At 35.4% G+C, this 70941-nt stretch overlaps 7 protein-coding genes and 5 long non-coding RNA genes across 12 annotated transcripts in view; 6 read left to right on the top strand and 6 right to left on the bottom strand.

Annotated features, from left to right (window-relative positions):
- Positions 1–33762: 33762 nt before the first annotated feature.
- LOC108609901 (uncharacterized) lies at positions 33763–34545 on the bottom strand. Its single transcript, XM_018001678.2, has 3 exons — positions 34296–34545; positions 34062–34241; positions 33763–33990 (listed from the first exon to the last, which is right to left on the bottom strand). The coding sequence occupies exons 1-3, from the start codon at positions 34366–34368 to the stop codon at positions 33782–33784; spliced, it is 462 nt and encodes a 153-aa protein (XP_017857167.1). The 5' UTR covers positions 34369–34545; the 3' UTR covers positions 33763–33781.
- Positions 34546–35640: 1095 nt separating this feature from the next.
- On the bottom strand, positions 35641–36447 carry LOC108609497 (uncharacterized). Its single transcript, XM_018001218.2, has 4 exons — positions 36322–36447; positions 36171–36264; positions 35935–36114; positions 35641–35870 (listed from the first exon to the last, which is right to left on the bottom strand). The coding sequence occupies exons 2-4, from the start codon at positions 36241–36243 to the stop codon at positions 35662–35664; spliced, it is 462 nt and encodes a 153-aa protein (XP_017856707.1). The 5' UTR covers positions 36244–36264; positions 36322–36447; the 3' UTR covers positions 35641–35661.
- A 9307-nt stretch (positions 36448–45754) lies between these two features.
- On the bottom strand, positions 45755–46528 carry LOC149269842 (uncharacterized). Its single transcript, XM_089463941.1, has 3 exons — positions 46345–46528; positions 46101–46277; positions 45755–46036 (listed from the first exon to the last, which is right to left on the bottom strand). The coding sequence occupies exons 1-3, from the start codon at positions 46430–46432 to the stop codon at positions 45777–45779; spliced, it is 525 nt and encodes a 174-aa protein (XP_089320067.1). The 5' UTR covers positions 46433–46528; the 3' UTR covers positions 45755–45776.
- A 1389-nt stretch (positions 46529–47917) lies between these two features.
- LOC108609496 (uncharacterized) lies at positions 47918–48679 on the bottom strand. The gene is made up of 3 exons (XM_018001216.2): positions 48497–48679; positions 48239–48415; positions 47918–48168 (listed from the first exon to the last, which is right to left on the bottom strand). Exons 1-3 carry the CDS (start codon positions 48567–48569, stop codon positions 47960–47962), a joined length of 459 nt encoding a protein of 152 aa, XP_017856705.1. The 5' UTR covers positions 48570–48679; the 3' UTR covers positions 47918–47959.
- Positions 48680–52345: 3666 nt separating this feature from the next.
- LOC149269841 (uncharacterized) lies at positions 52346–53494 on the top strand. The gene is made up of 3 exons (XR_016269347.1): positions 52346–52657; positions 52717–53253; positions 53313–53494. It is a non-coding gene; the product is annotated as an uncharacterized LOC149269841 (long non-coding RNA).
- Positions 53495–54182: 688 nt separating this feature from the next.
- On the bottom strand, positions 54183–55492 carry LOC108612138 (uncharacterized). Its single transcript, XM_018005042.2, has one exon. It carries the CDS (start codon positions 55330–55332, stop codon positions 54385–54387), a length of 948 nt encoding a protein of 315 aa, XP_017860531.1. The 5' UTR covers positions 55333–55492; the 3' UTR covers positions 54183–54384.
- Positions 55493–55768: 276 nt separating this feature from the next.
- The window catches only part of LOC149269834 (uncharacterized), a 174950-nt gene continuing 159777 nt past the window's right edge, over positions 55769–70941 (bottom strand). The window contains exon 2 of the long non-coding RNA XR_016269455.1: positions 55769–55833. This is a non-coding gene — a long non-coding RNA (uncharacterized LOC149269834). The remainder of the gene's footprint in view (positions 55834–70941) is intronic.
- LOC149269840 (uncharacterized) lies at positions 56215–57090 on the top strand. The gene is made up of 3 exons (XM_089464034.1): positions 56215–56411; positions 56499–56675; positions 56741–57090. The coding sequence occupies exons 1-3, from the start codon at positions 56342–56344 to the stop codon at positions 56971–56973; spliced, it is 480 nt and encodes a 159-aa protein (XP_089320160.1). The 5' UTR covers positions 56215–56341; the 3' UTR covers positions 56974–57090.
- LOC108612139 (uncharacterized) lies at positions 60741–61541 on the top strand. The gene is made up of 3 exons (XM_018005043.2): positions 60741–60900; positions 60982–61158; positions 61217–61541. Exons 1-3 carry the CDS (start codon positions 60828–60830, stop codon positions 61432–61434), a joined length of 468 nt encoding a protein of 155 aa, XP_017860532.1. The 5' UTR covers positions 60741–60827; the 3' UTR covers positions 61435–61541.
- On the top strand, positions 62143–64785 carry LOC108620485 (uncharacterized). Its single transcript, XR_016269340.1, has 5 exons — positions 62143–62303; positions 63094–63273; positions 63339–63464; positions 64232–64408; positions 64467–64785. It is a non-coding gene; the product is annotated as an uncharacterized LOC108620485 (long non-coding RNA).
- LOC149269839 (uncharacterized) lies at positions 67158–67965 on the top strand. The gene is made up of 3 exons (XR_016269091.1): positions 67158–67316; positions 67396–67572; positions 67638–67965. It is a non-coding gene; the product is annotated as an uncharacterized LOC149269839 (long non-coding RNA).
- On the top strand, positions 69127–69863 carry LOC149269838 (uncharacterized). The gene is made up of 3 exons (XR_016269048.1): positions 69127–69284; positions 69364–69540; positions 69606–69863. It is a non-coding gene; the product is annotated as an uncharacterized LOC149269838 (long non-coding RNA).

Here is a 70941-nt window from a genome sequence, read left to right as displayed (position 1 = left end):
CACACATACACACACAGTCTGCCATTCGGTTTTTTCGTTCAGTCAGTCAATCAATCAGTCAGTCAAGTCTTTACTTAAGTCTAAGGACATGCTCAGCGAAGCTTATATTCATCAACAGAATGCAAGCGAAAAATCAAAAATTGCTTTGCAAGTGGCAATATTTACACTTTTCATGCTCTAACTCACTCTCTCTCTCCCTTTCTCTTTCTCTCTCTCTGCTTGTGCGTTTTTTTATTTTTTGGCACTTTGTCATTTTTTTTTTCTATCTCTCGCGGATTCTCTATTCGTGTATATGTTATGCGTAAATATTTTGCACCTTGATGTGATTTTTGCAAGAAATATTTTCCAAATGATTTGTTTGCTTATGTATTTACATTTATCTGTGCGGAATATTTTGTTGCGCCAGCCAATTTGCTAGCCAAAAGGGGCCGTTCCTGTAGGGTCTGCTGTCGGACGCTGGCTGGGGGCGTGGGCGTGGCATACAGGAACTGTAGCACTCAGTGTAATTGTATTTGCTTTTGTTGCTATTGCCGTTTCCTTCGCGCTCTGCACACAAACACAGACAGAGCGAAAGTCAATACAAATAAATAAAGCGTGAAGCGCAAATGAGTAAGAGAGGGAGGGGATGAGCGGCGAAAGAGAGAGATTTACATTTGATTAAATCAAATAAAATGAACGCAAATACGGAAATTGCATAAAGTAAATGCAAATTGTTGTTGTTTCAATGGGCCAACTAACCTGATTACCATTCGCATTTCTTTTTTTGAAGAGTGAGTGCAACTGTAGTCGATGTTATTTAAATGATACGCTTGATGAACATGAATAAATAAATAAAATTGCAAGCTCATTTTAAGTGGATAAGTATTTGATTAATGGCGCTTATTAAACTTAAGCTTGTACATGTACAAGAAGATATTGAGAGAGACTAAGATGAGTGGTTGAGTATATAAATAAATATGCATATTTATAATTGGATGGAATAATATATTTAATTTATTACAGCAAATATTATGTAAGCTGATTAAATCATTATTATTAGCATCAATTACATGATGATTACTTGTCTATAAACAGAAGTGACAAAACTCATTTCTATAGTAATGTAATTTTATAAAATAATTTCCCTTATTATTGCTATCATTTATTTATTTATTTATTTTTTTTTTAAATATATTAATTTTATAATAATTGTAAAAATTTAATATAATTTTATCATGAATATAAATTTTATTGCAATTTTTATAAGGGAGATTTTTATTTTGATAGACTTATAATCTAGATCTATTTATTTATTTATTTATTTTTTAAATATAATGAGTTAATAAATATATATAGAAGTCCAAGCACGAATACACTCAATTGTTGCTGCTACTCTTCAACAGATTAAACAGATGTATATGCTCACACTTTAAAAAAGTCTAAAAGCACTCTTCATTACAATACAACTCGTTTTCAATCTCAGCTCGAGCAGCACAATTATTATGTAATTTGACTGTCGGTACATCTCTAGTGAGTTCTCTTCATTCTCTATTTTTTTGTACTTTTGATCCAATTGAACTCTCGCACCCAATCGAAACAATCTAAATGCTGGCATCTTGGCTGTGCACAATTAAAGCACGATTAAGGGGTTCGCTCTCTCAGCTCGAATGAACCACATGTGGGTGGAGGCGGCCGTGGCAGTGGGGTGCATTGGTGGTGCACATATAGAGCACAAATTGCTAGCGACCCTAATGAGTGCTGTAATTTTGACCTTTGTGTCAAAGATGGGGTCGCTGCTCTTCAATTGTGAGTGTTCGAACGAGCAAAGTTCAAATGCTCTGCAGAGCAGCAGATTCATCGAGAGGTTTATGTCGAATTGGCGGACGAACTTGTTGCAGTTGCTGTAGTTTTTGTTGCAGTTGCTGTAGTTGTTGTTGTTGTTGTTGCACTTGCTGCAGCTGTTGCCGTTGGCAGCATTAGAGCATTAATTGTTAAAGGCGGGCAGACCTTTCAATTTGCTGCTTTGACTTGCGAATGCATCATTTGGATAATTCTCTGCCAACCGACACACAAGCCCCGCATACATGTGTGCGCGTGTATGTGTCTGTCTGTGTGTGTGAGTCAGCGCTAAAAACTTTTTGCCTGTGTCAGTCTGTGGAAAATTTATGGTGTTTTCCATAGTTTTCGTTGCTGTGCAAAAATTTTTGCCAATGCTGCATATTTCCACTTTTTATCTGAGATAGCATAAGTGCGTTAGAGCGCATGAGAGTGAGCGAGCAAGGGCAGCTGTAGTGTGAGACAGGTTGATATTTTAGTATCTGCCGCGCTTATGTGGTTTATTAATAATTTTGACTCCTTCTGTTAGCTTTGACCATGCAAAAGTTTACAGACTTTTCGAGGCTTCAACTTCGGCATTACAAAAAAAAAAAGGAGTAATAATTCAACATACTTTTCTTTTCATTTAGTAAAGCTAGATAGTTATGCTATACTAACTACTAAAACATATGCATTAAAGCAAGACTGTGTGAGAGAGAGAGAGGGAGATAGGAACTCGCAATTACGGCTGCCTAGCTTTTGGTCTGTTTGCCAATTCTTGACCTAATCCTTATGTTCGAATAAATTTTTATCATTTCGGCCATATTCTTTTATAAGCCTCATTCACACAGAGGGCAAAAATAATTTTCTGGCCATTTAAAGTGCGACGTGCAGGAAAAATTTTGTTGGCCAAACTGTTGCATATATAGATATGTAGCCAAAGTCAAGACTCAAGCGGAAACAACAGAACTTTTCACACACATGGATACAACACAGAGCTGCATTTAATGCTATTACACACACACACACAGACAAGCACACACATAGACAGAGAGCGTCTCAAAGGAAATGACTTTGGCTGCGTTAGCTAGAAACAGATTTCTGGCCAGCAAACATATTTAACTTTTGTAACAGGACATGAACGGCTAAACAAACGATAAAAACACTGCACCGCACTGCTCCTATAGTCATATCCCGCTCTTCCCTGCTATGCTGTTGTTTTACTTGAACTTTGGCCAAAGGCTTGTATACTTGATGCATGTGAGTCAAGCTTGGCTGCAAAACTATTCCATTTATTTTATAACTTTTAGCATACAGCAAATTTAAGCATTATAATTGAGATCGAACATTCTTAAAGCAGACTTGTTTGAGCAGTGAAAGTGAGTTTGATTGAAAGTTGTAGAGAGCGTAGCTTGTAATCTAGATAAAATCAATATGAAAAGGGAAGGAATTTTGAGTATTATAAGAAGGGGCTTATAATTAAGAGTATTAATTTCTTGTTTCTTACTTGCCATGGGCTTTAATGATCTTTATACTGCCAGTTCTCAGGTAGCCTTGATTGCAGTTCCAGAGTATAAACAAACTCCTAAGTTGCGCTCAGTTTTCAACTCATATTTTGAGATATATTCTATAAATTTATTCTATTTTTTTAAATGATACAAATAAACAAAGGAAATAATAAATATTGCATATTATGTTTCCAATTAATTTTTCAATTACAAATATAATAATAACAATATGTACCGGAGCTTAAATTTTATATTTTAAATTACAATAAATCATATATATGTAATATATTTAAGAAGTCTGAGGTAAATATTAAATACATTAAATAATAAATAAATATTATATTTAATACATAAATACCTAAACCTACCTAAAATTTATTGAGGAATTATATTGAAACATTTTTAAAATTTCTTATTGTTTTTTTTATTTATTTATTTTTTTTAAATACTTTTAACCATATTAAAATATTTTATTAATTTTTTTATGAATTAATTTATCATTTTACTCTTAACTCTATAAAAAATATTTAATGCGAAACTTTCCAGAATATCATATTAAAATAATATGCAATTTTAAATATGTTGCTATTTAATGATTATTACCTATTCACATATTTATACCTCTGTTTAATTGTTTAATTAATAAAGCCAAAACTCTGGCTTAAAAACTAGCAAGCCGTAGCAAGCCGCAGCGCTGACATGTGACCAAAGCCTGCCGTCAGCTACCCGCACTAACTTCCCACTTTAGTAACACATAAACAACAATGAAACAACTGCGAAATTGCAACAGCAACAGCAACAACGATAACAACAGCAACAAAAGTGAACAGCATTTGCACACAGCGCAGCGACCGCACGTTGAGTGACTTTACACAGCAGCAGTCGCTGCGGGCAGTAAAGCAGCAGCAACAACTCCAACAACAACAACAACATTGCGCACACACTCACATAGAGACACAGACAACGCAGCAACCAACACGAGCACAAATTGATAGGGTAGCGTGGCATGAAAAGTTGTTTGGCATTTCACTTTTAATAAACACATTAAGCACTTAATTGCATACTTGAGCGTGGAGAGAGTGTCTGTGTGTGTGTGAGTGTGTGTGTGCGTTGGTGTGTGTGTGCGGGCGTGCTGATGCGTTTATAACTTTGTGTTGCCTACCTTCAGGCCCTGCTGCTTATGCTAAATATAAAAGGCTATGTGTTCCACTGCAGTTTGTCAGTTAACTGTTTTCCAGCTGCTATAATTGACGATTGTCGACGACGCCGCTGATTGTTGTCCCATCTGCCATCTCACTCTCTCGCTTCCATCTCTCTCAACCTCGGAGCTGCTTGTCCTGTCTTGTCCGCGTGCGTGTCGTTCATCGCCTGACTCGCTGCTGTTGTAATAGATTGTTTTTACACTCTGTCCAAGTGTCTCACTGTGTGTGGGTGTGTGTGTGTGCAAACAATGGAAATTACACTTGAGCTGCCGCCAAGTGTTGTCTGTGTGTGCGGGTGTGTGTGTGTGTGTGTGAGTGCTGAGTGTTGGCACACTTGAGAGCACTGAGCTTCAATTGTCTGCTTCTTTCGTCTGGCACCTGCGTTGCGTGCGCGTAAATGTTTCAATATTTGCCGTTTATTAGCTGTTAACGGTGTGCACGCGTGTATGTGTGTGTGTGTGTGTGCGGGAAGTGTGCGTGAGGGCTGTACGTACGGCATTATGGCCACAGCTCACATGGGGTATAAAGTGTGCAGGACATTTTAAAGCATTTAATATGCACATTTTATTTTATTTTCTTTTATTAGAAATACATTTATTCTCTTGTTTTTCAATTTAAATTATATCCGGAAGACTTATTTTTCCATATCATCATTTTGTATATGTATTTCATATTTAATATTGAGTCTGGCGCAATAAAATAAACCGTATAAAATTTTATGTAAAACAGCAAAGCCATACCAAATTTTTTTTTTCTAATTATATCTATAAATACATAAATATAAGAAGTATTTATACAAAAGAAGTTTTCTACAATCAACTTCACTCACTCAGCATTTCAGTGCCAGCAGTAAGAATAAACTAACGTTTTCGCAAATATGCACTAAAAGTTCATTAAAACTTTTTCACTTTCAGGATTTAACTCAATTTGTGAATTTTGTTTGTATTTAATAATTTTTCATGATTTATTTTTCTATTCTTTCTGAAAAATTTGAGTTTTGTTCAAGCTGTAGATATATAAATATTTTATTTATATATACATATTTAAATACTTTTGAATAAGTATCACAAATCAGCTTCAGCTAACTGACAGGAAACATTTTTAACTAGACAATATTTCTGCTATATAAAAAACGTTCTAAATATACGCATTTTTTTTTTCGAAAAAATCTGCTTTACTTTTATTGACTTACGCTCCGCTTTTCAAAAAGACTTAAAAATGTAAAATGATTATTAAATTATTCTTGTTGCATGCCTGTTTTGCATATTTCCTGTTCCTTTTGTCTTCAAGTTTTTGTTCTTTTTGTTTAAAATGTAATTTAAGCTGGCATTAGCACAAGCAAAAATATAATTTGGCATTCCTATACAAATAATGTAGCCTTCATTTCACTTAAGTTCAAAGTTGAACCCCATTATTTAATGGGTCGTGGCATTCCAAGTCCAGTAAATTTAGTATTAATTATATTATTATTATTATTATTATTATTATTATTTTTTTTTTTTATATAATTTTTTTTTTACTTATTTGCTATTGTAATATTATATTAATTATTAATTGATTCATAGCTCAGAAATTATTTAAAAACTATTTGTTATTTTTATCTTTATATTTTGTGTTTCTTATGAATGTTTATATTAGATTTTTATAAATTAATACACAAATATTATAAAACAATTTTTTGGTAATATTATATTACTTTACGTAAGTGAACTCATTAAAAAAATATTCTAAATTATTATATAAGTTATTTATTGTATATATTAATATCATAATAAAATAATATGTTTACATTATATGTAAGTTCATTTTTCCTTTAATGAGAAATGCTTTAAGGTCTTTATCAGCTCTCAGCACCTTACTTTTAATATAGAATAATAAAAATGACTGTTTCGCTACAAAATTGGCTTTTCTTATTAATTAATAAAAGTCAGCTTCTTTTTCTATGAGCCAAAACTTAGCTGCCATCGGCGTTGCGCTTTACGTATTTGTTTCTTCGCAGTTTAACTTCCATCAAAATGCTGTACAAACACTTGGTGAAGCACCGCCATAAACTCTTCAAATTAGTTACAACTGCAGCGCCGGCGGGTGTTAAAGGGTGGGCGTGGCAAACGGGTTATGGCCGCGTTTTGTTTGCCCTTTTGCTGTTGTTAGCGCTCAGTTGGTGGCGTCGACGTCGACGTCGACGTCGGCGTCGTTGAGTGGCGCTCAGTGTTTACACCAAGGATTTGTGTGCTGTTGCTGCTGTTGCTGTTGGTGTTGGTGTTGGTGCTTTTGTTGTTGTGCACATTTATGCGGGCGGACGAGAATAACTGTTGCATAGTTTTAGGCGTGAGCGCAGCTTGCGCAGAGTGGGCCGTAAAGTATTCCCAGCTGTAATCGAGTTTTTGTCGAGCGGATTTCTCATTTTTCAAGTGAAATCCACTGACCATGAAATTGAACGACAAGTCAAATCAGTCAACCAACCAAAACAAAAGCCAACAACTCTGAGCGTGCGTGTGTGTGTGTGTGTATTGCAACTACCTCAACATCATTTGGGATAGAAGCAATCAAAGCAAACATCAAATCAGAATAATGTCATCATTTATTTTCAATGATAGCAGCAACATCCTTGCTACGAATTGCAGGCAGACATGCAAACCAGGAAGATACACAGCCTCATACTCGGCTATCGATTACATAAGAATAGATAAACATGCTGTTGTTTGTTTCCTTACTTTTTTCTTGTTCGTTGTTGTTGTTGTTGTTGCTGTTGTCGTTGTTTTGTTTTCATTCCATTTCATAGAGTGTTGGAGGGCACGGCAGAACTGTTAAAGCATTTCACATCAAAATCTTAATGAAAGTCATTCATACGTTCGGTTTTCAGTTTATCCCATTCACGGAATTCGCTAGGCATCCAATTTATAGCATACTCTCAAGCGTGCGCAGTTCTCCCATGCGTGGGTGTGCGTGGGAGTAAGTGTAAGCTGTTGTTCCACTCCTGCGATAGCAATTAATGTGAATGGCATTTGCATTGTTTCGTTATGCCGGATACATACATAAAATGCCTCGATTTATTTACGTTCTTTTAAGAAAGCAAACGAAAAACGAGATAGAAATACAAGTCACCCTAGGGACAAAACATTCTGATGCCACATCTATCATTTGTTGGGCATTAGTGCATTGTTAAAAGTAAAACTGAACACAACAGATGCCAAATATCGATCAAGGCCGTTAGATGAAGCAGTGAGCCCAATTTTGATACAAATCATTTGACGTAAAAATTAAAAATAACAGAAAATGTTTGGCAAGAATTAAAAAATTTATTAACATTAATTTATGAAAACAAAAATAAATATGGGCAATTGATAAATTAAAATGAACAAATATATATATTTATTTGAATATACAAAATATATTCTAAATTATATTTTAGAAAATATATATTTGTATTCAAAAATTAAACATATATAAAATAATATAAAAATAAAATACTAAATATAACTACATATTTAGGAAAAAAAAAAACAAAAAAAAAAAAAGATTATTAAAATATATAAAGTTTGAAAAAAAAAACTCAAACTCAAATAAAAACAAAAAAAAAAAAAAAAAAAAAAAAAAAGGAATCAAATTTAATTTAAAATTCATTAAAGTAAAAAAGTAAATCTATTTACATCAATAACAACTTTAAACATAAAAAAAATATTTTATACAACTAATTAGGATAGCATTTTAATTCAAGTCTCTTTAGTAATAAAAAGCTGGTTAAAGTCCTTGATCAAATAAATATAAATTTATTATAAAATTATTTCATTATTTTTCAGCTGCCAGCACCTTATTTTAACCAGTCGAGTTTGGCATGGCAATTGCAGTTGGAATTCCAATTCCAGTAGTCGATTCTGAATTCCGCTTTGCACTTTCGCGTTGCACTTAAGTTGGTCTGAAAACTCAGTTGATGGCCAAACACACTCGTTGCTTGGCTCGGGTCTTGGCTCCGTTGCTGCTGGTGGCCAACGCGGCCAATACTTGACTTATGGCTGTCCGTTTTGGTCAAATTTGACAAGCGAGCATTACTCAAATTGTGCACGTTGAAATGGCATGGTGGCTCAGCTCAGTGAGCAGGAGGAGTCGGTTTGAGAGGAGGAAGGTAGGCGTGGCAGGGGAGCAGTATGCGAATGCCGTAGCCGTTGCTTTTGGCACCTGCAATGGCACGCACACACCTCTGACAGTTTAACTGTCATTAATAAAGAGCCGCTAGCACTCACACACATACACACACCCACACCTTCACACACACCCTTACACACACATATGTAGAAGCGCATAATTGATGTGTTTTTGTGAGTAATGGCAAGCTTTTTTCGGGAGGCAGGGGCGGTTCGAATGCCTGCCCGCTGACTTGCCAACTTTTGCCAAAGCCAGTGCCATTAACCTTCCCTCTCTCTTGCTCGCTCTCTCTCCCTCTCTCTCTCTCTCTCTCTTGCTGCCCCTGAGGCCGCTGCCACTGCCCAGTTTATCGTCCGTTAAAGGGGACGTGGATGTAGGGCTCTTTGTCTTTCTCTTTCTCTCCTCTTTTTCTCTCTCATCCAGCTATTTGGTCTTGCTTTGAGTCTGGCTTTCGCCTTGGGCTGCTTGTTTGTCAGCGCTGAAGGATGACTTCAAATTGGCCATCGTTGATGACGGACCTACGTGCATTTGGTGGAGCGTTTACAATGCCAAAACACATGTGTATGTCTCACTCGAACCATATTTACCTGTGCCGTATCTCTCTCAATATTGCTGCTTGCCTCTCTCTCTCTCTCTCTCTCTCTCTCTCACTCTTTCTCTCTGTCTGTTGCACACTTGTGTACATTTGCTTTGATATCTCGATGTTGATTTCCAGTTTCATTATGATAGCCTCAGGTGAAGCATGATTTTCCCTAGTAAACTGAAATATCAAATAAAATTGAGTATATAAACGCTTATAATAATAAAATTGTATATTAATTTATTAATTTATCAAATTATTAATGTTTTACTTCAATTACATTATATAAATAATATGGAATATATTAAAAGTTGAGTAAATTTTAAACGTTGCTGAACTGTTTTGGGCCTATGTATACATTTTGCTAACACCTGTATTAAATTTATTATTTATTTATACTGGTTTATATATGTATATTTAAAATATACTATTCTACTAATGATTTTGTTCATACAACAATTTTTATTTTTATTTATTTATTTTTTTTTTAATATTTAATATTTTCGAAATATATTATTTAGTATTTATATTTCAAATATATTCCCTTTTTTATATGATGGTTTAGTCATTTAATATTTTATTATAGGTATATAAAATTTTGAACATACATCCTTTTGTATTAGTTATAATTTTTGTATTTTATAGCAATAAATATTTAATTATAAAGGAAATTACCATTAATTTTATAATATTGCTATGACTGAAATATAGATATATTTTCAATTTAAATTAAGTTATAAATATAAATGCCTATATACAAAAATAACTATATATATATATATTTTTTTTTTTATTATTATAATAATCAGCACAGTTAAATTTTATTATCTTCAAGATTTAACTACTATTTTGATTTACATATAATATATATTTGAAGAGTGACTTATTTACAGGCCATTCACTCGTCGACTACTATTGAGCTCAAGTTCAGCTTTTGTTTATAGTAAATGCCGTCACCATCATCAATTGTTCAGGTGTGTCCGTTGCTTTTGCAGCTTGATAAATGAAACGCAATTTGTAGGCGCAGCTTCGTTAATAGAAACAAATTGTTTTCGTGTGGCTGTAGATGTGTATGGGCGTCGGTGTGGGTGTGTATGTGTGTGTGTCTGTGCGAGGTGAGGCTTTGTATTGCCAGCGATTAGTGTTGCGTATTTATAAAAATTATATACGAAATTAATTAAAATTTATTAAAGACATGTGCAGCTGTATGAGCGTATGTATCTGTATGTACGTATGTGTGTAGGAAAATGCAATTTCATTTGAATATAATTTCTGCAGCTCTCTGGTGTTTGTGTGCGGCATTGAGCTACCGCTCACTGCATTTAATTTCATTTAATTTTCAGCCAGAATCCGCATCACATCATTTCTCGCTAGTCATTTCGACAATCCCAAAACTGAGCTGCTGCTGCTTTTGCTGCTGTTGCTGTTGCAATAGCTCCAACAGCTTCAACTGCTGCTGCTGTGCGCTTTTCACTTTTCATGAATAATAAAGTGAAAGTCTAGTTAGTTTTGGCTGCCTCTCAGCCCACGTTGACTTCACTGCTCGCCCTACCCCAAAGGAATCCCTTTTTCTGGCTGCTTGGCTGGCTGGCACCCTTGTACATTTTGTAATTTCGTTGCATACTTTTGTGAGCAGCCACGCCCACGCCGCGACGGCATTGTGGGCGAACGAGAGCCGTGCTATTGTTGGCCCCAGCCGTTTGCAACTCATTTTTATTCAGTCTCTGAAATTTTCTTGTTGTGCTGCACATTTAATGAATAATTTTTAATAGTTCTGCCATTGACTGGTATGAGGGGTGGAGAAAGGCGAGTGGTGAAGGGATGCCGGTCGGGGGTGGCGTGTGGCACTGGCACTGTATAGGAAATGCAGTTTGGCGAGCAAAGCAATTTAATTTACAATTTTACAATTTAATCAGTTGGGCTTTCATTCATTCGCCACGACGCGAGTAGATGACTTAATTTATTTAAATTTCAGCTTAACAACAATATTGATTCCCTGTTGAATGGAACTTGCAGGGTACTTGTGATATATAGGATAGTGTTCGATTGGATCATCAGGATTATACTTATTATTAATTATATATTTTCTGTATTTATTAACTTTTCCCCTTGGCCTGCTGTAAGCAGTGAATATTTTAAATCATGTTAAGTGCAGGAGCTACATACATTTTTATGTGCATCGCATTTATTTTCATCAATTCTCGTGCACTTTGTTGCAGCTCTGCAGGACCTTAAGGAGAAAAGCTCTTAAGTGTTGCATAAATCAAGTTGAAAATTAACTTTGAATGGCGAAAATGAACAGGGAGAGGGCAATGAGAGCGTGAGAGTTTTTTATATGAAAATTCAATTATATATTCCATATAATAAAGTGAAAAAAAAAAATATATATATATATACAATTTAATCAGTTTTTATGATAGGAGAAATAATTAGGAAAACAATTTATTTTCATTATTATAAATCTATTAGAAACAATTAAAAACTGATTTCACTTTAATTTTTTAATCTCATTTGCATAAAAAATTATTTATTCTAAAAAGAAAAAAAAATGTTTTTTATTAAAAAAATGGGGTAACAAATAATAAATGTTTGTACTAATAGATTTGAAGCGAAATTCTTTTTTTTTTTTAATGATATTCAATAGATTTATTTGAGAGCTAATTATAGGTCGTAAGTAACTGTTAGCCGTATTACTCTTTACGCCTTTCTCGGGAAATCGACTAAAAAAGTCTTATTCAAACGCTCTCGCTGTCTTTTGTTTTGGTCTTCGGTTAAGTGCTCTGAGTTTCTATAATCGTATGACGGTCTTCTAACGAACATCGTTTGGGGAGCAATACGATTGACGTTCGTAAGTGTACAAATAGCTCAAAAACTCAATGCAAGCCCTCACTTACAAACATACCAAAAGGTCGTGGGAAAAACAGAGCGGAAATGTTCGACGCGATCGAACTGTTGAAGACGAAATCGGCTGAGCTCTGACTCTTTTTAAAATGTTAAGTAAAAGACACATACACAAACAATTATTTGCTGTTGCCCTGGTAAAAAAAAAAAAATAAATAAATAAATAAATAAAAAATTATAATTCATTATTATACCGTCTTCCGGTCCAGTATAGATTGCTATAATATTATAAGATTCCAAAATAATATTATTAGGAAATGGGCTCATTACACTGTGCTTCATACGACTCCCTCCCTCAACCTAAGATTTTTCAGTTTCTTTTGAACTATTCTAATTTAATACAAATCAAATAAACATTTTGCTCACTTTTTCAACTACAAGCTTGCTTCGCTATCAAAAGAATGACGTCAGATACATAACGAATATACTTGAGCAACCATGCATATATTTATGTATATACATGTATAAATATATATTTATTATTTGTATTTTTCTGGAAATGCGAAAGTCACGCTTTTGGCTAATGAAAATTGATACGGCTTGTAGCGTAAATCACAATTATGTTTTTGGATTAGTTATTAGTTAGCGTTTGGCCAATGCCCACAAATACATTTATTAGCCTCGACGCTGAATGAAGTTGTTTTCCTGTTCTTAGTCCTGTTCCCAACTAAACTCAATGATTAATGATATACTATAAACATACATCCATACATTCATACGTCCACATATATATATATATATGTATATATATATAAAAGTATATAATGAACTGATTTCGGCTTTCTTTTGTTATGCTTTGTGCATTATGTTTGCGGTGGGCTATTGGGAGGGGGTGAGCGATGGTGGGCGTGTCTCAAGTGTTGCCAACGGCCAGCCAACAATAAGCAGATAAAAACATCTTGATTTGTCAATATAATATTTATTGCTTTTATGCGATGAGATCTATCTATCTGTGCGTAATTAGACATAGACAGTTTATTATTATTATTATTAATGTTGTCGTTGTTGTTGTAGTTGCGTATAGCATGTTGTTGTTGTTCTTGCTATTTGTCTGTGTTTGTCTGCTGTTGGCTATTTGTTGGCTATGTATATGAAGGCATTGTTCAGCGTTATTAAGGGCTCTCAGCGTGTTTTCTTTGTTACTTGGAATGAGCGAATATTAGTAATAATTCATTCCTTCCGTTCAATATATTGATATTTTTTTTTAAATTAAGTGATGCCCTCTTCTGTTTCATAAATTAAAACCAAAGTTCTCTTAAATGCTATGTATTTTTTTTATATATATCATATATATTCATATTTATATCTGCTTTCATATATCTATAAATTTATTTATAAGTTTTTCTTTTTTTATTTATTTTTTATTTTTTTTTTTTCAATAACTAAATATGATTTAAAATTTTTTGTTATTTTAACGTTATTTACTTAAAATTTTAAATTTTTGTCTAATTAACTTTAGTTTATATATATATATATATATATATATATATATATATATATATATATATATATATATATATATATATATATATATTTTATAACTTTTTGTTAATTGTGTACATATACATAAATATAATTTTAACTATTTTTATCCACTTCGGTACTAATTAAACACAATTTTTAAATTTAAGAAAAGTCTTTGAGCTGCAAATAATATTTTAATACTTTTATTTCAGATATTCCCTATAAATCTATAATTGGTGAAACTTTTAACGAAATTGACTTTTGCAGATTGAATAAATGATTGTTTAATATTAATTTGCCGGTAATAGAAACTCAACAACAAAATACTTAATTTAGCTTACTTCACCAGCAAAAGCTTATCTACTGTGGGAAAAAGTAAAAAAGGAAGGAATTCGGCTTCACACTTGAATTTCGTGTGGCCTCAATTTGCCGATAAGCAGGTTAGACAAACATTTATCGCAGTCGCATGCAAATTCCGTTCGGGTGGGGCTTGGGGCGCAAAAGTTTCGACTGCAGCGCCCAAAAAGTATGCCACAGCGATAAGCCCGTCTCAGAGTGGAAATGGGTAAAGCTGTCGGTGTGTCTGTGTGCGTGTGTGTGATGGTGAGAGGGAATGTCATTGTCATTGTTTGCGATACAATTGAAAAGTATAATTAATTAGACAGAACGCAGACAGGGCCAACAGACGAGTGCAGCAGGAGGTGGGGCAGATGCGGCAGGTGAGAGTGGGGCGCACGGGGCATGACACTTTACAAAAGCGGCTTAGGGCCAAACATGGACGCAGTCACGCCTCCCAGCTGCTGCCTGGCTCACAACAAATCCCAACAAAAATGAATCGAGCTAACGCATTGCAGTCAGACAGAACACAAACACACACACACACATACACAGGCGTGCTGCAGTGTAATTAGCATATTAGACAGAGTGCTAGCTGGCTGGGAGGTGCTTCGACCTGGCCTCCATTTGATGCAATTAACGTAAGACCAAGCCGGACAGCTGAGAGCCAACCAGCTGTGGAGAGGCTTCGAGTTGTTGCTGTGGCTCGATTCGATTGCTGCAGCCGTTGATATGACAATTCGAGAGTGCATATCTGTGTATGTGTGCGTGTCTGTGCAAAGGACTGGCCGACTGTGTTGGTATGTGGCATTGCTTATAATTTATAGGTTGGCCAATTTGTTAGCCAGCATTACAATTGCATTTGCAATTGCAGCAGCAGCAGCAGCAGCAGCATCAGCCGCCCCAGCAACACAGACAACTGCAATTGTCTCCAGACAACAAATTGAATTACCCACATTACAACTATGTATGTGTGTGTGTACGTGTTTGATAACAAAGCCAAACCAACATTTGGTGTTAAAATCATAGACAAAAGGCATTGGGCGAGTTTGAAGCGCTCAGCTGGCAGCCGAAGGCCAAAAACGCAACCGCACAATCAATGGTCCAAGTAAAAGCAGAAACAATGTCCAGCAAGGACATTAAAGGGGCAGAGCGTGGCAGTAGCAGCAACAGCAGCAATAAAGGACTATGAAAACAACATAATCAAAAGGATAACCGAACAACAACAATAAAAACGCGACCAACAACAAAAGCAAAAAAAAAAAAAAAAAAAAAAAAAGAAGAGTGGAATGTCTGTTGCGGCCAGAGCGCGCATTGTCCACAGTTTCGAGTCCAAAGAGTGCAATGGCAAGGGAAGAGGTGAGGAGTGAGGCGAAGCCTTGTCAGTTGGTGTATGGGCGTTCCCTAGGGGATCAGAAATAAATGCAGCATGCGACACTTGCAGCGAATGTCCATTTAGCAGCGAACTGCGCTGCTTTGGTTTAGTCCAAATGCTGCAAAGGATGCGTTTTATTTCTATTGGGGTCATTGGGGTTGAACGCGTTTCGTTATTGTTTGCCAACCATTGCGATTGTCCTTGTGCGCCGCGACGCCGCCTGCAGAGAGGGTTTTTATGGCTCGCCTAGCTGTGGACGAGATTCGGCCAAGTTTTAACTGGTTTTTCATTATGATTGTCGCTAACAGCAAAGGTAATGAATGCCGCCGCACAGAGATCGCTTTCTAAATACAGCTGCAGATAATAGCTGTCAGGTGGCTGCAAAGAGACAGAGAGGGTGAGAGGGAGAGAGGGAGAGAGAGTGAAATGAGGAAAAGTGAAACAGTTTGTTGTTAACTTGTTGGTAATTAAAGTTATGTTAAAAGTTATGCTCAAGATATATGAGCCAGCGAGATTTATATTTGTTGAGCTGAATTGTATAATTATTTGTGAGAGAAAATTTTTTTATTTCTTTTATTTTTTATAGCTCGTGAACTTGGTTGAATATTTTTTCTGTTGCGGTAACTTGGCCCAGATACCTTTCAGTATACAGCAAAGAAATATAGCAAACCTGCTTTTTTTAGAGTTTGATATATGGCATAGCTAGCTGAAATAAAAATTATAATTATTATCAGCTAGAAATATTTGTAAAATTTTATTAAAGCTAAATAGTTATTTATTTCTCAATTTTGTACAATATATTTAATTACAACATACATGCATATTAGTTTAAGCATTTAAATATTATATTCTCGCTTTACCTTTTATCAAATTTAAATTTGATATAGAATTAACTTAGCAAAAAAAATAAATAAATAAAAATAAAAAAATAAAAATCTCATGCACCCTTAGCTTAATTAAATTAAATTTTTCTGTTCGCTTCAACACATTAAAAACCCTTTAATAATTAATATTTTTAATGTTTGTTATATCATTAGAATAATATCGTATCGTGGTTCACTGTGGACTTAGGACAATATAATTAAATTGCAATAATATTTTTGTGATTTCCATTAACTACTCCATATTTTATTTTCAATTTTGGCCAATACAAATGTATGCTCGCATTACAACAACCGCATTTTTCTCCCACACACACACACGCATAGGTTTCTATATACCATTTTGAGCATCGCTCAGTTTGAAAATTATGCAAATAGCTGAACAGAATTCCATAATTTGTTGTACAAAAATAATTGTTATGCATTTTACCAATTTAACTGTCATAAATAAAGTTTAATGCATTTTCGTTTACCGCATAACTAAATTATAGACAAGCTCCATTTCCATTCATGTGAAGCGAGGTCGGCCAACCCGGGCCCATTCAAATAATTCAAAATCCCAAATGTGGTCAATTGTTTGCATGCTGTACATCCACATAAATACATATATATAATACAATATATAGGTATGTATGCATATATTTCTGATCTATATATGCAAATTAATATGCATTGCCGCAGCTGTCAATGATGGAATAATATTTTTCAATCATTTCTAAATGCTTTTCTAGTGCGGAATATTGCGCAAATACCTTGCCGCGACTCGTCCCGGGGCGGTTTCCGATATTTTTGGCTAAATATTGGTTTTCAGTTTGTGTTTTCATTTGGCACAACACCGAAATTTCATTGAACTCTAATTGCGAGCTAATTGAATAATTTGTGCTCGGCAAAAATTGCATTTGATGATCAGCACTAATTTATGACTAATTTGTTTCCATCGAACGCTTCTTATGTGTGTAATAATCTGATGTCACGTCAGTCTGGATACATTTTATTAGAAGGCGGAAAAACGAGAACTAAAATGGGAAGATGCCCCGTAGCACGTGCAAAGAGCAAAAAAAGAAAAAGTGGTGCTGCTGCTGTTCCCCAGCAACCTCATCTTCACATTCGGAATGCTTGAAGCGCAGCATGTGGCATAAGATATTCGTGCCATAAATAATATAAAGGGCAAGCGTCGGCAGCTCTGCTAAAATATGATGTCAAGAGGAGCAGCGCTCAAAACGAATATAAAATGCCCTGAAAAGCAGGTGAATATATGAAAAATTTGATAGCAAGTTGAATTAATTTAAGTCGGCACTGCGAACAGCTGACTCAAGCACATTCTCATGAAAAAGTCTCTTTGAAGAAATTTAGGTGAAACTCAAAGCAGTTCGCGTCATTTTTAATAATGAAGAGAGTCTGACTCTGTAGGCCATAAATAATAAAAGGAAACTAGCTTAGATTTATGTAAAAATGTTCATATAAGTTAAGCTTAAGTTAGTTTTCGGAATGGATAATCCAGAAAAATAAAAAAAAAAATATTAATAATTAACTTAATTTCAAGGGCTTTACTTTTATTTTATTTTATGGGTATATACATTAAAGGACACAGAATTATTTAAACTCATTCAACCAAGCCATTGCAATTATAGATTCATTTATTTTTATTTATTTACTTATTTTTATTTTTTTTTTGAATACATATATTGTATTATTTTATTTTATTTAATATATTCCATTTAATTTTTTTGTAATAAATAAAAATTTTATATCTCATAATTTTTTATTTTCACATTTGTTTAAATTTAAAATTTATATATATTTTAGATATTATATTATATTATATTATATTATATTGTATTATATTATATTATATTATATTATATTATATTATATATTGATTATTATTTTTTTAAATAAATAATATTAAAAATTCCCCATGTTTTTCTTGAATATTTTTTTTATTTCATTTTTTATGTTTATTTAAAATATGCATTTTATTTGCTATAGTTTGAGTACAAAACTGAAAATAAATAATTTTTATTCTTACGTTTCCTTAAAAGCCTTTCATTAAATTAAAGTTTGCCTAATCTAAGCACACACAACCACTCACACACGTAAATAGGATATACAAATTACTAATACCCTTCCAGCTAAAAGTCATGCGAAAGTTAGCAGAGCCAAATCACTTGTCAATCAATTCATAAATACAAAGCGTAAAATAAGAATGTTTGCAGCTCAGATTTAATTCGTTTTTATAAAAACTGATAAAGATATAAATAAAAGAGAAGACAAAGAGAAAAACAAAAAGAAAAAGAATGCAAAAAACCAAAAAAGAAAGCGAAAAAACAACGTAAGCCGAACAAATGTAAATGAAATCGTGCGTAAAATTCGCACAAAAGGAAATCGTTGCAAATATGCCAGAGAATATTGCACAATATGCGAATATGTAAGTGTGTGTGTGTGCTAGTGTGTGTGTGTATGGGAATATGAAAATTGATGTATGAGCAAATTGCAAAGGACACGCAAAGCATTTGTATACGATTGCGTATATATGGGGGCATATGCTCAGAAGCAAAATATTGCCATGATTGGATGATGGCGCTACAATTTGGGGGCACACACATAGAAAGAGTGAGCGAGAGGGAACGAGAGAGCGATATATTGGAAGAGGGGAAGCTGGTGGTGCCTCTGGCATTAGGACTTTGATTCCAGCACAGGCAAGCGGCACAAATTGAGCAGAGTAATAAAATAAATAATACAATTTGCTCTGCCTTTTTTTCAAGTTCTGCAAATCTGCTTAAGGTGGAGCCTTGGGTTCATTTTGTACTGCTCTCGCATATGATTTGTAAGCTAATTGTCAAAAAGCGCAAGAGTATATTAAAAATTTATTGACTCATTTGCATATATCCGTGGAGCTCGGCGTATTATTTGCATAATTTTAATTGATGTGCAAATACTCTGAGAGATGTGACTGCGAGCAAGAATTTAAATATAGCTACTTACACGATTTTATTATGCCTTCAAATATAAAATCAGAAGGAATTGCTGTGCATATTAAGATGTTATTATAGGATTTAAAAATCGAAATGTAAGTAAAGTGAAGTGAGCGATAATAAATTTATAGCTAATATAGAACAATTTATAAGTTTTTCTAAAAATTAAAAAAAAAAAAATTAATTAAAAAAACACATACATACAAAAAATGTTTTCAATTTTTTTTAAATTACAATTTAATTAAAATTAATATTCTATTAATTTTATATATAACGTAGCACGTAGCATTTACAGAAAATAATTATTTAAATCATCTTAATCTGTGATTATTAATAAGACTCAAGGGAGATTATGAAGCAAAAAGAAGCTCTGATACTTCTTACAAAATATAAACAAAAATGATAATCACTGCATAGCGTTTATTCTTTTCCATATGTGTGCCAAACCAAACGAAAAATATAATATGAATTTTTCTCTCTGTGAGCAAGAGCCTTCGGTTCTTTTCGGGTATGTTTTCTGTTGAGCGTCTTGAGTTGAACTATTCGTGTGACGCTCTTTTAATAGACGTCGCTTAGGAAGCGATACGATAGACGATCGTACAATGAGACTCATTAAGTAAGCATAACTCAATGCAATCGGTCGTTACATATACATGCACACGCTCCGTTCACAAACGCTATAAATGTGAGTAGACTCTGTACGATCACGAAGCACCTCATTGCAGAGCTGACGACATCTGTAGCTCTCTCAGTTTTTTTTTTAGAGTGTGAGTAAAAAACACTTAATTGCAGCTATTTCTAATAAAACTAACTACCATACCATATAAAACAGTAATTAACAAATCCCCTATTTTATTTATACATTACCTACAATTAAATAATAAAAATAACTACAAAATAAGATATAAGATATAAGATACCTAATTTGTTAGTCACTTCAACTCGAAAGCTGAAAAAGTATTTTTAAATTTCATGCAGGCTCCAATTTAATATGTTACCAAAATTTAATTTTGGTTGCACGTTGATCTTCAACTTTGTTCATGCTACGAATCTTGAATAACTCAGGCGAGCACTGATATAAAAGAAATCTCGTATAAACCAAACAAATTGACGTGTTCTGCATAAATTGAAGTGAGAGAAAAGGCGCTGAGCAAATTAATACGAAAACTTTCTTGATTATTTGCGAATTACCTAAAAGAACAACAACCAACAGGCAACAACAACAAACTGAAGTAAAGCAGAACAACAAGCGAATTGGCTTCCGTGTTTTTAAAACAAAGTCAGGGGAGTTGCGTTGCGCTCCCCGGGGGCCAAATGGCTTGGCCAAACTTTGGGTCAAAGGGATGTCAAGTAGGCGCCTAATACGCACGAACTTGCCAAAATCCAAAGCCACAGCCAGAAGTCGAAGCCAATGCTGGAGCTGAAAAGATACGGCTGGTTAGTCAAAAAATGTGGGCAGCTGATGCTGAGGTAGTTATGGGCGGCGACTCTTACGCGTGCCATTTAAAATTGTGCAACCGTGCGTATGCGTAATGTTTTTCATATGAACTCGTTGGCCTTTAAGTGACAGGCAGGCAACCTGGCAGATTGGCAGCCAGGCAGCCTGGCTGGCCTGGGCAGGCGCATGGGCTCACAAATTGAAATTCAACAGACATAGACCGGGCATAACTAGGCGACGCCGACAGTTAGACAAGCAGCGGGACTGAGTGAGCGTGCTCAGATCTCTGACAACTCGTCGAGCTTTTGGCTTTTGTGTGTGGCTCACTGCACGAAATGATGATGTTTTAATTTTTTCGGTTAACCGAAAGTTTGCTGCAAATTTGCGACGACATCTTGGCAGCATCTTTTTGTCAAATTTCGTCGCTCACTGCCACAAGAACTAATTTCGTATGCCAGGCACTCAAAAGTCGTTTGCTCGTGCGACTTCTTCGCTCATTCTCTACCTCTCTCTCTCTCTCTCTCTTCTGTCTGTCTCTCCCTTAATTTCGCTATCTCTTTTTCTCTGTGAATCAAGAAGTCGCCTTTGAAGTTCAGTTCAGTTGAGTTGGTTTACTTTTTTGTAGAGTCTCTTCAGCCGGCTCCTCTTGCGCAAATTCAATTAGTTTGCCAGCTAATTAAAATGCCGCACATCATTTACTCGCAAATGCATTTTTAAACACACTTGAAAAATGCTCTGACAATTTGCCATAATTATTATTTCCCATTTTTTCCTTTCTCTACAAAATTTATATGTATGCCCAATATATATGTATATGTATATAATATAATATATAAGCATATACATATATTCTCCTTTTTTTGTCACTAGTTTTTAATTAAAAGCTGCGCACATAATTGCCTCAGGCTAAAATTGTGCAAGGCAAGACCGCAAGGCAAATGGTGCTAAATGTTTTCTTGCTTAAGTGCAATTGTTAGGAGTGTTTGTCTCCTTTCTAGGCGCTTCAGGCTTGGGGGCTTTGTGAGCAGTGTAAATGAGGCGTGTGAAACTGCAGTCTAAAAATAAGAGAATAATTAGAATAGAAAACATATTTTATATTAGTGCATATATTCATGTTCAGTAGCAACAGGAGAGTTGATCGAGGCATACACACGTTGCATGAATTTATTTGTATATGAATGAGACGTATGAAATTAGAGACAAAAAAAAAGAAGAAGGAGAGATGAGATGGAAATGAACATATGAGCGCTCAGCTGACCCTTAAAGTGCATATATACTTCATATGCTGATCTGTTGCAGCGAGAGAATGGATGAAGGGCTCTTCAATTGCACGAATATACATATTTATATAAGTGCAAATGGGTCCGATGTGTTAAAATACATTTTGAATTAACGCTAACACAATTTTGCAGCAATTGCAGCAGTCAATTAATATAAAGTAAGATATTGATAATAATAAAAGTGATATTAAATTACTAAATGTCAATAAAAATATCGAAAACAAAAAAACACTGATCAAATTGATATTAAATATAAAAGGAATATAAATAATTTTATAAACATAAACTTATAAATTCACAAGAAAATAAAATAAAATAAACAATTAAACACATAATTAAATAAGAAATGAATTAATAAACAATATATAAATAAATAAGAATAATAAATAAATAATTAAAAAAAAAAATATTTATCTAAATAAAAATTAATACAAATAATATTGTATTATTAAAAATACAATTTTATAAATATATTCTCACTTATAATTTTACTTTAATTTTAATTGTATTTGTTTGCAATCTGTTTTAATATTCTCCATTTAAATATTAGCTCTGCTTTTTTTTGTTCTTTACAGAAATCAATCAAACATACCTTAAGCAAAAGAGGAAAAAATGCTATTTAGATTATTGGTAAGTAAAAAACCCCAAATTTTCATTTCTAGTTGTGCATTCAAGCTTCAGTTCCCTAATTAAAGATTAAAAAGTTTATGCCTTTGACGAAATGAATTCACGTCGTCTTCATTATCATTATCTAGCACAGTGAAGACTTGAGTGGCTTCTGAGCTTATGATTTCTATGCCAAATGAATACCTTTTTCCATATGAGGCAATGTGGGATGATGTGAGCAGCCAAAAACGCAATCAAAACGTATTAAGGCATCGAGTTAATCCCAAAGCCTGTTGCCATTTCATTTCGCAAACGGGTCTTAACGCAAATACACACACACACACACCCGCACACACAGAGAGAGGTACATTTGCTGAGTGGCACCCATACTTGTGTGCAGAGCTTGTATATATCGTGTCATATGTTATTTCTAGCCACGAACAATGGCAGGCAACAAAAGCGCAAGCCTCAGCTCCTCAAATTGAAGCCAGAAGTGCAGAGCAACAAAAAAAAAAAAAAAAAAGAAGCAAAACAAAACAGAGCTGAAAGAAAAAACATACTAGATATACATGCACACACACACACACATATATATATATATGTACATGTATTTGTATATGTGTGTAGTATGGCCGTGGAGAGTAGCGTTCAAATTGGGGAGCACAAAAACCCCTTTTGTCAACATAAATGAAATGCGCCCACAATTTCAAGTTTGACGACGCATTCGCATGCCATGCAGGCGCGTCGCGTCCCCCCATCTATATACCCGACTTAACAGTCGCGTCGCGTCCCCTTCCACCCCCTTTGGCAATGCGTCCAGCGTGCTGAAAGTATAAAATGAATGAAAAGTGAAACAGCAGCAGCAACAGCAGCTAGCAGGAGTCTAGAAAAATAATGTTGGCCAGAACAAATATACACACACACACACACGCACACACTCTCGCACACGCCATAGAAAAGAAATGACATTCGAGTGCAGCGCAGTGCAAAAAATGACATAAGAATGCATTAAAACCGCGCGCGTCAACGTTGACTGACTACGACGCCAGCCCCTCGCCCCTCGCCCCCCGCCCCCAGCCCTAGCACCAGCCCCTCGCTAACCCTCTTCAGCTCCACCTGCTGCTTCGCTGGCTGACTGGCAAATGCTTTTCCTACAATGGCACAGACGCGACGGCGTCATGTTGACTTCCCCACCGCCGACCCCGCCATCAGCTTGCAGCCAATCCTTGCGGCCCCCACGGGAGGTGGTTGGCGGCTGGGGCAGCGGGGGCGGCAGGCGTGGCTGCGTTGTTGGTATGTTGCACACAAAGTGACAAACAGTCATACTGATTGAATAATGGTCGTAAATCGCATTGGTGACAGTGCTGCGTGGCCAGCGGGCGGGCGGGCAAGCGAGGGAGCGGTGGGGCTGTCCCACGAGCAACACTCCTGCCCCGCTCCCCCTTCCCCCGCAGCACTCACCTAACCCCTTGTCTGCAGCGCCATTGTTGTTTACCGCCCGTGCCAGTCATCAAGTGTGACAGCAATCGCATTTAAAGTGTTTACTTTGTGAATGTGTCTCTCTCTCCCTCTCTCTCACTCTCACTCTCTATATCCCATTCTCTCTCTCTCACTGTGGGTCTCTTGCATTTGACCATTCACTTTGAATTTTAAAGTGTGCGCTGATTTTTTGGGCGGACAGCGTTTAACATTGCTTCATTGATTTACAACCGAGCTGTTGGGCGGTCGCAAATGGATTAGAACCGTAAAATAGTTGACACTTTGAAGTCTTGCAACATGTCGTGCCACAGCGCAATTGCTTTGCCAGCGTCACAATTACGCTGCACTGCAATGGGTGTGGCAGTTTTTGTTGTTTTAGATAACATCCAGAGTTGCCTTGGCTTGGGCTACAAATAAGAAACAGCTATCAATGTGAGCCAAAAAACTCTCAAGAGATCAGTATACTAAGAGGAAATGTAATCTGAATCTGAAGATGTTGAAAATAGAAGGTAGAAAATCTACGATTAAAGATATCTCCAATCCACACCAAATAAATGAATAATTATATGTGGTCAGATATGCATATTGAATGGGCTATAAAAATTACCATTATTACTTTTATTATTATTCTTAATGTATTAGGCCACATATAAATCAGAGAATTTTTAAATCCTTTTAAATATATAGTTATAAAAAACTAATTAAAATAATTTTGTAAGGAATTCAAAAAAATATATTTAATAAACTATGTAAAATATTGATTATTCTAATATAATAAATACTGAGCTACTGTCATCAAATATGTAGCTTATTATATATATTTCTAAGAACACTGCACAAAATTATTTAAATGGCTATTTTATAATAATATAATATTTATTATATTTTAATATAATAAAATAATATAATATAATATACAATTTTGTTAGACAGCTGTGTGTGTAAAATTATAAAAATAAATATTTAGCTGTTTAGCCGAAACATAAAATATTGTAATTCTTTATCTTCTTTTTTAAATCCTAATTCTAATATATAAATAAATTTGTTTTTATTATAATTACTAAATACTATGCAAAATTGAATATATGAATTTTAGAATTGTAGTGTTAAAGTAATATTTAAGATTTTTTATTATATTGCCTTATTTTGATAAATATATATATTTTTTTTTAATTTTGCAAGTTTTAGTATTAAAAGTATTTTTTATATACATAATATTATTTTCTGTCATTTTTTTTTAATATTTTATTGCTTATCTATAATTTGATTGATAAATTAATATTTATAAATAAAATAACCTGGTACCCTATGCCCAGGCATAAATATATTGTATATTGTATTTACTGACTGACTGTAAAAACAGTCGTCTAGTATTAATTATGCTATAAGTGTGACAACTAGTGCCGACTATTAGATATTCTGAGCTGATATTCAAATCATTCTACGTTTTTCTCTTCATAATCAACTACAGACACACACACATTTGCTTGTACTCACATCCAAAGGCAATCACTCTGCTTACTGCTACGGGAAATTAATTATTGAATAGTTTTGGTTGTAGATGCACTTTGCTAATGAATTTTCCGACTGCGTGTATTTGGCGAATCAAAAGTCTCTACTATGTTTAGGCTAGATTGCGTCAGCTTGTCTGGATTTAAAATGCTTGTACTTGAGGTCTAACACGCGGCCTTCTGCCTTTTACGTGCAATTTTTTTCAGTTTGAGTTCTCATTATCAAAGTGTTCGGGCTATCAAATATAAGACACACAATTGACGAAATACTATGTTCAGAGAAACCATGCGATGTGCTATAATATATCACACCATATACCATATAAAAATATATAATGAATCTTAGAAATAAGTCTAAGCTCATTTTAGCAAAAGTCTTTACGCTTATAGTTAAATATTTTTTACCTTCTTTCATAACTCATTTTTATTGATTACATTTACTGCCCTCAACACTTTATTATGCGTTTAATATTATAATTTATGAGATTTTTAAGCGCTCATTGGAATGTTTTTTTCAATTTGTAATATTCACTTCAAGCTCAACATTACTTGGGCTCCCCAAGCGTTGTTTATTAATAAATATTTCAACAGTTTTTTCTCCCCACAGCCGCAGAGAAAAGAATAACAGCATTTTCCACAACTTTTCTTTTGCTTCCGTGCAATTTATTGCAGACCTAATGCATTGGGCACTCAGGCATTAGCACCCTCGTATAATACACTCACACTCACTCACTGACAGCCCTCTTCAGAGAATCACCCTTATGAGTTTGACTATCTCTAAATTAAAATGCATTTTATGCACACACACACACACGCTCAGATATCCGCGCAGCTGACAAATGCGTTGCCCTAATTTGTTCGATTCAATAGATATGTCTTTATAAGCAGAGGTCATCCCCCAGCCCGGGCACCCTAAGTCCAATTGCAAATCAATAAAGCAGAGCCACCCTCTTGGCATTTTGGCTCCAATCGATGGCCGCAAATTTTGACATTTGGCCAACGACTTTGCACAAATATCTTAAAGCAGCGCATGGACGAAATTTGCAATTTTATTAGTTCGACCCCCGACCATCTCTCTTTCTTTGGCATGCCAACCCCCAGAATTAATACATTAGATATCTGCCAACCGAGTGCTGAGGATGACGAGGTCGAAAGTTGCACATAATTTAGCTAGAAAGTATTTCGAGACATCAAGAACGGCGCGTGCCAACGCAGCAGGCATTGTGCGGGTGTGAGGGGTGCTGGCTGTAGAATGGGATGGGGTGGGGTGGGGTTGTTGCGTGGGAGGCGTCGCTGTTGTAACTGAACCCCTTAGGCCGCATTTGTGTCTCAATGGAAACTTAAATCGTAACAACGGCAATCAATTGATTTATACAAAACTGTCAAGCAGCTTCAGCGCTGCGGGGTGGTGCGGGGTTGCTTTGCTGAGGGGCTGGGGTAGATTTAGAGGCAATCCTTAATATTTATTTGGCAAATATTTGACTGTCAGTAAGTCGGCCATAGAACAATGTTTCATGCCCCGGATATTGTCTTAGTCTAACCCTCACTGATACCCTCACCCTACCCCAACCCCGGCCAGAGGCCTCAACCCCAACCCTTGTCGGGGCTTTACGGCCTACATTTAATTGCCGTGGCAGCAGCATTCGGTTTATTAACAAATTTCTGCGCCTCTTCGCCGTTTCACTTGGAGCCTAAGCTGTTGCTCATTTTTCAAAATTTATATCAATTTGTTGTTTACACGACGCTTTATTCCGGCTTTTTTTATTTGCCCCTTTTTTTTGATACCCTGAACCCATTGAAGATGGGAAGGTATAAGGGATTTGCTAAAATGTTTGTGACTTGTTGGAAGAACTTATAAAGTTTATAAGTTCCCATTCAGGACAACGGACTGATTCGACTCAATTCTGATCAATCAGTCCGTCCGTCCAACTGTATTTTCGTCGTACATTGAATATTAATTCTATATTTTTGCATATTGCATTATATTTATTAGATTAGATATGAATGAGCTTGTTCGACTTAGAAATTAGTTCGGTCGATGTTCAAGGTATATTCTAGTCGGGCATTCCTGAATAGAGCCTTACTTTTTTTTATGCTGCATTTCCGCGTCTTTCATAATCGAATTTTTGTTTTGCCGTTGAGCTCGCACACTTTATGACTAAAAAGGTCAAAGGATTAACGTCTGTGGTTGCCAAAGAAAATAAAATATAATAATGATAATGCACAGTTTGTCCTGCATAAAAAAACTGTTGGAAATTTGATATATAGAAAATGAAGAAAAATAAATGATTATTTATTAGTTCCATAGGCAAGTGAAGCATTTGAAAAATAGCGAAAACATATTTATCATTTGTTAATAATTAATAATAATAATAATTAATAATATGCTAATAATTTTCCTCAATTATAAGTTTCATAAAAAAAAAAAAGAATTTACTAATTTTTACAAGCTATGTAAAATATTAAAAGTTCAATAAAATCAATTTGGCTGAACAATAAAATATTACATTAAAATATCGGGCTTTCAAAATAGGTCTAGACTTTTAATGTAGTAAGGCAATTGGAGTGAGAGGGGCATATTTTAGTCGACTGTCGAGAGGAGTTACCTTAAAATATTCTTGCGTTATAGTTATCATGATATGGGAGAGAATAGGCGGTAGTAGCTTCGGCAGAAAAGAGAAGAATGGGATCAATTCAGAAAGATAAAGCAAGAACAAGATAGATAATTGAAGTATTCCTTTAATCTCCTATTAATACTCCTTTGAAATGCTTCAAAAATCTTTGTATATCATCAGGAGTTCGTATTACTAAAAATGGATGCCTTCTCTGATAATATTTGTATTTTCTTTAATATTTCTATTTAAAGTGAGAAATATTAAATTCGAATTTCGCAAGTTTTTTTTTCCTCGGCATATTTTATTACCAGTTTTGCACCACTGTGCTGCCCGCCTCTTTAGCTACCTATAAATTGTTTGTTATTCAAGAAGAAGCAGCTGAACGTGAAAAAAAACGTCTTATCACTTGCTTATCATTTATCTTTATTATGACCTAAGCCCTTCAGCAAATACGGCTTCATTTACTTTTCAACACAAAAATATTTAAGGAAAAAAAGAATAAACAAGGCAAAAAAATGTTTGTTAAAAGAAAAACTTAAGAAAACCCAATGAAAGGCAACTTCCTTGTGTGCGTGGGGCGCCTTTTCTTTTGCACATTTCTCTCTCAGCCATTTTCCTCGGCCATTGTCATTGAAAACTCGAAGCAGGCAGTGCAGTGGCAAGGGGCGAGGGGCGAAGGGCGTTCGGTGAGCATAAAAAAAGCAATACCCAAACAAGTTTGTTATTTAGCTTTTGCACCTTTTACGCAACGTGGCAGCTGTATTTACAATGTGGCATTGTGGCATGGGGGCAACAATAAACACGCCCCAAAGTGCGCAATGATATGGCTTATTGAAGCGTGTCCGGGCAGCAGCAGGTGGAGTCGGGCTATCGATGGTTCCGTTCGTGAGTTGACTAAGTTGCAACTCAATCTGCGCTAATTGATTGCCATTAAGTGGTTTATTCTTTGAGGCCGTTGGATCTTTGGCCTTATCGCTATCTCTCGACCAGATCCAAGTAATGCCAAATGCCAATAGTTCGGGCCAACACAAAGGCAAACTCTCTCATCCTCTGTGTGTGTGTGTGTGTGTGTGTGCGCAAACAAACTGAAAGCAAACTCTGGGCATAAAAAACCGATTTCAACTTGTCTTCAAGTTCTTTGACAAAAGTAGAGAGAGCAAAATAAGGAATGAATAAAAAGCGAAGCCCGGAAAATGTGCCACAAATCGCTCCACCTTCCGCTTTGCAGTCCTTTTGTCTAGGTCTTTTCCTTTTGGGCTCTGGGCCTATGCAAACATATTGAACTTCCGCTCGTGTGGGCGGGGCCGCCTACAGTTGGCTCCAGTCGCCCGCCTTCATTGTCTGCGCTGTTTATCCTGGGCAGGCGAAATATTTATTATGCCATCAAATGGCAAAAGCCAAGGCGCTTCACTCAATGAGCTTTGCTCCCATCCGTTTGACCACAGCAGCAGCAGGAGCAGGAGCAGCAGGAGCATCAGCAGCAGCACATAAACTTCCTGCTGCATCCTTTACGCATACATTTATAGACGTATAAACGCTGGATTGGCAGCTGGAAATAGGAGTATTATGGCTTTTTGATTAGACTGGTTACGGCTGTGGCAGATAAGTGAATGTTTAGACTAGAATAGATTCTACACAAGTTGAAGAGTAAATTTAAAGCCCATTTTCCATTTTTATTTATAATATATGATATTTAATATATATATATATATTATAAGTAACTAGTACCTTCATTTGAAAATATAATTTAAAAGTTGTATAGGCAAAACAAATCTACTGAAAAAAGACTACTTAATAATTATTAATTCATAAAGTATAGTTTCTACAAATAATAATTTATAGAAAAAAAAAAATATATATATATATACATATAATTACTGTACTAATCTATTTTATTTTATTTTATAAAAATCTGTTTTTTTTTCTTTAATTTCTTTTTAGTATATTAAATTATTACGTATTTATTATAATTAATTAACTTAATTGTTTTATTAAACATATTTAATATTATTATTTTATTATTATTACTGTTTTTATTTTTATATTACATTATATTTTAAGTTTTACAATGTATGCATAAAAATTCATGGAATTTTTTTTTTTTTTTTTTTTAATTTTATTATTATATACACTTTGTATACATATGTATATTTTTTAGTATTTTATATTCAATTTCAATTAAATTAATTTTGTTTCTATAATAATGTTATTCTATTAAAAAAGTATTCAGTCTTCACATTTTTCAACTGCGTATATTTTCTCTTTCCGTGCGCTTTAAGTAAATAAAATTTCGAGTGGACTTCCCCGGCTCCATATACATATACTAGTTGGCATTTTGAAACAGTTGGCTTCAGTTGGGGTAGCTGGGCTCCCTTAGCTGCGCGTGTGTGCCAAACATATTTAAGGTTGGCAAATATTTAAAATATTTCTCAATTTTGTAAGACATTATTTTCCTCTGTCCTTCCACAGATTTTTTATTTTCTATTTTTTTTTTCTTTTTTTATTTCATGTTTTTTTTTTTTTTTTTCTTTTTCTTTGCTTTTATTTTATGCCCTTCTCTTTTTGTTGCGGCAGCTACTGTTATTACGTGGACCTTTGTGGCTGTCCATTGTGCAGTGGCTGGCCATTAGACGTAATTCAATATTCCATTGAAGCTGCAAGCAGAACTAAGGATGGGGGATGGGGGAGTGGTCGAGTGTAGTTGGCTGGGGAGGTCAAAGTCGGCCGCACAATGCCAACTGCCCAGTTGCCGGGAAATGTGGACAAAGGACAACGCGCAGTGGAAGTTGGACAGGGCGTGGGTGGGTGGGGGCGGTTCACTTGCCCGTCAACCAATTAGGGCTACTATAACGAAGACTAACTGAGTCGAAAGGCATGCGAGTTCTATGTCGCTCCCTCTCTCTCTCTCTCTCTCTCTCTCTCACATACTAGCTTTCTCTTTTACTCTTTTTTAATATATATGTATGCCTTGCTTTCATTTTTGAGCAGCGCGTAATGTAATTTGAACTGATTTAGAAAAAATGGGGAATAACTAAGACTGTTGACAAGCTAATAAATTCCCTATATTTTATGATAATGAATTGAATAAAATGTATATAAACTTGATCTAAGCTAATTTAAGTTTTTGGTAAAATCTCCTACAAAAACTTCTCGGAAAAAAAAATTAAAAAATATTTTAATAAAATTATATTGTATAAAAATAAAAATATTCGTTATAATTTTAAAACATATATTAATATTTATTTACAAGCCTCTCTTATATGTTTCTCACTCTCAATAAAAATATCCACAAACTTGTTAAGTACGCAGCCAAATCCATATACCCCCTGCAACTCGACCACTCAAAGGAAGGCTACAGGGCATCTGTAAAAAAAAGTAATAATAACGAAAATTGGGCATGGTTTATTAGGGCATTTTTGCTGTGACATCACGATATGGCATATTAACTTTTGTGAAGAAATTCCTGTAGGTTATTTTCATCAGCATTAAATAGACTCTGTCGAGGGTTAATCAATCAATATGGCCAGTGTTTGCCTTGCTCTGGGCATTTCGATTTAGGCCAAAAATTGAAATTTGATAATGTTCGAGGACAATAGGAAATAGGAGCTAAAACCTCCAAGCGGAAATACTTGGTAGTCATAAATAGATTTTGCAATGTATATAAATAAAATTAGTACAGAAGGTGATTTGATATGCTTATGTAAAAGGTTGTTTAAGGCTCAACTAAGTTTGCACTTTGAGAAAAAGGCCTACAGAGATCATTAGAAATGTTTTTTGAATTTCGAATGTATTGTTTCATATTTAATTTTAATTTACTACGGGAATATACTATAATGTTTTCCACGCCTCTAGTATGTATATTAAAAATATCGGAACAATAGATTCTATTGCGAGGAATTCATATTCAAGCTAAACTGACTGAGCGAAACTTTAAATATAAACCCAGTTTATACACACATACACTTAGTATATATATTTATTATATACACATACATATATGTATATATAAATATATGTACATCTGCGTGGTTTTTCATTACGTGAACTAAAATATATTTTCGCACCAAAAATCAACCTCAACACGCTAACCAATAATTCCATTATAAAACACACAAGCAACAACAGCATTTATATATTTTGATATAAAGTAAATATTTTAAATAGTAATCCAAAATGCTCTCTGACAACCGCAGAGTTCATTAACATTTTGGTTTTGTTTAGGCGCAATTGCGTAAATTAAGCCAACACAAAATTTTATAAAATAAACTAAAGTTGAGGTATGCATGTGTGTGTGTGTGCGTGTGTGTGCGTGTGTGTGTGTGTGTGAAAGTAAATACAAATGAATTCGATTTGTGAAACAATAATGTTGAATGTGATCGCTTCCGCGACGTCGCATCGGCTTCCGTTGGCAAACAAAAATAAAATCACGTATTCGCTGATGATGGCAAACGTGACAAATAATGCAACAATTTGCATGCACTCATTTTCACAGTTTTGTGCCGAAAGAGTTCACTCAGCCTCCGCTCCTATCACATCCTCAACATACTCTCACACACGTGAGTTTTATGTTTATATTATGGAGCTGCGCATCCAGGGAGAAAGACAGTTTGCAAAGTTCGAATGAGTCGTTTCAATGACTAAAGTGGCAATTGCCAGAGTATATTTATTTTAGCGACGAGAGTTTGCCAAATTATTGTCATTAGTTACTGAATCAGTTGCCACGCCTATTTCTCCTTCTGTTCCTCCTCCTCCCACACACACACACAGACACACATGAGGTGATGTCCTTGTTAGCGTTGAATAGCCTTGGGGCAGCTACTACTACTACTACACACACTCACACACATGCACCCATTCACCCACATACGAGTACATACCTACATTTGTATGTTGCTCTTAAAGTTTGCTCTACTAGGTAATTAGCCAATTTGGCGATGCTGTCAGGGGAGCATTCCTTTGCTCTCTATCTGTGTGTAGCTTTAACGGCAAATGTGTGTAGCAAAAAAGTTTTTCCTAATGTCAAACATAAACAAAGAATGTTGATTTTCGGTTTGGTATTTACTTTAATAGACTTGGGCAGTTGGTTAAATTATGTATTATATATGTAAGTATGTATACCGATGTATGCATGAAAGTCTGTATCTCAGACTACTCGCTCTGTTCATTCTGATGCTATTTACACATACATACACAGTCATATGTATGTAGCCTAAGGGATCAATACATATTCACGCACAAGTTGCACTCTCTTAAAGCTGTGCTAAACTAAATACTCACAATACTCGAATTCAATTTTCGCACAGCAAAGACTAAAATCATATGATCAGAGTAGGACATATATAAATCCAAAAGAATATATGTATGTGTAAATCCAAACGATAATCAAAAAGAAGTACGATATTGTAAGCAACTAACTGTTAATCAATTTTCACATCTTCTCTGCTTGGTCGCAAAGAGTGAGGGAAAAAGTGAATGTTGAACTGAGAAATGAGAAATGATGCCGTTACTACACTCGTTTTACTAACAGGCAGAAGGAGTTGTGGCAGTCCTTATAAGATATATATATATATATATATATATATATATATATATATATATATATACTATCTGCTTTGCTCACACTTATTTATAATATATGTATGTGGATGGGAAGAATAGCATATAGACTCCTTAATTTTCTGTTTAAAATTCTATTATATCAGAGTGTAAAAAGCTGCCAGAAACATTGTTAAAATTATAGGGCCTTCTCTTCGATCATTTCCATTCTCTTGGTTGTAGCAATCACATTCGATATAGCAATTTCCGCAATGTGTGTAGGAAATGGAGAAATTAGTAGTGGCCTCACCAATTGCGTGACAAAAGCCATCTGAGCTGCCAGAGCATACAGTACCCTTTAGTGTCTCTAAAATACAGTAATGCATACAACGGAATAAATTGCAGACCAAATGATATGTGAAACAAATGCGCCGTTACCTTTTATTGTGTAGCCGTCATCTAGACATTTATCCATTAATGGGTCAGATGCATCACCTGGTTTTCTTGGAACTACCTTGCCCTTATCCTCTTTATATCCGTACTTTAGATAATGCTTGGAAGCTCTGCAGTCTATCAAATCGGTGCAATTGAAACACATATTATTTTGGCCACTTACATCTGTAAGATTTAGGTTGCAGTCATTCAATACTTATAAATATAATGGACGCTCACTTGGAACTGAGTATAGAAATACACAGCAGAAATATATGAAAAGATTCAAAAACCCAATTCGAAGTACGCCCATCTTAAAATTTAATAAAAACTAAAAATACCCACAAAATAATTTAGACTGACTAAAATATCCTCAAATTCTATTCATTTTCCATTGATACTGATCAAATGTTCCTGAGATTCCTATAAAAGGCATGCTCCGTTGGATATATATTTTGACAACCAAAAAGTAGCAAGGGAGAATTTGTGTAAATATCTGTTTTGCTCAGATTTACTGTTAGTAAACTGTATTTGGAAATGCCTGAATAGCGTATACCCTAAACACCGTCTGAGGTACTTTGTAAAGCAGACACACATATGTTCACTATGAGTCCCATACTAAGTATAAGATTAATGGTATACGAAAGACAGGGATATTGACTTCTCTCCCCATATAAACGCGCAAAATAAAATGACAATGAATGAATATCAGAGTGTAAAAAGCTGCCAGACACATTGTTAAAATCATAAGGCCTTCTCTTCGATCATTTCCATTCTGTTGATTACAGCAATCACATTCGATATAACAGTTTCCGCAATGTAAATAATACAGGCTGTCATTGGTCGTGGTTTCAGCAATAGCGTACCATAAGCCATCTGAGCTACCAGATCATATAGTACCCGTTAGTGTGTCTAAAATACAATAATGTATAGACTGACAAAATGATATATGAAACAAATGAACCGCCTTTGATTGTGTAGCCGATATTTAAATATCTATACATTAAAGGGTCAGGTTTATCGGATCGCTTACATCTGCAATATTTGATTTCATTAGTTTAGTCATTAAATGCGTTTATTATATATAAAAAGAATAAACCCGCGATTTCAAAAACGCGCATCTTAAAATTTAAAGACTAAATCTAACATACGAAATAATTTAGACTAACTAAAAAATCCTCGAATTCTATTCGTTTTCCATTGATACTAATCTAATCTTCGTAAGATTCCTATAAAAGGCACGTTTTGATGATGACTATATTGTGTCATCATAATCATCATTTCATTTCTATTTAAATGTCGTTGAAAATATAAATTCATAGATTTTGAGAGCCAAAAGGTTATGATGTTCGCTCCAGTAGCGAGGGAAAATGTATTGTTAATGGGTAGAAAGACTCTATTCGGGAATGCCCGACTGTAGTGTACCCTGAACACCGTCTGAACTACTGCTGAAAGCAAAGTAGCTCTCAGTTCCACACGCACATATGAGGACAATGAGTGTACTCATACTCAGTATCAGATGGATGATATAGAAGCAGAGACAGGGCTATACACTCATCTCCCTATGTAGAAAAGGAAAATGACATTTCATTTGCTGTTTAAAATTCTATTGTATCAGAGTGTAAAAAGCGGCCAGACACATTGTTAATATAATAGCGCCTTCTGTTCGAGCGATTCCATTTTGGTTGAAGCAATCGCATTCGTTATAGCAATTCCCGCAATGATGAAAGAGAACGCTCTGACTGCCAGTGGCCTGGCCAATTGCGTGACATAGGCCATCTGAGCTACCGGAGCATACAGTGCCCTTTAGCGTATCTGAAATACAGTGATGTACACAAGAGAATGAATGATGTAGATTATGAATGAAGTGCACCGATACCATTTATTCTGTAGCCGTCATCCAGACACTTCTCCAGGATTGGGTCAGCTTTATCGGCTGGTGTCTTTAAAACTACCTTGTCCGTATCCGCTGAATCTACGTACTTTACATAATGCTTGGAAGCTTTGCAATTTTCCAGCTCGGTGCAATTGAAGCACGTATTACCATGGCCGCTGACATCTGTAAGATTTAGTTGGCAGTCATTCAATACCCTTATAAGTATAATGGACGCTCACTGGGAACTGAGTATAGAAATGAGCAGCAAAAATATATAAAAAGAATAAAAACCCTAATCCGAAATACGCCCATCTTAAAATTTAAAAACTGAAACTAACATAAAAATAAAATTTAGACTGACTTAAAAATCTATTCGTTTTCCATTACTACCAAACAAATCCAGCTTAGACTGCTACAGAAGGCATATTTGTTTTGTTGTTTATTTCGTATATAACATCATATCTATTTGAATGACGTAATAAATACATTTATAGATGTCGTAAAACAGAGCAGCAGAACTTATTTCTAATATTTATTTGATATACATTTCATATTTCATCTGTCAATTGCCTGCCTGCCACTCCCAGCGCCCTAAGCCAGCCTTGTTCTGTACCTGTGTCAACACAATTTTCTATTTATTCGGTTCGCTGGCTTAAACAGGCAACAGCTAACGCAGCTAACACGGGCGACAGGCAACAGGCAACAGGATGCAGGATGCAGGACGCAGGACGCAGTGCGTCAGTCATTTCATGGCTGCTTGAACTTGAAAGTCGACTGAGTGAAATTATCAAATTGAACGCCGTGGCAAGCGCTGAAATGCATTAAAAATTGAGTTCGCTACTAGAGGCATTACATTGGCCCTTTACCGTTAATGAGGCCGTTAATTAATTAGTTAATTGTATTTATGGCGTTAATCTGTGCAGGCATAATGAAAGAAAAAGCTTAAATGGGATTTATTCTAAACGATTTGGCAAGTGGCTAGGAGGCTGAACTTATACATATACATATACATATACATATACGTATATGCACACAAGTTTATGTATGGCATACGTGTAAGGTGCGCTTTCTATAGGCCCACTTGATGATATATTTTGTGCGCAACTTGATTTTGGCCAATACTTCATTTAGCACTCAGTGTGCTCGTCTGTCAAACTAATTTGTTCGACTCGTAGTTTATCATAGATTTCGTCCTATTGTACCATCAATTATCTTCATGGCCAGCACTTCCAGCTTCTTCTCTGCTGTTTGCTGTCACAGACGCAAATTTCAATTACAGTTCAAGCCATCTGTGAGCTATCAATTCATTACAAAATATTTTTCAAGACAAAATACACATTTACTATTTTGGGCTGAGCTCGTGCGAGAGCCGAAAACAATCATTGCATTGGTTTGTATAAATCTGACTTGCTTCCAGTATAGACTAGAATAGAATGGACTAGAATGTAACACACACATTGATTTATGATTTCTCTTATTGTAAATATTGGCCAGCTGAGCCTTGACCTGTTGTGTTTCTCGTGCCTCGTGCCCAGTCACGGCGACACGCGCTCAGCTCTAATCGATTGACTTATGTGTGCAGAATCGAGGCAGTTGAGGAAGATATTTGGCAACTATTTGTCTGTTCATATGCCAAACAACAATTTGGTTCAATTAACTGCAATTAAAAGGCCTTGCTCAAAAGGGAAAGGTACAAAAAGATAGACAGCCAGGCAAACAGAGCGACAAAGAGAGCTGCTATAAAGAGAGTGAGATAGACTAATGAAGAAAATTGGCATGCAAACATCGCTTGGCTGCACTCAATTAGTCGCATGGCAAATGAAGCAGCAGCATTCAATAATTTTGGTCAAATGGAGCAAATGATGTACTGATAGATTGATAGCCCATGCCGATGGCTGTATTAAAAGACTCGCATTTCAGCGCAATTAGCTTTCAATTAAATTTAACTCGCAGCTATACAAATGGCACTAAGGAAAGCATGAATGAATCTGCTCTCGCCTACATTCGCTTGGTAGGGCGCCCAAGTCGGGGGGGCGTGTCGTCGAGTCTTGAGCATATGAGGCGTCACAATTACATAAGTAAACAAACACTTTGGGCACTCTCTCTCTCTCTCCCCCTCTCTTTCTCTCTTGCTCTCTCACTCTGGCACTCGTTTGCAGTTGTTTTCAGCTACAATGTGCTACAATTTAGCAATGCTTCTGCTTGGGGCCACGCCCGCGGGCGTAATAAACACTTGACCCATAAACTCCACAAGTATGCTCCACGTGCTTCGTGAGTGCAATGAAGTCCAAGTCAAGTGCGCACGTGTGAGCGCCTGCCTGTGTAGACATTCAAAGGGGGCGGGGAGGGCGTCAGCTTGGTTACATGCTAATTTGTCCATTTGTTTGGCTGCAGCTGCAGCTGCAGCTTCCACTGCAGCTGATGAGAATTGCGAATGGCACTTGCTTTGAGCTCCTCTCCCCCTCAAACTTGAGCTTAACTTGAACGAACCCGCGTTGCAATTAAAATACTGAAGCCCAGAACAAATCCCCATGTCACACAGAGACAGAAACTGAGACAGAGCGAGAGAGAAATCGAGAAAGAAAATGGGAGAGCATTGTAAGAGGTGTGTAAAATGTTTTTCTCATTTATTTTCAATTTCATTAAACTTTGTGCTTGGCCATTTTGCCGGATGTCAACGTGCAATGTGCAATTGCAATCTCCAATTGCAGGCAGCAAAACAAAACTTATAATTGGTTTTACTGCTTATTTATGCCGCATTTCTTTTACACAAATACCCTAAAGCAGATCAAGGGTATGAAAAATTCATGACGAGTTATGGAAATGAATAGAAAATGTAGTGCAGGAATTTCATAAAAAAAAATCTACAAAATTCTGAAATCGAGTATTAAGTTTTTTTCTTTTTTTTTTTTAAGAATTTGAATGTTGCAATTCTTATCTAAAATAATTTTCCGTTTTTATACGATATTTCATACAGATTCAAGCAGTAATTTGCCAGCAGTAATTTGACTTTAAAATATACATATTTAAAACTATTTATTCAATCAAATTTAAGCATAAATTTACAAAATATTGCAGGATTATGGATTAAATTTATGGTAGGTAAAAATAATGTAATATTACATAGATATATATTTTTTATTTAATTTGTTTTTTTTTTTTTTTTTTTTTATTAAGTTTATTAAACTTTCTTTTATTATTTTAAATTACAAATAATAAACCAAAAATACAATGTATATCTTTATAAACATTTTATCTATTTTTTATTAAACATTAAAATCAATATATCAAATATTTATCTTATAAAATAATTAAATGATGTTTAATTGTATTTATTAAATACAACATATTAATGATTATCAATAATACATATATGTAATACATAAAAACAATATGTTCTATGAAAAAAAAAAAATGTAAATTACAAATTATATTTGTAATTTCAGCATAAATTTTCAACTATTTTGGAATGGATATTAATTTCAGTATCAATAATCATATACATTTATAGAAAGCAGCAATAATTTTAGAAATGACTAAAATGTTTATTCATAAATAAAATAAAAAATATTATATACATTTTTAATAAGAAATGCTACTGTTTCTATAGCTGCACATCTTTATATTAAAAACTCGACTCGCTTGTCCATCTTTCTCTGTATTTAATTATATTATTTTTTGCATTACAGAATATTTTGCATTTATTTATATTTACGCTTCCCTCTGATTCCCTGCATAATCCCTTGGTGAGCGCATAAACTCGTCGTTATTTTGTATGTGGAGCTTAAGCTGCGGTGCTCGCTGAGTACCGTGTAGCATGTACCTCTTAGCTCTTACCTCTTACCTCATGCCTGGCGTACCTGTCGTATACCTGGCGTATCTGGCGTACCCGAGCTTTCCCAGCCCCGGCCTTGTACGTAGTGCGAGTAAATGCAATTACAGCATAAATCTCTGTCATTAGACTTTGTTTGTTGGGCAATCGTCGTTGGTTTAGTTGCCCAGTTTACCGTTAGCCAGGTCAAGCCGTGGAGGGGTCTACTGCCAGTCCTTGCGGTTGGCTCTGCACTCCATGGCGTATGAGTTATGCCAGTGCTCTTGTTGCTGTTGTTCTTGTTGCTAGTATTGTGAAGCGCAGAGCAACGCATTTAATAAAAACCTGACAATAATTCAGGGGCTCACACACACACACACATACACACACACTGGTAAGTCGCAATGAAATGTTATGAAAGTCCTTTGGCTTTGCTCATTTTCCAACTCCTCTTGGCGCTAAATTTGAGAATTTCATACACGTCCCAGCGACTCAAACATGTCACTTGGCATTTTATTAACTCAATGGGGTGCCGTTTGCATGTGTGTGTGTGTGTGTGTGTGCTGGCAAATCTCAGCTGTCAATACAACCAGATATTAATCAGAAGTGTCTGGCCTGCATCCATTGTGGCATGTCGAGCGTCTCCTCCTCCTTCGCCTCCTCCTCCTCCTCCTCCTCCTCCGCTTGTATGCAAAGTATTGTGTACTAAGCGCTTCAGCCAACGCACATGGATGGCATATTAAAAAGAGAGAGTGCCAAACACTCCAGAGGTAGACCCATCCATCCATCCATCCACTGAACAGAGATGAAGGCAAGGAAAAAAGTGCTTTATTGACAGGTGTCGATTAAGAATTTAGCCATATTTGTTGTTGTTGCTGTTGCTGCTTTTTGTTCGATGCATATAAAAAATTTATTACACGCACGAAAACACACAAACGTGTCGCATTTGCAGCCATCGCAAGGCAATGGGGCAGGGGGCGTGGCTATTGGAGGGAAAAGCTCGCTTATGTCGTGACATGTAAAATAAATCAAGCATGGAGCACGAGGAGTGCCCCATGTGCCCCAGCTGTGCGTAAGGAAAACGCAGCGAATTTGAGGTTAACATGTGTGCAGAACAGACTAGAGAATTCTTGTGGTTGCAAAGGGGTGAAGCTACAAGCAAAAAGACGGCGGACAGAGAGTTGCTCACTCTCTCTCTCTCTCTTCCTCGCGAGGCACTGATTGACATTGAAATTGAAAACGGCTGAGGCTCGAGCTGTGATCTGCGAGAGTTCTTGACTTTGATGCAATGAGAGTGGAGTGAAAGCAGAGTATTTATAGAGCATGAAAAGTATTTATAGGGAAGATTATAAATAAACGATTAGAGCATAGCAGCGAAATGTGTAGAGGTATATTTCACACCAAATTATTTATTTATTTTATTCATTTTATATATTTATTTAAAAGTTAGAGATAATATAAAATTTAGATAGGGAATAAAAGCCTAGAAAGTATTTATACAGCATGAAAAATATTTATTAGGAATATTAGAAATAAACTATTATAAGATAGCAGCACAATGGGGGGTAAAGAGATGTTACTTTCATTTAAAATTTATTTTTCTTCTATTATATTCGATTCAGAGGTTTATTAGAGACTAAAAATACATAAGAATATATGGTGCAGCGCAGGCAGCCGAAATATGAACTTAAAGCATAAACGAAAGAATGTCCGTTACAATTAACAGAACCTAACATGAGAATAATGTTAGCAAAAGAGAGAGGCATTCAGCGGTGTTTACATACATAATTTTAACATATTATTTATTACTATGAGATATAGAGATATAAAATTAAAACTAGTTTATAGAGTGAAGCACTGGCTACAGAGGCCTTGGCATATATATTATTCAGATTGAAATTTATGAACGAGGCGATATATACATTTATAATTAGTATATATGTATATTGACAGCAAATCAAGTACTAACATATTTTTATCTTGTAAAGAAATTTAAATAAATAAAATTGAATATGAATTTATAAAAAGTTTGTTTTAAATTTATTTTGAGCTTCAAGCGAGTCATTAGGTTCGGCTTGACCAATGTAAATTTTATTTAAAGAATGAATATGATGAAATAGTTGTATAAACTAAAGACATTTTGCTTAAATTATCTTCATAACACTTCACTGTGTGAAATAAATATAAATATATATCTATATATACTTATAGTATTGCCTTACAAGTCATTTGCTTATGTACTATATTCTGGCTCCATCATGAAATATGCAATAATGGAAATTTATATGTTATAAAAGTCACTTGAAGCGCTTTTCAAGTTGCTATTAATGTCTCAGTCAAGCTCTTGCAATCGCAACATTAATATGTAATGCTTCATGAAAAAATAATTTCAACATGTTTATTAATACTTAAATGTGACACGATAAAGATATATTAAAATAAGTTTTCGCTTTAGTTGGTGCTGAAATAAATATGAGATTATTATGAAAGCACTCAGAAATGCCCTTAACAGCGATGCTTATCTGTCATACTCTGCTTCTCTCTCGCTCTTGCTCTCCCTCTCTCTGTTACTCTTTCTCTCACTGCACACAGTTTGCTGTCATTATTAGCCTTGAAATATATCTGGCACCTGCCGTCAGTTATTTTTCATATTTTACCCCATTTTTTTAACAACATTTTCATATGCCAAAAGCGAGGCAAACAGAGAGGAATGGAAAAAAAACGACTTTTCGCTTTCTTCGCTTGACATTTACTCGGCTCGTTTGTATATATGCTATACGGCTACTGCTGTTAACAGCAACAACAACAACAACAGCAGCAACTAGTTTAATCCAAAATGTAACCACATTTTCGTACTTTGTGCAACTTCATAAAAATGAAAATTTACAGCGTATATCCTTTATGCTCATATACTCATCTTCTCATCTGCTCATCTGCTTACCAAAAACTGCGATAAACGTTCAGCTCGTTTCCTTTTGCAGCAACTTTTCTGGCAGTGTGGGCGTGGCCGACTCACTACAAAAACTTTGTTGCATTGTGTGTGTGTGCGTGTGCGAGTGTGTGTGTATAGAAGGGTTGGCCGTGAGAGTTCTCGCAAGGGTTTTGCCTGAATGTTGATTAGGTGTTGAGCGATTACGTGAAATGTTTACGTACCTGCTGCTGCTGCAGGAGATGAGAGCGTACTTATTTGAGGCAGTAGCTGCAGCTGCAGCTGATTATAAAATATAAAGTGAAGAGCGCAACTTTAAGCCAAGTCGCCGAGCAAGTTCTCAAGTCTTCAATGGCTGCTCACTGTGTGGGGCACGCGCAGATCTTTAATACAATTTTCGACCCATTAGGAAATTAATTCTAAAAAAAAAAATTGTATTTAGAAAAAGCAGAAAAGAAGAAGCAGCACAACAACTGTTGCGCGCTGTAGCAAAGAAGAAGGAAAAAAATGGAAAAGCAGGGAAATAATTACATGGAACGAAATAAGGTGGAAATTACATTTTCCAAATGTGGAAGAAAAGCAGTCAAGCAGTTCTCAGAAAAGAGCGAATAGGTAGAGGGGGAAACCGAGAGAGTGAGAGAGGAAAACTCTCAACTACACGTATTACATGGAAGCTTAAATATCTTTAGCTAATACGTGTTGCCGTCTACAGATATTTATACGAAAGAGGGAGAGACTATACAGAGACAAGCATGTATTGTCTAAGGAAAAGAAGGAAAGCGATAGGGAGAGGAGATGTTGGGAAGTTGTTGAATGCATTTAACGTAAACTTGAAGAACAGTAATGTAGAGGATGGGACATTATACTAGCACATCTCACATGGCCCGCTGCAAGTCGAGAAGAGCAGCAGCTGTGCGACTGAAAGTGAGGCCGGCTGCACCTTTATTTAAGGGACGTCTCGACGTCAGGCTTTGGCTCTGCTGCACCAGAATGGGGTAGGGGGTAGGAAAGCTGATATGCCCGGTGGAATGGGGTTGGACTTACGACACATGTTATGTCTCCGATGCTGTCTGCTCGCGGGTTTCGCCTGCATAAAGTCATTAAGTGGGGGAAATGAAAATAAATTTGCACTTGGTAAATAAATCTTTTTGATTTCACTGCTGCTGCTGCTGCTGCTGCTTTTTCCCTTTCCCTTTCCCTTGCCCGTTTTATTTATTTATTTATTTTGTTTGTCAGGGAAAAACAGTGGAAAATTCTTTAATTAAATTTGTATGAGCAGCGCGAAGTCAACTCAGATAACATACGCGGCAACAGCAAAAGTGAAAAATGTCACCCGTAAAGTGTGTCAGCACTGGATTCTTTTTTGTTGTTGTTTTTTCCCCCACTTTTTATCTTTGTATGAAATAATATATATCTGCTTTTTTATTTTAATAAATAATTGTTTTCGTTTGGCATTTGCTTATAACAAGCAAAATGAGCTCAACCAGATCCAAGCAAAAGAAAATAAAAGCTTTAGGCAATTAAAATATTTATACTTAAAAATATTTAAAAATATTTAATAAAATGAAAATAATAATAATAAAATAATTATATTAATAAATACTATTATTTTTAACTCTGTTATAGTTTTAATACAATTTTACTCTTTCCTACGAATAGTTGAGCTTCGACATTGAATTTTTAAATTCTTGGGCAGGCCTCAGTTTGTAATATGATATTCGCAAAAAACTTTGCTTATATTTTTGTTGCCTCAACTGCCGTCAGCCAGAAGAATTCCAGCACAGTGAAAACAAGAATAAAATAAATAAAAGCCAGAAGGAAATGCAAAAGAATGTAAAACAAAATATGCTGTGGCTCCAACATTAATGTCGCGTCCAACTTTGTATGCTTCAGGTGGCAATGAATTTCTGGTGCGTGTCTTGATTGGAAATTGGAGCATAAAAATTGTTTTACAAATTCAGACGCACACACACACCTGCATGTGGGAATGCAGTACGGTATATACAATATATTTATAGCTGCATATGTATTTATATATGTACAATTTGTTTGCATTTATTGTTGTACTTTTGTAGGTTAAAGTGAACAAATGCATCGGCAGAGTCGGGGACATTCCTTGCATAATGACATTGACACATTACACAGTCGAGTCTGCAGGCTTGACATAGTTGTAGGCGCCATTTGGAGCTGCAGAAAAATAACATGCACTATATAGTATACTATACATGCATATATACAGTTTGCCTTAAATATTTGGTGTGTCTGTGTGAGTGTGTGTGAGTGTGTGTGGCACATCATTAGGATGTGTCTGGCAGACGCTCAAGCATTTTGCCTCAAGTGGGCGAAGACTCTGTGTGTCCTCATCAAATCACATATTCCCATCTCTCTCTCTCTGTCTCTATCTCTATGACTGTCTGCCTGCTCTTTTGCTCAGCTGCTGGTTAAGTGCAACAAGTCACTTGGTTTTTGGACACTATTTTACATTTGGCCTTTGACACGCTCTGAGCCGAATCCATTTTAATGAATGCCAAGTGCAGCTGCTTTTAGCTGCATTTTAGTTTGTTAATTATTGATTTTTATGGACTTGATTTATTTATGAGCATGTCTATTGTATACTATTATTATACTGTGCAGGGAAAGTAAGTCACAAAATAAGCAAATATTGAAAATTTGATTTTTTTTTTTCTTATTTTATTTTTGTAATATCTGCGACTTTGTAATTTGATTTGAATAATACAAATTAAATAAATAATATTTTATCATATAGAATATTAAAATATGTGTGACAAATATTTGTTTTAGTTGAATTTATTCTTAAGGAAAATGAAGCTTTATGAATGAAAGGAAAAGCGTCTTAAAAAGAATTTAATTCTAATTTAAAAATTCATTTAAGATGTTTTCATTTATATATTCATATAAGATATACTGTATAGTATAATGAGAAAATGAGTGAGTGACTAGAGAAAGCAAATGAGCTTTCACATATGTATGTGCACTATGAGAGTTATAATCAATATAAGATGGATTTTTAAATTGCTAAATAATCTTTGGCCTATTTCGCAAATGCTAAACCAAGCCAATAATTGCGGTTTAAAATGATGTATATTATATGAGAATATAAAAGGCCGCCAGACATATTACCACAACTGTAGCGTTTTCTTTTAGAGCATTTCCCTCGTCTTCCTTGCTTTTCTTGCGTTTCTTGTCTTCCTTGCCGTCGCCGCCGTCGCGTTTTTCTCGACACTGACAATGTTTGTCGCAGAGTTTGCAATGCACTAATGCAGCCTTCGGGTTTTTTGACATGGCGCCGATTGCGTGACACATACCATCTACGCTGCCAGAGCATATAGTATTTAGTACAGAGCCTGAAATGGAGTGAGGTAGGCAATAGAGTAAGTTACATGATATATGAAGGAGACGCGCAGTTACCAGATATTTTGTAACCGGGACTCAGACATCTATCCATTTTTGGGATAGAGGAATCGCCAGTTGTCTTTCTCACTACCTTGCCCTCGTCCTCCTCATGAACGTACTTTAGAAAAGTCGTGGGAACTTTGCAATTTGCCAATTCATCGCACTTGAAACACCAAGCTTCGCCATTGACATCTGTAAGATTCAGTTGTTAGCCATTCGATTCGGTTCGCTTGTCTATTTGTTCTCTATGGAAGCTTACTGGGAATTACTAAATAAAAAAATGCAAGGCTTAAATGTATGAAAATAAAAAGCGGAATTTGTAATCCATTCACTGTCGAATTTGGCATAATACCTAATTAGAAAATTGTTCGGTAAATCCGAAATTCTATTCCTTTATAAAATGCTTGGCAACAGTTTGCTTAGATTTGTACAATCATTCATGTTCAATTTGAAATTTAATATTTTGCTTTAGATTTTAGTTAGCTTAAGAGTTTTTGCTGTCTAATTTTTGGTTTCATTTCAACTAGAAACTTGAAACCTCTTAAAGGCAACGAATTGTTACAGTGTTATCAAAATATAATTGAAAATCTTTATAATATTTCCTATATGTTTCGAATTTACTTTTCACTTTGTGAACATTCTAAATTACTACTACACTTGCACTCACACTCATACACGCACCCACTGCGAGAGAATTGTATGCCATAATTCTTTGGCCTGGCCGCAACTGTTAATTTATGGCCAAAAGCAAACACAGAAAATAAGTTTCATTTAAGATTGCTGAAACCGCAAAATGTTCGCCTTCGCATATTGAAAATAAATGCGTAGAAATGTAAACTTGAGAGCTTAGCAAAAGTTAAATTTACTTATCATTAAACAACTGTGGCATTCGCATTACGAATCGAGACTCACTAAGCGAATCTTTACGCTTATTTACTTTCATTTCCAAGTATTTCAATAGGACAAACAACAACAACAACAACAGTATCAGCAACAACAACAACAATGTGCAAACATTTGTGCTTCTAGGACCCGCACATAATTCATGCTTGAGGCAATTTGAATGTCCAATAATCAGAAATGCTTCAAGTTTTTGTGCTCGCACTTTGCCCTGACTTTTATTGACTTGGCTTGGCCGCTTTTTGATTTGATTATAAATTAAATAAGTGCCATGACAGCGCACCCAACTGAACCACAAAAGTTGCCCGCAACCCGACTGCCTGGCTGGCTGCTGTCTGCCAGGCCCAACCTTCCGCCTCATTTGATTAAAGTTTTCAGAGCGCTTCATATTGCTCTCGCTCTTACTCTCTCTCTCTCTCTCTCTCTCTCTCTCTCTCTCTCTCTCTCTCTCTCTCTCTCTCTCTCTCTCTCCCACTCGCATTCAAATTCTAGTCCTTTCTCTTTGACTGTGGCATAATCAATAATTTATTGAACTTGCCCCTGACCAGTGTAGCAAAACTTTCATTTATTTCTAGCCTCAATTTTTGGTCAGCACGCACACGTGGCGTATGCGTAATCTGTGTATAATCAATGCATTGAACTCGGTCTCGCCATCGCTGTCTCTTTTGCTCCTCTTACTCTGGCACCATAAATATGCCATTCATATGTTTTTGCATACTTTTTATATGTACGTGGCTCTAGGTTCGTATACCCTGAACAGTAAATCATGAAAATGGGAAATCTGAGTACATTGTAGGTGTGGCAGTCCGTATAAGGTATACATTCTTGAGCAGGTCGATCCGCTGAGTCGACTTAGCCTTTCTTTGGGCTTAGTTGCTTTGCCCATATACAAATTAAAACAGTCTCAGATGGAGAGAGAGAAGTAAAATGAATGAAATAGAAATTGATAATTTAATTAATTTGCTTAAATTTCATTATATAAGAATATAGAAAGTTGCCAGGCATATTGTTACAATTAAAGCGTCCTCTTTTATAGCATTTTCTTTGTTCGTGCTTTTACACCCGCAGTATTTATGGCAAATTCCGCAATGGAAAATTATTTCCTCTAGATTTGTTGTTCTCTCGGCGATTGCATGGCACAGCCCATCATTGCTACCAGAGCATATAGTTTTCGCTATAGGATCTAAAATACAATACAGTAATGCAAGAGAGTCGCTTATAGAGTATACTATATGAAACAGATGCGCACTTACCAGATATTTTGTAGCCGAGTTTCAGGCATGCATCTATGTTCGTGTTGTCAAGATCGCCGTCTGCTTTCTTGACTATTTTGCCATCATCGCGACTGTCGACGTATTTGATAAAACTTGAGTCGACTCTGCAAGTTTTCAAATTGTAGCAACCATAACAATAAGCTTCTCCATTCACATCTGTCAAACGTAATTTGCAGTCATTCGAGGCCATAGAATTATACGCTTTATTTGCTTTGACTCTTCGTTATGGTAACTTACTGGGAGCCAAATAAACAAGCGCAAAACTCAAGTATATGTACAAGCATATACTAGTAGGGACTCCAGCCATCATTCAATTTTTTAGCAATACCTAAAGAGAACAAAAAATTTAAATTATCTCAACAGTTCGTAATATTAACTCTTTAAAAAATTCGGAAACAGTTTGCTTAGATTTCTCAAGATTTTAAGTGGACTTTTAGACGTTAAGAACACCATCGTCTCTGATGCAAACCATTTACTGTACACTTAAACGAAGACAAGAAAAGAGCATTAGGCGAGACTGCTCGACTTGGAGATACCGGGAACTCTGCAAAACACGCGCTGCTAACTGCGCAGTAAGCAGCGACTGCTCTTGGGCTGCGCTGCAGTGTGGGCAATATTTTGTGAATGTATTTGTTGCATTATTAATCTTGTAGCGAAACTTTCAGAACGTGATTATAGTGTTAAAATGTTTATATATTTTAAGGCACAAGTCTCTATTACTTTATATACATTGTTTACAAATTGTAGGCGAAGGGGGTGTGCTATCCAAAATCTGTAAATTGCATAATCTCTGTATTGATTAAATGTATATACACAGTGCATCTGAAGCTTATCGGTTCAATAATGTTGAAACTACGCTGAAAAAACTAAATCAGTTTATTGATTAAACTCGATTAAAAAAAAAAAAAAAATTGAATGAGTATCGAAAAATATGATAAACTTGTACTGTGTTGGTATACATGTAGAAATTCTAGCTCTTATATTTTTTAAGATCTCGACGGACGGGCACTCGAAAATGGCTATATTCTGATTCTGACTGATCATGAATATGAATACTTTAGGGCATCTGCCACGCCTTCTTCTGTCTGTTACATACATTTTCACAAAACCATTATACCCTGAATTTCCATTATTAATGGGTTCAGGCTAAAATTATACCTATTCTTAATATTTTTAATGAGTTCTCAGGCCGGAAAACCCTAAAAATATAGAACATATTTTTAATTTTTTTTTAAGGTAAAATATATTTTTAAAAATATATACATTATTCAATAAAATTTCATTGACATTAATTGAATATTATATAAATATTTCCAGTTTTGTTTTAGATAAATATAATATGTTTATGAAAATTGGAATTCCTTCTATCTGTTGCTGTTTAGTGAATCGTGAATTAATCGTTTTAATATTCTTAAGATATTCTTAGCGTTCTCATTAACATGAGTTTTAATTTGCATGTCGTGACGTAGATGCCCTCTCCTGGGGGAGAGGGCTGAAAACAGTCTGGCTCTAACCCTGCTCAGCGTCTCGAGTGGGTTAGAGCCAGACTGTGCATCCAGCCATTTTTCTGCCCGCCAGTCCCTGTGGCTCATCTCGGCAGCGCGCTTGTTAGTTGCCCAACCAGGCTTTGAGTATTAGTGTCAGATCCAATGAGGTGGCATTTATGTCCACACAGCTGAAACCATATGCAATGCTCGCACTACGCTTCTCCCCCCAGCCCCAATCGACCCCTCGAATTTACGCCTGTCAGCTGCAGCGCTTGTCCCTTGCTGCTAAATGATGCATATTTTATGAAAATTGCATGCTAGAGAGGCCGAAAAATTGCAATGAACTAAATCAGTCAACACTCACAGAGCAGACACACACACAAACACACACACACAGTCAGTTGTTGAAAAATTGAATTTGATGTAGTTTTGGGTGTTCGCTTCTCTGTTTTGTTGTGCGAATTTTTAAAGTCGAACACGTTTCGTTGGCTGGTTCTCAATGCTCAATCCCATTTATTATTATTTGACATGCATAATACAGTTTTTGGACCTGTTTATAAATATTGAAATAGACGTCAATAACATTGTCCCACACAATCGGGTTAGCCCAAACCGCCCAACCCGCCCAAGTGCGCTGTGCGTGTCGCACCCAAAAATCTGTTAATAATGATGCTTGACATGTGTGTGTGTGTGTGTGTGTGTGTGTGTGGAGATGCTGTAGCAGAGGAAAGCAGCACGAAGCGAAAAGCTGACGCATTTGTGCGTGTGAAATATGTTTTGTCAACTTATTAAATATGCTCAATCTCTCGTCGTTTCTTTCTTTCCGCCTCTTCCCTTTTGTCGAGCCCAACGAGGACGTGCTGTGGCATTTGAATGTCAATGCGAATGCCAAGAAAAGGTTTAGCCCGTGATGCGGTAACTGAATTGATGGTTAAATTATAAGGTGTGGCTGCCAGCACAGCGCAAACTGAAAATAAAGTGTGCAGATTTAGTGTCGGGTGAACTGCAATAAATTACAACTTAATAATGTTGTTTATAAAGCAAATTCTGTTTGCATTTCCTAACTTGAACAACAACAGAGATGCGTAGTCGATTTTAAAAACTTTTATCGCTGACCTATTAACGATCCCCATAAAAAGGGAAAACAGTGTTTTATCAATGCTCAGGTGCATCGAGGGCATTACACATTACGTATACGCACAGCTATCCGCTTAATGTATTCACGATGCGCTCGACTGTAAATATTTGGCAATTAACAATGCAGTGCATTTATAGCTTAATTGGCATTAATTTAAATATAATTTGCTTAACATGCATTCCTCAATGCCAAATTAACACGCACACTCACACACACACACTCGCATGACATTTACCTGACCAAGTTTTTGGGGTCAATCGCTCGGCCAGAGCGTGTTTATTATCAATTGCCGAGCGAACGAAATGGCACGAAGCAGAGAAGTCGCATAAAAGAGATGTTATTGCAATGCACTTGGAGTACGGGCTTAGGGTCTCTGCTCTCAGTCCTCTGAGCACTTATTTTTATGTGGTTGAAAACAAAAAGATATTTTATCTATGCCAGGCGACAGCAGCCGCCTGTCAGCCATCTGGCTGCCTGTCTGTCTGCCGGTCTGTCTCTCTATTTGCCCCAATGTATTTACAGGTAAGAGCTAACAGGTAAAAAGCATTGAAATGTGCCCGTGTTTTGTTTGGAAACAATCTGCTTTTTATTTTGAGCGTCTCGTTGGCGCCAACGAACCAAGCAGCGCTCGCTTTTAATGGACTAGACAACAACAGTAACAGCAACAACAACAACTGCGTTGGCGACAACAAACAGGCGCCATGCGCTACCCCTTTGCCACCCCTGTTGGCTTTCTGTTGCCCTCAGCTCACTTAGCCCCAGTCCCACTGCGATGCGTGTGTCTAGCATTTTTGTCTCCATGTTCACTTTATGTGCTGCAGCTATCAGCTGTCTAGGTGGGAGTGTGAGTGGGTGTGTGTGCGGGTGTGTGTGTGTGTGGCTGCTGTATAATTATGCCATTAAATTTGTGCATCGAGCTCATAACTTTTATTAGCTGTGACATCCACAAAATCTTTCATAGCGACAATTGTGAAAATATTTGAAATTTATGCGCAAATTCTGAAAAGCAATTTTCATATTAGTCATGGCAAAGTTAAACAATTTGATAACTATTTTAATTGATAATCAAAAAATTAACTTGAATTGCTTATTAAGCAACCAAATGTATACCGTAAACCCGTTGAAAAAAAAGGAAATATTGGTGTAAGGGTTTGATTCAAATGGATGTAAAGTCTATATATACATACAGTTTACACACATATATTCTAGATCAGCATGATAAACTGAGTGGATCTAGCCATGTTCGTATGTCCTTCTGTCCTTTAATTTAATAATTTTAAGTCTTTACAAATTTATTTAATTTACTTCAGCATAAATATATTATAATTATATTAAGCTATAATTATCCGTAAACATTTGTATATATCAATAATTTATATAGAACAGTTTGTAACATCAAAGGTGGCCTTGACTGGATCTTGAAAATTTGAACGGCATATGGGTCTCCATACTCCGTACATATCGTCAGTACACAATTGCTGCTTCAAGCAGTAAAACACATTTCCAATTTTTTTAAAAATCAAAAAAAAAAAAAAAAAAGTTAAAAATTATAAACCGAAAAAAAGAAAAAAAAATAGCTGCGAGCAAATAAATAAAATAAATAAATCCCTGCTTGAAACACATTTTAGTATAAGTGAAAAGTGAACGAAAAATATATAAACTACTAAAAAAAAAAAAAAAAAAAAAAAAACCAAAAATAGTAATAATAATTATAATAATAATAATAATAATAATAACATAACACAAAAAGGACTTCTTGGCAATTTCTTATATGTAAGTACGCTACGTATAATAAAAATAATTTTAATTTAATTGATTATTTAATTCGAAAGGAACGGCAACCCTAACATGGGAGGTGAGCTCCGAGAGATTCACTGTGCACACCGTCTCTTACACTACAATACGCAATTCAGCTACACGCACACATTAACCGAATCAACACCAACACTACTCACTACACCAACAAGCTGATACTACACTTACACTGTTTGATTCTTGGCCACACCATCGATACATTCAAATTGATTGATTCAATACACTCAATACATTCAAATTGATTGATTCAATACACTCAATACATTCAAATTGATTGATTTAATACACTCAATACAGTCAAATTGATTGATTTAATACACTCAATACATTCAAATTGATTGATTCAATACACTCAATACATTCAAATTGATTGATTCAATACACTCAATAGACTCAATAATACTTAATACTTACTTACACTCATAACACTTAATACACTCGATATACTCGATATACTCGATATACTCAACTATACTCAACTATACTCAACTATACTCAACTATACTCAACTATACTCAACTATACTCAACTAGACTTTTGGCGAAGAGGTTACTGTGAGTATATTCGCGATTCTTGATTCATTCATATTATCTAACCGTTTTCTTACCACCAGAATAAACATGGTCAGCATCTTTGTCAATACTAATACCTCGGAAAAGATGAGTCATGGATCAGACGGCTGTCAAACACTACTATCTCTACATTCAAAATGACCTAACACACACTTGTGAATATATATGTTTATATTTATATGAATTGTATATTCACAAATTAAATTTTTTTATTACACCTGAATATCTGTTTTATATTTAAGGGAATGCAAGAGATTATAGAGTTGTACTACGTATCAGATGCATGTGATATGCAATATATATAAATGATTCAAATTGAATTTATTTAAATATATGCTTTGTATATATTAATGTATTCTAAATAAAACTAAAAAATCAAATATAATAATATAATATAATATAGTATAATATAATATAATATAATATAATATAATATATATATTATGATATAACAACTCAAACTTAGCTTATTTCCTATGATTACAAATTCAATGCATTGAATATAAATGTCAAGAGCATTAATTCTCGGCTCAGAAAATAAGATACATCTCTATATTATATTTAGCCATAGATTAATAGGCTGTCAGGCTGTTAAAGGCTAATGCCTGACCGATAACTGGCTATAACTGTCCGCAAGTTCTTGATGGCTTAAGAGCAGGGTCATTAGCAAAAACAACACTTACCGACGCACACGCACACCCGTTCACACATAGTGGCACGCCACATACCACACACACACACACACACACACGCACACACATACAATCATGTATTTGCAGTCCGCGTCAACATAATTGATGAGTTTTGCTTGTAGGCAACCTTCAAGCCAAAACCGAATATATCCTAGATGTGTCCTGCGGTTGCTACACATACACACGTAGCAAACGTGTGTGTGTGCGCTTGGGGTTGTAGGTAAATTGGCTTATTTTGTCGACAGTTTAAGCCCGTTGGGTATTTATTGAAATTTACTCGCTGTAGCGAAACACTTAAGTTGGCATTAGAAGCCCCTCGAGTTGTAGTCAAGGCAGTTGATAAATGATTTCTAGGGTCAGCGTGTCGCCGTCGAATGAACTTATATACGGTTATATAAATATAAGTATATGTATATGCGTATTAAAATGCAAGAAAAATGATAAAGGCAAAAGCCAACAGAATGTTTAAGGAATTCGTAGCAGGACACGCAACACTGAATGCGGGCATAGCATCTGTGACACGGGGAAGCCGCCTGTTCACCTCGCAGTTATTGATCATCGCGCGCTTCATGCTGTCGCCGGCAAAGGATCTGAGCAGCCGAGCTGCGTCCCGACCGCACAGCATGGCGCTGCGCGTGTAGTAGCAGTCGAGCACATCATTGAAGGCCCTGCAGACCCTGGTCGCATTGCGCTTCTCATACCAATCGGCTGGGCCCTCGCACTCGATCATGTCGGTGCGCAGCTCCTTGAGGCAGTTGTGGGCCTCGTTAAGTCGCGCCTGGCGCTTTCGGTTCACTCCGTCGCAGACCTCCGACTTGTAGTAGCTCAGCCCATCAGCCAGCTTGCCATAGATGTTGTCCTCGGCAACGATGCAATTGCTTGTGGCGCTGCTGATGCGATCCAGCACATCGGATATCTCTTCACAGGACTCGCCTAGCATCGGCTGCGCCAGCAGCAGGACAATGCGCTCCGGACTAATCACGTAGAGGCGTGCCAGCTGCATAACCAGTGGATTGTCATCGCACAGGTGACCTTTCTTGCCAACGCTAGAGTCTTTGCCCCTCAACTGATAGCCGGGCGGACATGTGGCGGTGCTCTTGTCCTTCAGCTGATACCCAGGCGGACATACATCAGATTCGCCCTTACCCTGGATTGGCTTGCTTGTGGATGTCTCCGAGCCTGTGGCTGCGGGAGTGGCAGCCTTCTCTGAGCCAGCGGACGGTGGCACATTTATAGCTGCGCCATGGCGGCTGCTGTGCGGCTCGAAACCATAGCGATGAAAGTACCACGGAAACCATATCGCCTGTGTCGGCTGCAGTGGGGCCAGTACGAGCAGCATCAGCGGCAGGAGTCGCCATGCGATTAGCATTGTCCAGGTGCATATATATACATGTATATTTATAGAAATATGACTTATTGCAGGATTTTCTTTGTTAGGGATTTTCTCAGGGTGAACTTTGTTTTTTTTTTTTTTTAAATCTTGTTTATTTACATCGAACTTCTCTTTTGAGTTTTCAATGTAAGTTTACATAAAAATGTCATGGGAATTTTCCATGCAAGCCAGTTTAACCGTTAAACATAATATAAATACCAAATGTAGAGAATTATGCAGGTAGAATTATTATAAAATTTGTCTTTTTTAAACGGAAACTTAAGATTAGATATTGCTAACAATAATATACTATTGACTTAATATTATTATAATATTATTATAATATTAAGTCAATAGTATATTATTGTTAGCAATATCTAATCTTAAGCTTCCGTTTAAAAGAGACAAATTTTATAATAATTCTATATATATATTTAAACAAAAAAAAAAAAAAAAAAAAAAAAAAAAAAAAAAAAAAAAAAAAAAAAAAAAAAAACACTATAGTACATATAATAATATAATTATAATATTAGAAATGGGAGCAAAATAATTTTTTTTTAAAATATAGATAAATAAAATGATTTTAGTAAATATTTTATTGTAAACATATAATTAATAGTTATGAAATGTTTATTTGCTTATAAATTTTTGAAATTATTATTTTTGTTTTTGTTTATTAATTTAAAATTTTTTTTTTTATATTTTGCTCTGTGTATTTCTCCTTGAAACCCCTCTTTTTGGCTATAATAAAAATTATGATATAACACCGTAATATAATAATAGAATAAAAAATAATTAATCCAATAATTTAATAAAATTTCAATCGTATCTGTTAAAATAGCCCATAGCATTCAGCTGATCTAAGCTGAGTCGATTTAGTTCCATCCGTCAGGATGAAATTCTACAAATCTAAGCAAACTGATATTAAATAATATTTTAATGAAATTTCAGTTTTTATAGTCGCTTAAATTGTTTTCTCAAAATTTAATTTTATTCAAATTTAAGGATGGCTGGATTCCATACTTTGGCTTTTATTTTCATATATCTAAGCTTTGTATTACTCTTTTTAGTTCCCAGTAAGTTTTATTGATGCACAAATAAAGAATCTTAAAAATAAATAATAATAAAATAATTACTAATTAATTAAAAATTCAATCCTACAGATGTAAACGGCAAAGCTTGGTGTTTCAACTGCGAAATTTTAGAAAAGTGTGAAGTACAGAAAAATTTTTTAAAGTTCTCCAAGAAGGTTGATGAGGACAAGATAGTTGAAAAGATAGCAAATGATCCTGCTGACCCGAACATGGATAGATGCCTGAAAGCAGGTCACAAAATATCTGGTAGCTGCGCATTTGATTCATAATATTATATAATTGATTCTCAACTATGCACTACACCATATAAGGCACTATTTCGGATACCATATGCTCTGCTGGCGAGGATAGCATGTGCCACACGATAGCGGAGCACACAGAAGATCCGCTGAAAATCGGTATGCACTGTGCATCGTGCATGTTGTTGTGCGCCTGTCCACGTATAAGCCACCTACGCAGCGGCCTCCACAACGAAGAAAGTGTCCTAAAAGAAGACGCTATAATCATAGCTATATGTCTAGCAGCATTTTACATGGTGATGTGAGGCAATCCTAGACAACAATTTGAAGGCTATTGACATTTTCCAATTCGGTTCTACAGAGGATTAAGGCAATTTAGCCCTGTCTATGCGTGCCTCTAAAATAAATTGTTCTTATTGTAATTTGTAGTTTTCTAAACGGTCTACATAGATTTTATTTTTTATTTAAAGTGAAGAAATTAATTAAAGTTACTTCACATAAAAAAAGATAGGAAAATAAAAACAGTATGACAAGTAGGAAAACTCGCGACTAGAAAATCTCCTAAGTACGGTCTCCATAGTTTAGATTAAGCATAAAATGAAACAAACCCAAATTCAATCACTGTCACAATCAAACAATCATAATTAAATAATTAAATAGAAGAAATACAAAAAATTAGAAAATTCATATATCAGTAGAGGAATCGAATTTTCTTTAAAAAGTAGTTCAGACGGTGTTCAGTGTATAATCCTAGTCATACCCGAATGGAGACTTGTTTGCTTCATCCGCCTCAACTTTATAATTTCCAGCTCAACATAAAAGCATACAATTTATAAGCTGAAAAAAGCTTTCAGTGGACAATGTTGCTCTTACTTTAAAAATGAAATTTAAATTAAAAAAGAGGTAAGAAATATTCATTGGACTTGGCTCAGAGTAACATTTCGAATGCAAATCCAGAACGAACAGGCATAATCCTTTGCGAAATTATTGCAGAAATTGTGCGGGCAAGTGTTCCACTTGGAAAAGATGTAAAGAACGAAGAAGAGGTGAACACACAAATGAAATCGCATTTTATGCTGTCCATAAGGCGACCTTATCGTAGTCTCAGCTACTGCTGCTGCTGCTGCTGTTGTTGTTGTTGCTGCTGCTGTTGCTGCTGCTGCTGTCTTTATCATTGCTCGCACCTTGGCGCACTTTTTGTGAATTGTCAAGGATATGGCGAGTGAATTTTATTAGCACTCATAAGTTGTAAAGTGTATTATGGCAAAGGAGCAAGGACAAAGCGACAGGCAGAACGCCAGACTGAGTGACTGACTGACTGACTAGCTGTAGATTTTTGTGCGTCCCCTCGGTTCATGTTAAACAGATTTTTATTGCAGTTTTTTATTTGCATTTCTTGTACTGGGATCCCGATACTTTTTCCCTTACAACGAATTTACTTTGTCGCATTTTTTTCATATATACATGTATATTTATATATATTGTATATATACTTCCTTTTTATTATTTTTTAACATTTCGTTTCATTTTGTCGCTGAAGGAAATGAAATATTTTTGCATATAAAAAACATTTGACTTTTGACTTCCTGCTGTGACAATGTTCCTCGCGCTGTTTATGTGCCAGCCTCTCCACTTGCCTCTGTCTCATCTGCTGTCTCATCTTTATTTTATTTCTTGTGCTCTGCTCATATCCGCCACGTAATAAAATAACAAGGTAAATATGCAAAAGAGCAGAAATTTAAACAGCTCATGAATAAGAGAGATCATTCTGTAAAAGCAAAAATCACAGAAGGCGAGAGAGAGTGAGAGAGAGAGAAAGAGAGGGGGATAAGCGCTTGGTCAGGTTATCGTAATCAACACATCATGAATCCGAATTTATATGAAATTTTATTTCTTCATTAATGAATTTCTTATCATTAATCTTTAGCAGCTTGTAATTTTCATCCTCATGTCAGTGCCCATAACAATTACACGAATTGACCCAGGCAACGCTACATGTGAGCAGAGGGACAGAAAGAGAGAGACAGAGAGAGAGAGAGAGACAGAGAGAGAGATTGATACTGAGTGTGTGTGTGTGTGGGAGTGGAAGAGCCTGGCAAATTATGTCATTAGGTTGCCTTGTTGAAATTTGTTCAATGAACTGTGTTAAATTTGTTGACTAATTGCGAATGTCCTGTGCGCTGCGCCTAGCTGGCCCGCACGCCAGGATCCCAATGCTGCTGTTGCTGCTGCTTTTGTATTATGGCAAAAACTGACACGAGTCCGATATAAAAATTAATTGGATTTTTATGCGGCGAGCGATGACAATTACTTAATGCGAATGGAGTGGGGGCTGATGAATTCCATATTAAAGTAACAACAGCATCAATATAGATAAAGACAGAAACATATATGAGCAAGGTAAAAGTACAGAGAAAGCGACTGACGAATTGATAGAGAGGACAAGTGGACAGATAGGTAGACACACTTCTACGCCTGATCACTATATATAATCGAGTCTATATGTATATAGAACAGAGTCAGACTGTAATATACAGTTGTCAGCGCCATTGAGTACACTTTAAGTGCATAAACGGAATGTTTTACAGGCATAATTTAATGCAATTAATTGAACATTAATAATGCACCGGCAAAATGCAGTCGACTGGCTGCAGCAGCAGCAGAAACAAACGATCCGCATAATTTATGAAAAACAAGAACTCTGATGAAATTTGATTAAAAATAATGTAATGTATATACATTTACATATATTATACATATTGTATAATATATATGTACACATTTTTTATATTGTTATAAATATTTGGATGGCTGGCTGTGAGCATAATTAAAATGTCAAACATGGCATAAATCATGTTCTCTGTGCTGCTGGCTCGGCTTGTTAATGCTGTGTACTGGGCGAGTGTTCTTATCGAATGCTAAAATTTTAATTGCATTTTCATTAAAATCAATAAAATGCAAAACTTGCACGAAGTATATTCACCCACTCTGTCTCTCTCTCTCTCTCTCTCTCTCTCTGTCGCTCTTTCTGAGGAAGTGCTCTTCTTGCAACCGGCGCCCAAAAATGGCACTTCATTGCGCAAAGAACTTTTACAGTCGGCCAGGTGCGAGTGCTTGAAAATGGAAAACTAATGAAAATGCTAGTAGCTGCCGAGGCTGCAATCGTAGGGCACTGTGGGTGCAGTGGCCAGTGCAAATGGAAATTAGATTGCCCCGACGCCAGTTTGCTAGACAAAACTTGATACGAGTTTTTACCTTGCCTCTTCTTTACTTGCGTTTTCTCTTTTTTTATATTTTTGTTGTATTAGTACACCCTGGACTCTTAAAGAATGACTAAACTGTGCCCAGGCTGGATATGGACTAGACCGTAGAGAGTGCCGAAAAGCGTTTAACTTGGCATATCAATAACAATCAATATTGGGCACTATTAATGATTGCAATGTAGGTCGAGTAGCTTAAGTGAGATAAGGGAAAAAAGACATCATAAAGCCCATTGGAATCTATATCTTGAATAAAGGGATACAATTTTTTGATATTTTAGAGTGTTTAGGGCACATTTTAGATAAGAATATGAAAAGATCGAAAGATATAGTAACCAATATATTGTAGAGAATATTACTAGAAAATGTTTCTCTGTTTTATTTTTCAAGTCGATATTTATGTTATATCAATGATTGGATTTAAATTAAAATGCAAAAATTATATAATTATAGATCTATAATTATGGCAGAGGGTATCTGCTAGGTGCATATTTGCTAGCTAATTGCTGCTTTGTGAAGTGAGGCAAGTGCAAGGAGAAGGACCAGGCAGAGACGGAACATCAATTGCTAGCGTAACTAGTTCAAGTTGCTTACAGTAATTATAAATTTACCTAAGGAATTACGCAAGCTCGTTGAGTGCAGTTGAAGGAGTTCACAGGTGCCGTCACAGAACTTTCCCCGGCAGTTGAAGGCGGCGGTGACTGTAGAGGCAAATAGCCAGTCAAGCTGTTTGCTTAAATTAAATAATTCATTCAACCCCCAATTTTATTAATAATATAATAATATATTACTTGAAATCCTTACAAAACTAAGTAAACTGCTCAAATATATTTAAAGGTTAATTCATATTGAATTCCAAATTTTTGACTCACTCTCATTTGGCATTTAAAAAAAATTTAATGATGGATGGACTCAAAATTTCAATATTTATTTTCATATATTCGAGCCTGACGTTTCTTTATTTAGTTCCCAGTAAGTCACTATAAAGTGAAAATAATGCAAATAAAACATATACATTTTTGGTCTTAACTACACTTCAATTCCATTTTACAGATGTAAATGGTAAAGCAATATGTTTAAATTGCAAAGCTTTGAAAAACTGCAAAGTTCCCGCAAACTTTGTGGCGTTCGCTAAGACTTACGATCAGTCTAAACTAGTTGACAAAACAGCAGATGATCCAGCTGACGCAAAACTGGATGTTTGTCTTGGACCTAAGAAAAAAATATCTGGTAACTGCGCATTTCTTTCCCATATTAGAAAATTTTTATTTTATTGTTTATATTTTAGGCACTTTAACAAATTATATATGCAGTGGTGGGACAGACGGTTACTGTCACGCGATTACAAATGCAACAGACGATATGTTTACTCTTGAACTATATTGCGCGATGTGCCAGCTAAGGTGCCCTTGTGAAGGTAGACTCAGCCTGGGAACTGGAACTAGAACTAGAGAAACCGCTATATTTGTACCAATATGTCTAGCAGCATTTTATATACTGGTATAATACCTTCTTATCATTATTTATAATTGATTCTAGAGCTCTCAGTAAATTGGGGTGCATAGCTGAAATGTAAATAAATGAAGTTCAAACGGTGCTTAATCAATTTTAAATATGTAAATATGTTTCTTTTAAACGAACAGTGAATTTCTAATCAATAGTCGAACAGCATGATTGTCAAACAACCCTGATCTAGATAATGTACTCCTGTAACATACATTTGAACAGTATCATTTTAAGATGATTTGCCTGAATTATACAAATTATATTTAAATAGACATAACAAAAACATGTCAAGTATATACATATATGTATATAAAAAACAAACAAATAAAATGTTGCGACAATGAACTTTCCCAAATAGCCAGTCAAGATTTTTCATTAAAATAAATTATTCACTAGACACAAAAAAAAATCCTAATAATATATATATTTTATATATATATAATTAAAATTAAAATAATAATAAAATAATACAATATTAATATATCATAAGCAAATAAATAATTATATGTTATAAGCATTCATATATATACAATAACCATAAGACATTTTTTTATTTGTAAGCATAAATGAAATAATATTTACATATTGATTTTAATAACTGTATTTTTATTTCTATATTTTATTGGTTTAATGTATAAAATCGCACGATTACGACAATCTGAACGTATAGAAGATAACCACTTGAAATACTTAAAAATCTAAGCAAACTGTTCAAAAATATTTAGAAGAGAAATTGAATTCCAAATTTTTGACTCATTCTCAGTCGTTTTCTCATTGGACATTGTTAACAAATTTTATGATGGCTGGACTCAAAATTTCAATTTTAGTTGTCATATATTCGATCCTGACGTTTCTTTATTTAGTTCCTAGTAAGTAAACAAGTAAGAAAGCTCTGGTCGAGACTACCCGACTACGAGATCCCCTGAACCCTTCGAGCAATAGCTGTTTCAATCAGTTTCCGCGTCTTTCTGCTTACACAAGACACACACACATCATACACACACACACACACACACACACACACACACACACACACTCACACACACACACACACGCACATACACGCATGGGCTGCAGTGGTGACTTACTATGGGAACTTAATTGTTCAATAACTTTTCTTGTGGATGTACTTTTTTCATGAAACTTTCAGATTATGATTATAACATGGATATGCATGGATTTGCGAAAGCACAAGTTCCTAGTATTTTAAATACGCCTTTTACAAATGTGTGGGTAAATTTTGACAAAAACCGAAATTGTATAAAATGCATATAGGTAAATTTAAAATTTGGAGACTCTAGCTTTAAAGATGTAGAAGATATAAATTTATTACTGGTTTTCGATAATGTTTTTAATCGATAACAAAATAACGGGCAGCTTAGAAAAAAAAGTCTTTTCAAGTCTCTAGCTCTTATATCTTCTGAGATCGACGCGTTCAAACATACGGACAGACGAACAGAGCTAAATCGACTCAGCTCATCGCCCTGATCAAGAGTATATATACTTTATGGGGTCTGCCACGCCTCCTTCTGCCTGTTACATACATTTAACAAAACCATTATACCCTGGTTTCCCATTGAATATGGGTTCAGGGTATAAAAATAAAGCAAATAAAACAAATATATTTTTGTTCTCGAATGACTACAACTTCAATTACAGATGTGATGGCTGGTGATGCAGTATGTCTAAGATGCGAAAGTTTTCGAAAATGTTCAGTTCCTCGCGGTTTTTTATCGTTCGCTGATATTGGAGATCATCATCGTGTAATTGATAAAACAGCAAGTGATCCTGCTGACGAAAAATTGGATGAATGTCTTAGCCCCAAAAAAAAAATATCTGGTAACTGCACATTTCTTTCCCATAATAGAAAATGTTTAATTTAATTGTATGCATTTATATTTTAGGTATTATAAAAGGTATTATATGCAGTGGTGGGACAGACGGTCTCTGTCGCCCGATTATTTCGAAAAGCACTTCAGTATATGAATATAATAGTTGCCGTGCGTGCTGGATAATGTGCCCTTGCAATGGTAATTTCCACAAGGGAACTATTCTAAGAGAATCCGCTTTACTTGTAGCAATATGTCTACCAGCATTTTACATTATGGTAACAGATTCTTATAATTATCTAATAATTAGTATAGTACTCTCAGTAAGTGGGGTGCATAGCTGAAAGCTAGAAATATTAATAAATGTAGTTCAAACGGAGCTTAATGAATCTCAAATATGTATATAATATATTTCCATTGCGTGAACAGTGAAATTCTAAGCAATAATCGAACATGTTTGTCAAACAACCCTGATCTGGGTAATACATACCTTCTACCTGTAACAGACATTTGAACAATATCATTCTTGATCAGAGCGACGAGCTAAGCCGATTTGGCCCTGTCCGTCTGTCCGTCTGTCCGTCCGTCCGTCCGTCCGTATGTATGTATGAACGCGTCGATCTCAGAAGATATAAGAGCTCGAGACAAGAATTTGTTTTCCTAGGTCCGTGTATATCACGCACATATCAAGTTTTTCTCTATATATCGATAACTACTTCCGATATTTTATTATCGATCAAAAACCTTATCGAAAGTTAGTTATTTAATTATATCTCCTACACCTTTAGAGCTAGACTCTCCAAATTTGTATGTATACTTATATGCATTTTATATAATTTCGATGCTCGAAATGTCAAGTATATATATGTATATGAAAAACCAACAAATAAAATGTTGCCACAATGAACTAAACACAAAAAAAAAAATCCTTATAATATAGATATATATATATATGTATAATTTTACAGATATATATGATAGAGCAGTATGTTTAAATTGCAAAGCTTTGAAAAACTGCAAAGTTCCCGCAGATTTTGTGGCGTTCGCAGAGAAAGCCGATGAGTCTAAAATAGTTGACAAAGCAGCAGATGATCCAGCTGACGAAAAAATGGATGTTTGTCTTGGACCTAAGAAAAAAATATCTGGTAACTGCGCATTTCTTTCCCATATTAGAAAATTTTTATTTTATTGTTTATATTTTAGGCACTTTAAAAAATGTTATATGCAAAGGTGGGACAGACGGTTACTGTCACGCGATTGCAATGGCAGCACCTGATATGCTTACTCTTAATCTACATTGCGCGATGTGCCAGGAAAAGTGCCCTTGTAATGGTAGAAGCAGCAAGGGAACTGTTCTACGAGAAACCGCCATACTTGTACCAATATGTCTAGCAGCATTTTACATACTGGTATAACACCTTCTTATCATTATTTATCACTAAGTCTAGAGCTCTCAGTAAATTGGGGTGCATAGCTGAAATGTAAATAAATGAAGTTCAAACGGTGCTTAATCAATTTTAAATATGTAAATATGATTCTTTTAAACGAACAGTGAATTTTGTAATGGTCGCGAATCTCTAAGATTGCAAATTGCAGCGCATATCGTTTGCGACAACATTGTCGCCTGCGCTGCAATGCAAGAGAGAGAGAGAGAGAGAGAGAGAGCGGAGCTTTAGCGATCGAGCTTTCGCTAAGTTTGCGTTTCGCTAAAGTTTGTCGGAGACAGTGGGAGAAATCCGCTGTATTGCATCCCGCTGCCCGAAGCTTCGCTGAGAGCGAAACAAATGAGCAGAAGAACACTGGAATGTGGGCGTATAAAACCAGCCAGTCTTTTCCGGCCCACATTCCATAGAAACCACCCACGGCGTGGAGTTCTAAAATGTTTTATATCTATATATATAAAAGAGAGTTGTGTAAAAGAGTCCCGAGACTTATAACTTGATATGTGCTGGACCAATTTTCATGGTTTTTGATTTGTTGGATTTGTAGGATAGTAGATCTTACAAATACTGAAAAAATTTGACGAATACTAATAAAATATACTTCATGGGCAATATGGAAGAACAACTTGACCGGCGTCAAGAAATCAACACAGCTATGAAAAGAGCTATTCTCCAAGATTTGCAGCAAATGCTTCACGAACATCATGCATTGGTCAAGCTGTTCAAGACTGCTTTAGAGCGCATGCCAAGAGATGACTATAAAATAGTAATCAGAGCAGATAAAAAACCAGTTGGAACACATGAACGCACATTTAATGCTCCAACAGTCGATGAAGTCGCAATCCTGATTGTTGGTGAAAGCTTGTTTTGTAACAAACTCGACTTTGTTTTATATATATATATATATATATATATATATATATATATATATATATATATATATATATATATATATATACATATAGAGAGAGAGAGACTGTTAGGCGGTACGAAGTTCGCCGGGACAACTAGTATATATATATAAACATTACAATATTAATATATTATAAGCAAATAAATAATTATATGTTATAAGCATTCATATATCTACAATAACCATAAGACATTTTTTTATTTGTAAGCATAAATGAAATACTATTTACATATTGATTTTAATAACTGTATTTTAATTTCTATATTTTATTCGTTTAATCTGAACGTATAGAAGATAATACTTGAAATACTTAAAAATCTAAGCAAAGTGTTCATTGTTAACAAATTTTATGATGGCTGGACTCTAAATTGCAACTTTAATTTTCATATATTCGATCCTGACGTTTCTTTATTTAGTTCCCAGTAAGTCACGATAAAGAAGAAATAAAGCAAATAAAATATGTACATTTTTGGTCTCGCATGATTACAATTTAAATTTTACAGATGTTAACAGTGAAACAAAATGTTTAAATTGCAAAAATTTGAAAAAATGCAAAACTCCTGCAAATTCTTTAATAATCGCTGAGACCGAAGACAAGCCACTTGTAGTTGACAAAACAGAAAGTGATCCAGCTAACGCAGAATTGAATGTATGTCTTGGCCCACACAAAAAAGTAGTCGGTAACTGCGCATTTCATTCCCATATTAGAAGAAATTTCTTTTATTGTATGCATTTGTATTTTAGGTACTTTAAGTGGTGTTGTATGCAGTGGTGGGGCAGACGGTGTCTATCACGCAATTGCATCGAAAACAGTTTTAATGTATGACGAAACTACATATTGCTTTATGTGCGAGATAATGTGCCGTTGCAAGGGAACTGTTCTAAGAGAAATCGCTATACTTGTAGCAATATGTCTAGCAGCATTTTACATTCTGGTATAACAGTTTTTTAACAGCAATTTGTGGACTATACTCATCTGCTACTGAGTATGGTGCTTAATAATTTCAAATATGTAAGCCATTTTAAGATGACCTGAAAATTATACAAATTATATTAAAATTGAAAAAATTAATTAAAGTTTGACTTAATATTCTGAAATATCTTAGCCAGAGCTCGGTAGTTATCATGTGAGCTCGTTGAGTTTAGTTGAAGGAGTTCACAGGTGGCGTCACAGAACTGTCCCCGGCAGGTGCAAGGCAGCGGTGACTGTAGAGATAAATTGCCAGTCAAGCTGTTTGCTTTAATTAAAATTTTTACTGAAAAAAAAAAAAAAAAAATTAACCATATACCATAATATTATATATAATATTAATATTATAATAATTATTATTAATAATATTATTATTAAAATAATTGAATACTGTTTACGTATTGTATTTAATAACTGTATTTTTATTTATATATAATTTTTTTTTTAATTTACCCCCACGTTTAGTTTGCTAATTTAGCCCATTAAAAATCGTACATTTGCATATAATGCATTTCGCTGAACGTATAGAAGATATCTACTTGAAATCCTTACAAATCTTAGTAAACTGTTTAAAAGTATTCAGAAAAGAAAATAAGTTCCAAATTTTTGACTCATTCTCAGTTGTTTTCTCATTGAACATTGTTAAAAAAATTTTATGATGGCTGGACTAAAAATTGCAGTTTTAATTTTCATATACTCGAGCGTGACGTTTCTTTATTTAGTTCCCAGTAAGTCACTATAAAGAAGAAATAAAGCAAATAAAACATACATTTTTGGTTTCGAATGAATACAAATTCAATTCTACAGGTGTAGCTGGTGAAGCAGACTGTATAAATTGTCCACATTTGACACACTGCAAAGCTGCCTTAAACTCTTTCGCGTTCGCAGATAATGACGACAAGAGTCGTATAGTTGACAAAAGAAAAAATGATCCTGCTAATGCGAAATTGGATGTATGCCTTGGCCCACACAAAAAAGTAGTCGGTAACTGCGCACTTCTTTACCACAATAGAAAATGTTTAGATTTATTGTATGCACATGTATTTTAGGTACTTTAACAGGTCCTGTATGCCGAGGTGGGACACGCGGTCGCTGTCACGCGATTGCAAACGAAACATTTCGGCCGGAACATATAGATGGCCATTGCTTTGCGTGCAAGGTATTATGCCGTTGCAAAGGAACCGTTCTAAGAGAAACCGCTATACTTGTAGCAATATGTCTAGCAGCACTTTACAGTCTGGTATAACAGTTTTTTAACAGCAATTTGTGGACTATACTCATCTGCTACTGAGTATGGTGCTTAATAAATTCAAATATGTAAGCCATTTTAAGATGACTTGAAAATTATACAAATTATACTAAAATTGAAAAAATGAATTTAAGTTTGACTTAATATTCTGAAATATCTTAGACAGAGCTCGGTAGTTATCATGCGAGCTCGTTGAGTTTAGTTGAAGGAGTTCACAGGTGGCGTCACAAAACCGTCCCCGGCAGGTGCAAGGCAGCGGTGACTGTAGAGATAAATTGCCAGTCAAGCTGTTTGCTTTAATTAAAATTTTTACTGAAAAAAAAAATTAACCATATACCATAATATTATATATAATATTAATATTATAATAATTATTATTAATAATATTATTATTAAATAATTGAATACTGTTTACGTATTGTATTTAATAACTGTATTTTTATACCCTGAACCCATTGAAAATGGGAAATCAGGGTATAATGGTTTTGTGAAAAAGTATGTAACGGGCAGAAGGGGGCGTGGCAGACCCCACAAAGTATATATATTCTTGATCAGCGCGACGAGCTGAGTCGATATAGCCCTGTCCGTCTGTCCGTCCGTACCATACGCAGTACGAGTTTGCTTTATTTTTTCGATAAATTGTCCGATAACTTTTTTATCGAAAATAATCGACAAATTGATTTTGTTTTTTAGCCTAATTTGAACATTTTTAGACCTGGGGTCTTCAAATTTGCGTTGTATATAAAGTTAATGGATACAAAGATTTTGTTATTTACAGATTTTGGATACCACGCCCCTTTCGCCCCCGATGTGTAAAAAACGCATTTCACGTACTAGAGACTTGGGCTTTGGAATATACACACATATTCACCATATTATTACACTCTGAAAGTTTCATTAAGATCGTATGTCTACAAAAGAAAATTTTCAACAAATAAATTCTCATAATATTGCCCACACTGCAGCGCAGCCCAAGCGCAGTCGCTGCTTACTGCGCAGTTAGCAGAACGCAGGCTTATGCGTGCATGTGGATGCATGTGTATGTATGTGTGCATAAAAGAAGTGCAGAATGATTAGAATATCAGCTTGGAGGGTTCAGGGTATCTCCTAGTCCAGCAGTCTCGACTGGAGCTTTCTTACTTGTTATTTATATATTTTATTTTTTAATTTACCCCCACGTTTAGTTTGCTAATTTAGCCCATTAAAAATCGTACATTTGCATATAATGCATTTCGCTGAACGTATAGAAGATATCTACTTGAAATCCTTACAAATCTTAGTAAACTGTTCAAAAGTATTCAGAAAAGAAATTAAATTCCAAATTTTTGACTCATTCTCAGTTGTTTTCTCATTGAACATTGTTAAAAAAATTTTATGATGGCTGGACTAAAAATTGCAGTTTTAATTTTCATATACTCGAGCGTGACGTTTCTTTATTTAGTTCCCAGTAAGTCACTATAAAGAAGAAATAAAGCAAATAAAACATACATTTTTGGTTTCGAATGAATACAAATTCAATTCAACAGGTGTAGCTGGTGAAGCAGAATGTGTAAATTGTCCACATTTGACACACTGCAAAGCTGCCTTAAACGCTTTCGCGTTCACAGATGATGAAGACAAGGGTCGTGTAGTTGACAAAACAAATGATGATCATGCTGACGCGAAATTGGATGTATGCCTTGGCCCAAACAAAAAAGTAGTTGGTAACTGCGCACTTCTTTCCCACAATAGAGAATGTTTTGTTTTATTGTGTGAATTTGTATTTCAGGTACTTTATTTGGTGTGGTATGCAGAGGTGATACAGGCGGTCGCTGTCATGCGATTGCAGACAATTCAGATGATATAGATGGGCATTGCTTTGCGTGCATGATATTATGCCGTTGCAAGGGAACTGCTCTCAGAGAAACCACTATACTTGTGGCAATATGTGTAGGTCTAAGTATGCTCTCAGTAAGTGGGGGTGCATAGCAGAAAGTTAGAAATGTATATAAATGTAGTTTAAATATATTTTTTAATATTTTTTTAATGAACGGTTAATTTATAATCCATAATCAAACAGCATGTTAGTCAAACAACCCTGATCTAGATAATACAATATATACCTACTGCTTGTTACATACGTTTTAACAAAGCCATTTTATGATGACTTGAAAATGATACAAATTAAATTACAATTGCAAAAATGAATTAAAGTTTGGCTTAACATTTTCAAATATCTTAGCCAGAGCTCGGTAACTATAACGCAAGCTCGTTGAGTGCAGTTGAAGGAGCTCACAGGTGCCGTCACCAAACTTTCCCCGGCATTACGGTGCATGACGGCGGTGACTGTAACTACTTGAGGCCATGGCGTAACAGGCAATAATATTATTGATAGATTAAGAGTGGGTCGTTGCTGAGGGGTCAAAAGTGGGCTAACGAGCATGCTCTCAAGTGTTGCCATCTTCGGGGCTCATCTAAGATGATTAAAGACTCGGCTCGGGTTGTGCCAGGTGCAGTTTAGTTTATTTGCGTGCTGGCTCCGCACTGCAGCAACTCGTGATGCAAAGACAACAACATCGACGAAAAATGTCGCTTGGACACATCAATTGGCAAGCAGTTTCAAGTTACTGCAAGAAAAAAAAAAATGTACAGTAAATTTACATCTCGTTCTTTTTAGGCGATATCCTTTTTTTCGCGTCCTTTTTGCCAGATGCCATACTGAGACCGTCTGATACAAAAGCTTTTTGTGGCGATTACACAAAAAAAAAAGAAAGGCAGTGCCCAAATTGCGAATAGGCCACCGAAGCATTACGTTAACTAAGTCTTGGCTCAAAGTCTGCGGCTCTGCGGATTTGCTTCGGCTTTAACACTTTTCACTTCACTCTGCCTGAGTCTCACTTCATTCACTTTTTACTTTGTTTTTGCCCAATGCCTTCAGCTTTCGGGTTCCAGTCGATTTTCCAATATCTTCGGCATTTTTACCTTTGCGCCACTGCTGTAGAATGTTGTTACGTTTCCATTGCAATTGGTCGCAGCTAAGGATATTTGGAAAGAGAAAGCTATTAAACTTTTCCTTCCACATCGAAGGAATTAAAAAAAAAAAAGGGAAAAGACAAGCATGAACT

The sequence above is a fragment of the Drosophila arizonae genome, chromosome 3, assembly GCF_054131065.1.
Source record: "Drosophila arizonae isolate 15081-1271.41 chromosome 3, UAZ_ARI_1.0, whole genome shotgun sequence".
Taxonomy (NCBI): domain Eukaryota; kingdom Metazoa; phylum Arthropoda; class Insecta; order Diptera; family Drosophilidae; genus Drosophila; species Drosophila arizonae.
The sequence above is the reverse complement of the archived record's forward strand: the minus strand, read 5'-3'. Positions and strand labels throughout refer to the sequence as shown.

Excerpts from the sequence above, each read along its gene's own strand:
- LOC108609901 (XM_018001678.2), bottom strand. The coding sequence starts at position 34,368 with ATGGGCGTACTTCGAATTGGGTTTTTGAATCTTTTCATATATTTCTGC. Across the intron at positions 34,242-34,295 it reads ATTTCTATACTCAGTTCCAA|ATGTAAGTGGCCAAAATAAT; the intron begins GTGAGCGTCCAT and ends TAAATCTTACAG. Across the intron at positions 33,991-34,061 it reads TGACGGCTACACAATAAAAG|AGACACTAAAGGGTACTGTA; the intron begins GTAACGGCGCAT and ends ACTGTATTTTAG.
- LOC108609496 (XM_018001216.2), bottom strand. The coding sequence starts at position 48,569 with ATGATGGCTGGAGTCCCTACTAGTATATGCTTGTACATATACTTGAGT. Across the intron at positions 48,416-48,496 it reads GCTTGTTTATTTGGCTCCCA|ATGTGAATGGAGAAGCTTAT; the intron begins GTAAGTTACCAT and ends TACGTTTGACAG. Across the intron at positions 48,169-48,238 it reads ACTCGGCTACAAAATATCTG|ATCCTATAGCGAAAACTATA; the intron begins GTAAGTGCGCAT and ends ATTGTATTTTAG.
- LOC108612139 (XM_018005043.2), top strand. The coding sequence starts at position 60,828 with ATGATGGATGGACTCAAAATTTCAATATTTATTTTCATATATTCGAGC. Across the intron at positions 60,901-60,981 it reads GTTTCTTTATTTAGTTCCCA|ATGTAAATGGTAAAGCAATA; the intron begins GTAAGTCACTAT and ends TCCATTTTACAG. Across the intron at positions 61,159-61,216 it reads ACCTAAGAAAAAAATATCTG|GCACTTTAACAAATTATATA; the intron begins GTAACTGCGCAT and ends TTTATATTTTAG.
- LOC108612138 (XM_018005042.2), bottom strand. The coding sequence starts at position 55,332 with ATGCTAATCGCATGGCGACTCCTGCCGCTGATGCTGCTCGTACTGGCC.
- LOC149269842 (XM_089463941.1), bottom strand. The coding sequence starts at position 46,432 with ATGCCAAATTCGACAGTGAATGGATTACAAATTCCGCTTTTTATTTTC. Across the intron at positions 46,278-46,344 it reads TTTTTATTTAGTAATTCCCA|ATGTCAATGGCGAAGCTTGG; the intron begins GTAAGCTTCCAT and ends TGAATCTTACAG. Across the intron at positions 46,037-46,100 it reads TCCCGGTTACAAAATATCTG|GCTCTGTACTAAATACTATA; the intron begins GTAACTGCGCGT and ends ACTCCATTTCAG.
- LOC108609497 (XM_018001218.2), bottom strand. The coding sequence starts at position 36,243 with ATGGGCGTATTTCGGATTAGGGTTTTTATTCTTTTTATATATTTTTGC. Across the intron at positions 36,115-36,170 it reads ATTTCTATACTCAGTTCCCA|ATGTCAGCGGCCATGGTAAT; the intron begins GTGAGCGTCCAT and ends TAAATCTTACAG. Across the intron at positions 35,871-35,934 it reads TGACGGCTACAGAATAAATG|ATACGCTAAAGGGCACTGTA; the intron begins GTATCGGTGCAC and ends ACTGTATTTCAG.
- LOC149269840 (XM_089464034.1), top strand. The coding sequence starts at position 56,342 with ATGGCTGGATTCCATACTTTGGCTTTTATTTTCATATATCTAAGCTTT. Across the intron at positions 56,412-56,498 it reads ATTACTCTTTTTAGTTCCCA|ATGTAAACGGCAAAGCTTGG; the intron begins GTAAGTTTTATT and ends TCAATCCTACAG. Across the intron at positions 56,676-56,740 it reads AGCAGGTCACAAAATATCTG|GCACTATTTCGGATACCATA; the intron begins GTAGCTGCGCAT and ends ACACCATATAAG.